Source organism: Silurus meridionalis, chromosome 4 (assembly GCF_014805685.1).
Source record: "Silurus meridionalis isolate SWU-2019-XX chromosome 4, ASM1480568v1, whole genome shotgun sequence".
NCBI lineage: Eukaryota > Metazoa > Chordata > Actinopteri > Siluriformes > Siluridae > Silurus > Silurus meridionalis.
The window spans coordinates 8,440,463-8,502,987 of NC_060887.1; the positions used below are offsets into that span (position 1 = coordinate 8,440,463).

At 37.4% G+C, this 62,525-nt stretch overlaps 5 protein-coding genes across 6 annotated transcripts in view; 2 read left to right on the plus strand and 3 right to left on the minus strand.

The window, feature by feature from the left end:
- sh3glb1a (SH3-domain GRB2-like endophilin B1a) overlaps nucleotides 1–1,554 on the plus strand; it is a 22,886-nt gene extending 21,332 nt beyond the window's left edge. For both annotated transcript variants that reach the window (XM_046848052.1, XM_046848050.1), the window contains one exon: nucleotides 554–1,554. In XM_046848052.1, coding sequence (XP_046704008.1) covers nucleotides 554–661 — 108 coding nt within the window. In that variant the 3' untranslated portion in view covers nucleotides 662–1,554. The remainder of the gene's footprint in view (nucleotides 1–553) is intronic.
- Nucleotides 1,555–5,531: 3,977 nt separating this feature from the next.
- Nucleotides 5,532–9,457, minus strand: nrros (negative regulator of reactive oxygen species). Its single transcript, XM_046848047.1, has 3 exons — nucleotides 9,274–9,457; nucleotides 8,505–8,601; nucleotides 5,532–8,399 (listed from the first exon to the last, which is right to left on the minus strand). Exons 2-3 carry the CDS (start codon nucleotides 8,586–8,588, stop codon nucleotides 6,444–6,446), a joined length of 2,040 nt encoding a protein of 679 aa, XP_046704003.1. The 5' UTR covers nucleotides 8,589–8,601; nucleotides 9,274–9,457; the 3' UTR covers nucleotides 5,532–6,443.
- A 4,924-nt stretch (nucleotides 9,458–14,381) lies between these two features.
- On the minus strand, nucleotides 14,382–26,021 carry fbxo45 (F-box protein 45). Its single transcript, XM_046847193.1, has 3 exons — nucleotides 25,072–26,021; nucleotides 23,359–23,715; nucleotides 14,382–15,350 (listed from the first exon to the last, which is right to left on the minus strand). Exons 1-3 carry the CDS (start codon nucleotides 25,369–25,371, stop codon nucleotides 15,165–15,167), a joined length of 843 nt encoding a protein of 280 aa, XP_046703149.1. The 5' UTR covers nucleotides 25,372–26,021; the 3' UTR covers nucleotides 14,382–15,164.
- Nucleotides 26,022–27,653: 1,632 nt separating this feature from the next.
- Nucleotides 27,654–28,883, minus strand: rbis (ribosomal biogenesis factor). The gene is made up of 4 exons (XM_046847195.1): nucleotides 28,770–28,883; nucleotides 28,493–28,609; nucleotides 28,108–28,224; nucleotides 27,654–27,810 (listed from the first exon to the last, which is right to left on the minus strand). The coding sequence occupies exons 2-4, from the start codon at nucleotides 28,601–28,603 to the stop codon at nucleotides 27,742–27,744; spliced, it is 297 nt and encodes a 98-aa protein (XP_046703151.1). The 5' UTR covers nucleotides 28,604–28,609; nucleotides 28,770–28,883; the 3' UTR covers nucleotides 27,654–27,741.
- Nucleotides 28,884–31,560: 2,677 nt separating this feature from the next.
- Nucleotides 31,561–35,632, plus strand: LOC124384399 (carbonic anhydrase 2-like). The gene is made up of 7 exons (XM_046847194.1): nucleotides 31,561–31,755; nucleotides 32,029–32,226; nucleotides 33,325–33,443; nucleotides 33,636–33,728; nucleotides 33,864–33,926; nucleotides 34,015–34,170; nucleotides 34,550–35,632. The coding sequence occupies exons 1-7, from the start codon at nucleotides 31,722–31,724 to the stop codon at nucleotides 34,667–34,669; spliced, it is 783 nt and encodes a 260-aa protein (XP_046703150.1). The 5' UTR covers nucleotides 31,561–31,721; the 3' UTR covers nucleotides 34,670–35,632.
- Nucleotides 35,633–62,525: the final 26,893 nt, after the last annotated feature.

Genomic DNA, 62,525 nt, shown 5'->3' on the forward strand with positions numbered 1-62,525 from the left:
TATTTAAACACTTTAAACAATGGACATTGTCTCACAGTAGCTTTACAGATATTAAAGGGTTGTGAAGTTTGAATGAATAAGTTCATGTGGTTTTACGTTTATCCAACCTTATAAGTTTATTCCTAATAAACGAGCCAGTGGTAACAGTGACAAGGAAAAATTCCCTGAGATGGTATGATGAAGAAATCTTTTTTTCTGTTTACTGATGTTTAAGCTCTAATACTAATTAAAAAATAGTTTAGTAATAAAACCAGAGCAATTGATTATAACTAAAAACCAAACATTTAGTCTGTATTTAATTACACTGAGCAACAAGTTATCTGAAGAAAGAGCAGTGTGTTCCAATTCTATTCAGGAGTAGTGTGTTCCAATGCTGTTCAGGCACAGTGTGTTCCAATGCTGTTCAGGTGCAGTGTGTTCCAATGCTGTTCAGGCATAGCATTTAAAAAAAACTAACTTTTGGGCCTTTAATGGGACAATATTTACTGAGAACATGAAACACTGAGTGCTGGACCTGCTATAAAGGGTTAATTGTGTGTACTTTCTTCTTCAGGTGATTACTGTGAGCAGCATCCCAGGCATGGATTCGGATTGGCTGATGGGAGAGCGTGGGAACCAGCGGGGCAAAGTGCCAATTACATACCTAGAGCTCCTAAACTGAGTGCCAACAAAGAAAAACAAACTACACATACACTTCAGATTGGATTACAACATATCCCTTGTGTATATTCGACTGTGCTGCATCTGTGAGCTGCTTTCTGGATATTTAGCTTCAGCAGGGAAGGAGAGTCTCGCCCAAGTCATTTCTGTTTACAAGCTGATTTAACACATAAGTGCTTCTGGTGGAAATTCCGTCTTTACTGCATTGTAACTTATAACTGGAAGTCTTTTATCATACTAAAGTAAAACTAATACAGAATTTCACAATTCACTTCAGATAGCCATTTCTTCTCTCTTTTCTTTTTTCAAGAATTCCTGTAACTCATTGGCAGGGATAGAAATTAAAATGGTTTATTTTATTGTGAGTGATTTAGTTTATAACCTCCATAGTAGCCATGTACCTCAGATTTAATTTATCATTTTATTTGTGTATTTGCATAAAAAAATGCCATCGATTTGAGAACAGATTGTAAACCAGTGTATTTCAAAGACTTTTTTCAAACACTCAATATTGTTTTTATTTGTGAAATAATTAGAAGAGTTGTTCAGGCATTTGATAAAGACAGTATTGTGTACATGAGCGTGTTCAGAGAAAGCACATCGTGAGGTTCTGTAGAGTTGAGCGCTTGACGTAAGGTGCATCTCGTTCACTTGATTTTATACTCTTGCTTCCAGTGTCATGTGCCTTAAATACCGCTGTGCCTTTTTATTAAGCTTTTTTTTTTTGTACGACTGTACAGTGTACAATACTGCAAACGTTTAAATTTGTGCAAGTCTTAATATGATGCTTTGTGTGAAATTGTTCATTTTAAGTTATGAGTTAAAAATGATAGCCAAGTAAGTGTTCAAAATCAAACACATCTTTTATTAATATACTCAGCTTTATGGCCCTCATCTCAGAGTCAGTTTGTGGTTTCTTTTTCCCGTGCTCTTGATGCATCTCAGAATAGTTCTTAATCTGGCTTCATCTAACTCGAGTTTCAGTTTGCGTATCATCCTCTCAAGGTCCACAAGTCTCCTGAATTCTTCTGCAGTTTTGTTTCATTACAAATAAATACATTTTACATTATTTACCGTATAAAGTACATGCATGAATTTTAAGAGTTTTGTGGGAAGCAGTTTTATTTGCCTTATCTATTTTTGTCTCCTGACACATTTATATTATATATAAAATGAAAAAAAAAAAATTAAAAAATACATTAAATGACTACCTTTTACTGTGTGGTGTTTGAGTTTCAGCTGCATATAAATGGACCCCTGCTGGTCAATCAGTGTTGCATTAAAACTGTATTTTCCCAGCTTTTTTAAGTGTAAAATTCTTACACTGTAACTTACTTTACAAGTAGCTTAAATAACTAGCTACTTTTTCTTACAAGTGTGGGTTTAATACGGGACTGAGGTTTATTCTACAGTTCTGAAGTGTATAGTTTCATGATTTGACTCATTCGTGTACAGTTTGTGTGATTTGTCAGTGCCTTCACTACACTGTTGTCAGTGCAGAGAGGGTTAAGTGGAAGTGGAGATGAGCATGCTGTTCACTTCCTGTGCTGTGGTTCTGCAAGCCGTCCGTTCCTGGTGTCCGTTACTCACTCTCGCATGCTAAAGTGGAGTCATGTTCAGTTCCTTTATGAAAATATGAATGTGAGTTCAGGGTTGGTCAGCTTCCGCTCCACCGCTCTTCTGCCTTCTGTGTCAGTGTATGGATTGCAAAATACTGTCTTATGGTTTGAATATTAGACAGTTGTTGGTTTTGTTTTTGTGCTTTGATTATTTCTTCATTGTAATCTTAATGTCTACATCAATTTTGACCTTTGACCTCAGCAGATCTGAGTAGTATGAAAACTTCTTTGTTAAGCACATTGGTTCTTAGTGATCACCGCAGCTTATTATCTTGCTATATAATAAAAGACAGTACAACTACATGCAGTTTTCATGATGCAACATAACTTTTTACAGTTTGCTGACATTCAGTTTAGATCTGGTGTCCCTTTTTAGAGCAAGGAAACTCAGAACACTGAATCAGTTTCGGTTTCACTAAAAGAACGTTTCCTTTTGTTTGCTTTTTTAGATTTCTGTTTATCTATTTGCTAAACATGTGAATTTCTGCCTTTCCCATGACTTCATGTGACATCGGGTGAGAATCACAAGAACTGTCAGGAGGTTTATAAAACACTTAAGCTATGTTCCTAGACTAAAAATATTTGACCCCATTCTCTCATGATATAAATACTTTGAACTACTTTATAATCCCAAACTTGGTTTAGTTTGTTGAAAGCTCTTATGTCATCACCACATGACCCTTTTTTTTTAATAAACTTAACTGATTATTAAGAGTCAAACCCTCATGGTGGCAGCTGTGGCCTTCCTCTGAGATCTCCAGTTTCTCTTTCTCACCGTGCTCAAACCACCATGACCCAGAGCATCACCACAGTGGTATTCTGGTTACGCTCTGGTTTAGCTTCCACACGCTGTATTCAGTAAGCTTCTAATATACAAGCAAAGGTTCCCATGCTTCAAGCCTTCATTATTCACTGAAACTAATTTGCCACTATTTGTTTTTTTAAGCAAGGTAAGGCAAGTTAGAAAAAAACTATCCCAATTGAGAAGTGGGAAAACAGTAGTAAGTGTTATATTCTGTGGTCTGACCCGACGATGAATGGCACACTGGTCTCTGTGGATACTTGCCACAAAGGACCTCACCACTAATATGCGTTTTACAGCTTAGATGGTTTCATAGATAGATAGATAGATTCATAGATACGGACACTGTATCTCTCTCTCTCTCTCTCTCTCTCTCTCTCTCTCTCTCGCTGTCTCTCTCTATCGATCTAGTAAATATATATATATATATATATATATATATATATATATATATATATATATATATATATATATATATATAAAGTATAAATATATATATGTATATAGAGGGAGAGAGAAAGAGGTTTAATGTAGAGTCATTTATGTTAAAATTTGGAATTACTGATTGCTCCATGACAGAAAGTTGGAACTGCTTATTTGATTTGATTTGTAAGGGTTGTGTATAAACTGCCATTCTCAAACGTTTTGCTATTTTGTTGTATTTTGGGGAAGCAAACCTCAATCCCACCTCCCCACCCCCATTCTCACAGCCCTAAAACTGGCCAGTTGCTACACACTGCATCACAACAGGAAATTTCAGTTTCCTCTGCTGTTTTTTTATGCTTTTTGCAACACACTTTTGCAATGCCTGGGCATCCAATAACTCTGCTAACTTGTGTGTATAAGTGAATTTCACAGTGTGCCTCATAATAATTTAAAGGCATGAAATAGAGCATGCGTAAAAAAAAAAAAAAAAACGATAGAAAAACAAACCGCAGTTAATTGGTTTCATAAACGGAATGAGTTCCAGCTGACATTTTAGTTATTTGGGTTAACAGTATTTTTTTTTTTTTTTAAATATATGTTAAATAAGGTAATATAGCTAATACAGGCTTAATGTGTTATTTTTAATATATTCCAACCATCTACAATGCTGTGAAAAAGTATTGTGCCCTCTTCCTGTTTATTTTTTTTATTTTGTGCTTATTTTGTATATTTGTCACACTTAAAAGATCATCAAGCAAATTTTAACATTACACAAAGATAATCCGAGTAAATAAAAAAAACAAAACAGTTTTTAAATGATGATTTCATTTTTTATGTGAAAAAAGCTGTCAAAACCTCAAATCACCCAGAACATCAGAACAAATAAAATCAGGAAGAGGGCGTTGTACATTACTAGGAACACAAACTCTTGCACATTTATGCAGTTATCAAGTCCCCCATTCAAATAGCATCAGCGTAACATCAGAGTGTAGCATTATACATGTCAAACATGTCAAGAGAATGAAATAGTGTTACCATCACATGTCAGAATGGGAAAAAGTGTGAGCTCTGTGACTTCAACTTTGTCATGGTCACTGTTACCAGAAAGGCATTCCATGTAAACTGTTTTGAAAATGTTGTGTGTAAAAATCACAGGGGATCAGCAGTTTCTAAAACAAGACCCTTCTTGTACCATCATCCATGCTACAGTTAGGATCACAGAACTCACACTTGTTCTTCATTCTGATGTTTAATGTGAACATTATCCGGAGCTCATCATCGTTTTCAGGATGATTTTATATTATATTTTGCCGCTGCCACGAGATGCTGATTAGTTAACTGCATACACGTTCCTAATGAAGTGAGCAGGAAATGTGTATACATCAGTACTTGATGTAATCTTTCAATAGGTAAGTGTCTTTTTTTTGTATTTTACCTTAAAACATTAACAGCTATTAGTATAATAGCTGTTAATTCAGAAAAGATTAGGGCATATTGGATACTTTAGATCAGAAATGCCCTAACTAGGGCTTGTGGGCCAAAGTGGCCTGTGCATTTTGCATTTTGATTTGGCCCATGCTATATATTTATATATATGAACTCTAATGAACTATAAATAAGTGTTTATACTACACCATTTCTAAGAAACACATTTGAATTGAATGTAAAATTACAGAGTAATCAGCAATTAATGCAAGTTTACTTTCAGTTAATTTTTTTTCTAGTCTAGTACTGTTTTCTGATTACTCTGTAATCTGCAGTTTTAACTATGCTTCAGATGCATGTGTGCAATACTTGAGTGTATACTTTTGTTCTTCAGGAATGACATGTACTGCATTCCTTTATTAACACACAGCAAGAATGTTTAGGTTTTTGGGGGTTTTTTTGAGGAAAAAAGAAAGTCAAACCATAGTAATTTATAATCAACACAATCAAAGAACGACGACAACAACAATAACAACAACAACATGCCAAAACAGCGGCAGGAAATCAGTAGAGAAATACAGCCTCAATCCAGTCAGGCATGTATGTGTACAAATTTATTATATACACTATTATCTCAGGTCATGTACAAACATTAAATGGAAAAATATTTACATATCATTGCTCGCAAAAACTGCAGTGAAAGTCTAAAACCTTTAACATAAGAATTAGGAATTTAACAAAAGAATTAAAAACACACCATCATCCAAACTACTTGGAAATTGCTTTCATTGTAGTTTCATAGTTTTATTCTCTTTTTTTTCTCTCTCTCTCTCTCTCTGTAATAAAACATCAATCTTGAATCAGTCCATGTATTTTTACTTAATGTTATTTACTTAGGCTAAGACTGAAGCTTGTTCATGGTAGAGTATTATAAAAGATGTATGATTTGAAAAATGAACTTTTAAAAAATGTGCATTAAATTATTGAATAACCCCCCCAACCTGTTCAGAATTATCTGAACAACAAAACATGAAAAGTCAAACCGAAAGCCAAGCTGTACTTCCTGAAATTAATTATAAGTGTAGTAGAAGAAAACAATGCCATAAAAGCTTAATTCAATTCAAGTACCAGAAAATAATAAGCACAAAACAGCTCTCTGATTGCTACTGTTTAAACATTTCTGAAATATTAATGTTGTTTTGCGCCAAAATATCCAGTTCTTTCTTTTATGGATTTACAGAATTTCCCAACAGGTGATCTGTAATCATTACATTTGGTTTGTAAATGAAATTAAATCTGACATAATGAACTCTGACAAAGTCTCTTACAAAAGTTGAGAATCATGTACATCTGTGTCTTATTTAACAAGACACTTGAATTGGTTGCAAAAAAAATTAAAAAGGCTGACTTTTTTGCTCCTTAGAGTAATGTGAGACTACTTCAGTATCTGTAGATTTATTTTATTTTTTTACATTTATACCTGTTTTTTTTTTATTTTTTATAGTTGCTTTTTAATATGTTGTAGGCTTCCAGCATTTCTTCTTAATTACACGTGGCAGTAGTCTTGGTCTGAAAGTCAGGAAATAAATGACAGAGACACCCACCATGGACACACCAACAGATAAAAATAACAAAATGTACCAGAAAATAGACTCCTCTCTGCTTTTACCCCCACAAAGGACAGAATCAAAAACACCAGCTTTTTTTCTCTGCTGGTGTAGGTCTACACATGTGATCTCTAAAAGATCAGCAACATGGAGGATTTTGGACTCTTCAAATGTCCTGTACCACTCTAACTGGCAGCAATTGAAATAGTTCCCATTCATATAAACAATCTGCACTCGTTTAGCTAGCACAGTGGCATGTTCTGGTTTAATCGTGGGCAACCTGTTGTCCCTCAAGTCCAGGAGCTTTAAGTTCAGTGTCATTAGAGATGCAGGAAGCTCTGATATGGAGTTTTTGGAGATGTTCAAAGATTTTAACTGTCTAAATGGAGAAAAGTTAAAGTCCTGCAAACCTGTGTTGCTCAGGCCTAGGTGCTGTAGAGTCCCACTGAGACCTGATAAACAGTCTTGGCTAAAGTGCAGGTCTGGGTTGTGGGATAGGTCAAGATGTGTTAGTTGCGTGCCATCGAACGCTGATGGTGGAATATTGATTAAGTTGCACCCAGCAATGTGGAGCTGTTTTAATGAGGGCAAAGGTGTCCAAAGAGCACAGGCTGATGAGTTTAAGTTGGGTAGCTCTTTGGGATGACACATTCCCACTGTGTTATAACTGAGGTCCACGAAGCTGAGCCGGGGTAAAGTAGTGAACAGTCGAGGAGGAAGCTTCTGTATGTTGTTTAAACTCAGGTTCAAATGTGTAAGGTTATTCAGTTCACTGACTGAGCTGGAGTGTGCATGCAGTTCAGTGAGTCTGTTGTTGCTCACATCCAGCTCATATACTGTTACAGGAAGATAGTCTCCTGTTAGATTCAGTGATTCTAAGCAGTTGCTCCTCATTCTAAGCCAGTAAAGATGAGGCATTTTCTGAAGAAATCCCTGAGGGAAGTATCTCACCTGATTAACACTGAGATCCAGAAATTCCACAGAAGATATATCTCCATAAAGGTCATCGTTCCAAAGTTCTGCTGTAACATTGCTGGCATTTCCACCCAAATTGTAGAACTCAATGGTATTGGTCCAGTTTAAAGAGGTATTCTGTGAGAGATGACTGTAAAAGCCAATATGGTTATTGGGTAATAACAGCGTTTTAATGCGATTGTAGGTTGGAAGGAATGGAAAATACAGGAGCCGATTATCAGTCAAGTCCAGCGTCTCCAGCTCAAAGGTGTCTGTGATGTCCTGATTCGTTATGAACCATTCAATGAGATTGTGACTGGCATTAAGTACCACTAACTGGGTCATATCAAATTTCACGAGGCATGGCAAAGAATTGAATGCCAGATTAAGCCGCCTGAGCTTTTTTAACTTGTCAAATGCCCCATCAATCTCAAACAAGTTATTCCTTTCTAGATTCAGTTCTTTGAGTTGATGAAGATCTTGAAATGTGTACTCGTCCAATCGCAGAAGAGCATTCCTCGACAAATCTAGGAACTCAAGCGATGTGAGATTATGTAAGAGCTCAGAAACCATGTCCTCTGTGAGCCCATTGGCAGAAAAATCCAGAAATCGCAAATTGGTCAACAAACCAAGAGCCTGGGAAAGCAGCTTGTAGTCGTTGTGAAGTTCATTGCTGGCAAAATTGAGGGTCTCTATCCAATGTGACCTGGAGAACACTTGCACATCTACGGCTTTTAAATAACAGTTTGCACAGCTCAATGTGCGAAGGAAAGGATAGCTTGAGAGACATCCGTTCTGTAATTTTGAAATAATGTTCTGATTTAAAAAAAGCTCTTCTATTTGCTGTGGCAAGTTGCTGGGAACAGAAGAGAGTTGGAGGTTGTTACATATAGCCGTCTTTTGAGTCTGGAGAAAGAAAGAGAGAGAATTTATATTTACAGGCTGTCTTCAAACAAAATATTAAAATACTCATTAAAAACTTTACAGTTCATGTCTTTACGTGGTACTTACCAGTGTGCAGGGGGTGTGAGGATAGCAAAGAACTGGTAGAACAGCCACCAAGCCAAAGTAGAGAAAGACTCTAATGCCCGGCATCTTTTCATGCTCACTAGAGTGAAGATAAAAGTGCCAGTTTGAACAGAAAATTTTTTATAAACTTTTTTGTTCGCATCTCACAGTAAAAACTTATCGTGCATGCTTTATAAACTTCATAAACAATTTTAATAAAATGCATGTCATGTTTATTTTAATGTTGCTTTTATTATTTATTTTAAAATTTCCTTTTAAAGATGGATTGACAAATCAGTTGAACTGAAAATAGTTTATTCAACAGACAGGCTCAAAATAATGTCAAATTGAACGTAACTTGTAATAAAATACTTCATAATGTACAGTAAACACATAATACACATTTAGTTAATACGCCTAAAATCTGTGTGTGTGTGTGTATATATATATATATATATATATATATATATATATATATATATATATATATATATATATATATTACATGACTGATGCAGGATAAAGCCAGTAGTATCTGTTTCAGGTTTAGTCAGATATAACATCAACGGTGTCAAAACAGTCATCAGTGCATTCACTACACTTTTACACAGATGGTGTTAAAGACACAATTTGGATAGAAAGTGCATTAAAAAGAATCCTTCAAGTAACATTTAAGACACAATGCATTGCAAATAATGCAACATCTACAATGAATTGTTTACTTGGGGCTGAAATGAATGGAGAGAGTGCACAGAGCAGAGCTGCGTCTTACCGCGGTGGTTTGGTTGGTGTGCTCCTGCCTCACTGCACACCATCACTACATCTGAAGTTGATGGAGAAAATTTAGCCGCTTCCTCGCCTCGGACTAACAAATGTGCTCTGCTAGGGTGCAGAAGTGTCTATATGTATTTGCGGAAGCAAGAGAGCAACGGAAGCCAAAGTCACATGTAGAGCTGTCAAGAGACACAGTGAGACTCACAGAGCACGCACACAGCTACATCTTTATTTACACCATGCACCCGTACTTCTGCTTCACTTACTGCACTTTCTCTGCTCTCTGGAGCATATATAGCCACAACAGATATATGCAAAGACACTTTCATAAGAACTGAAAAAGTGTGTTTGTGTATAAGTGCTTATGCAAGTGGTCAAATATTCCATTGCATTTTTAAACAGATTTGCAAGTGACACCGAATAGAACAAAAACATAAACTCTTTCAGGTATGATCACAATAAAAAAAGTTTGTACTTAAGCCTTAACAGACCACATGAATCTTTGAAAGGAAACACGCCCATGTCAGCCACTACTGGTTTCACTCGTCAGATACTACTGAAGAGGAAACCGCTGAGAGCTCACACCCTTCCTGTCAAAAGCAAAAAGCCATCACTTTGTGCTACAAGATAAAAACCTTCATGCACCATTTGTCACACTTTAGCATTCCTGTAAAAACGTTCCTCTGTAAGCACCTAACACTATCGAGTGCATTTCATCTGTTGATGGACTTGAAAAGTTCTTGAAGTATTCTGACTCTTTTGTGAAAAAATAACTACAGCCCACACATTCAGCTTAATCCCCTGGCCACTGGAGTGAAGCTTCCACGTATCATTTAACACAGTAGGCCTGAAAGTAGTCAAGCCCAGACAACACGACTGCTTTTATAGCACAGAATATAGAGGGACCACAGGCAATAAAAATAAACTATTATTATTGAATTATTGCACATGTTCCAGGTGACTATAAGCACAGCACTGATATTTGAAATCCCTCATTACAGAAAACGTCTGTCTGTAAATACTACTGAAGTACCTGATAAAGCAATAATTCTTGATTAATTACATAAATCCAATCAGTGTATAATGTTTATTAATTACAATTTTGAACAGTACCTATGACAACAGGCCCCACAGCAAAGCAAACCTCAGGCTTGTCGTCTTAAATGTTATTGTTTTTGTCGAGAACCAAGTGAACATAACTTAAGGTAACAGCTAACACTGATAAGCTGACTTTGAAGAGAGTAACTTTAAGAAAGTGAAATCTGGATCTGGATCTGCAGCTGCATGAATGTATGCATTGAACTGATGCCACTTTTTTGGTTAATTGGATAACTGCATAAATGAGCAGTTTTGTTGTCAACGAAAGCCGCTATTGATTAGTTGCACTGCTCAAGTTACGGCAATATAACTAGTGGTGGACGAAGTGCACAAACCATGTACTTGAGTTAAAGTAGAGCTACAGTAGGTAAAATATTACTCCAGTATATGCAAACGTTCTTCCTTTAAACATTCACTTGAGTAAAAGTACAAAAGTATTTGCCTTCAAATGTACTTAATTATATAAAGTAGTATGATTTATTATGGCTATAATGTTCCTATTATTATTTTTGTCACAAGATTTCTACTTAATCAACTCAGTTTATGTGAAAAGACTTTAATGTTACTCTTAGCGCACCAATCTATTAATAGACTGATATTAATTAATCTAACACTGATTGGCATATAATAAATTATCATGAGCCCAAAACCTTCTTTTCAACGACTTAAAAGAATCTTGTAAATAAGGCCACGGGTGTTGTGACAAGTTAAAGTCAGGAGTTTCTTCCATCATTTAATCCTCTCAAAATGTTCTGTTTGATGTTGAACTGATGCTAAAATGTATGTTTACGCCTTAGTGTGTAGACACCACCGAGCGGCAATGGCGGTTCTAGCTTGAATGACTCCCTGGGTGAACCACGCCATGACCCAGAGTCTCCACCATTGATTAGTTTCAGCTTTGAGAGGCTCCTCTCTGCTTCAGACCTACACAAGGCTGGAATGGGCTACAAGACCATCAGCAAGAAGCTTGGTGAGAAAGAGACCACTGTTGGCGTGATAATTCGAAAATGGAAGAAGTCAAATTCTCACCTCATGGGGTGAGGATGATTCTGAGAAAGGTGAGGGATCTTGGGAGAATATAATGTTTGTCAGATGAGACCAAAATTGAGCTTTTGGGCATCAACTTGACTTGACTCCAAGAACACCATCCCCACTGTCAAACATGGAGAAGGAAACATTCTGCTTTGGGGCTGTTTCTCTGCTAAGGGTTCAAAAAGACTTCACCACATGAACAGGGAGATGAATTGTAGAATCTTGGATAAGAACCTCCTGCCCTCAGATGGAACACTGAAGATGGGTCATGGATGGTTTCTTCCAGTATGAAAATGATCAAAAAGATATGGCCAAGGCAACAACCTCATGGTCTTGAAGCCCATTCCAGCCTTGTGCAGGTCTACAGTACAATTTTGTCCCTGACGTCCTTTGACAGCTCTTTGGTCTTGTCCGTGGTGGTGAAGAGGTTTGAATGGGTTGATAGGTTGATTCTGTGACTGGTGTCTTTTATACACAATGAGTTGATATAAGGAGCTCTTTTTTAAATGGGACACGACTAATTTGGTATTGGATCAAATACTTATTTTACTCGATCAAATACAAATTCATTTATAACCTTTGTTTACTGGTTTTTTTTTATGGATTTTGTTTTAAATTATGTCTCTCTGTTAAAGTAACTCTACCATAAACATTCTAGACTGTTCATTACTTTATAAAATCAGCAGGGGATCAAATAATTTTTTCCCCCACTCTAGTACATTTTTAGTTACTGTTCTGGCTCCCAGTGAATGCTTATGCATTTGTACACCAACGCATATTTATTCCTTGTTTTAATGAGGTCTGTTTGCTTACTGCGTTTCTCAGTTCCATTCTCTTTTTATAGCATTTGTCAACTACAACATTAAACATATCTGTTTCCAAACATGATTTACTGCAGCTTTACTATGTTCAAATGCTTGTTTTCACGTTTGTATATTTAATATATGCATATATAATTTAATTATATAAAATGTTATTAATTATATATTCTAGATGCTTATGTCTTCACAACTATCATTATGTTTTTTTTCCCCAACAAAAATTGTCAAAACTACAATTTTATTTTATATGGATATATGAAGCATGGTTGTCAACTTGCCATCTGCAATTATCATTAAAAACAGTACAAACTTTGATTTATACAAATTGTTTCACCTTGCATACTCAAATGCTGTTTTGTTTGTTTGTTTTACAGAAAGAAGCAACCCAGGATGAACACTTCCTACTAATTGCTGACTGTTGTAACCTTTTTTTTTTTAGAAATGCCTTAGTTATTTTGTGGAAAAGGTAGCATGGTATAGACAGGACAAAAACTCCTCCAACTGTTAAGCAGTGAAGATGACATTATTTCAGAATTGTTCAATTGTAATATATATATATATATATATATATATATATATATATATATATATATATATATATATATATATATATATATATATATATATATATATATATAAAAAGGTGACACGGAACTGTCTTTCACAACCTCACCGTTTTTTTGTGTGTGCATTTTAAGCTGTTCTGCACCCAGTTGTAAGCCTCCTACAAAACCCATTAGCACCTGCTTGGTATAATTGTTTAACCATACACTGGACTCCTGACCTGATCTTACAAAATCCCTGAGTTTGTGCTAGAGTACAAAGTGTGCAGGTGTACATTTTGAAAGACAGAAATGTCACAAAAAAAATACTTATTTGCTTAAGATTTCCCTTCTGCTCATTTACGTTTCCTTTTGAAAATTAATAAAAATAAATGAACAAACGCTTCTATTTTTTTCAAACATTCTTAATTTACTGCCTTTTTCACACCTGCCTAAAACATTTGCACATTACCACGAGGTGCCATGTTGAACAACCAGTGTTCAGTATAAGAGAATTGCACTCAAAGCACCAAATTTTAACTGCTCTAATACAAGATACACAAATTGGTCGGTTCCTACAAAGCAGATAAAAACAAACATCATGAACAGTTGTTTGAGTTAAAAATGCTCCTGAGGATCCAGTGACCAGTATTCCTGCCCCACTACTCTCCCCAGAATAAAGGCATTCTATATAATTATGTGCTTTCAACGTATATATATATGTGTGTGTGTGTGTGTGTGTGTGTGTGTGTGTGTGTGTGTGTGTGTGTGTGATGCTCAGGTGTCCACAGACCTAAAATATAGTGTATTCCATCTGGTCACTTCAAATAAAAATAATTAGAGGATAATGTTAGATTTAGACATGTTAGACCCAACTACTGTTAATATTGAAGAGTAATAAAAGTTGTTATATATTGTTAAATGTTAAATCAAACCCCATTAAATATTTTCAAACTTAAAAAAAAATCTGTGTTTCAACAAATTGTTTATTTTGTTTGGTATATTTGTCATTTCCAATTCAAGCCGATAATAAGACAGATTTCTTCACCTTGCATTCAATAACTAGCATGATGCAAACCAATATACAGACTAACACATAGCTGTCACAGTTATGATACGCAAGTTATGTGGGTGATGACAGATAAGTATTTGTGGCCACACACTGGGTTGTAAGGAAGAATCCTTGAATATCTGGAGCTCAGGTGTATAGGGTTTAACGTGTTGTATATGTACTTATATATTCATGGACAAAAATGCCATTACATCTAAAACATATGGAATTCTGGTTTATAAACCAGAAAAGTGAGAAATGTAACCTATGGGACATTTGCACTCAACTGCACCTGTTTCCATTGTCTTTCAGGTCTATAATTAAAATTATAATTAAATTCTGCCCCTGTTTCATCACACAACCTTTCATTTTCCCTTACCTTTTAAATAATCTTATACAGCTGTACTCTATATTTTACAAATATAATAAATTCCCAATCTCTGGTGCTGTGTGTGACAAACACGTGTGTGTATAAACTCAAAGTAGAGTGTAAACGTGGATTATTTGATTAATGTGCATTAGATACCCCCTTGTGGCAGTAAAAATAACAACGACAACAACAGCAAATCTTCACCTTATATATTCCATTGAACGATGAAAGACTGTTATTAAAAACAAAACAAAACTGCCACTTTTACAGACTGGCACCATATCATTTATTTACCGGTCCCATAACCTCAGTGATACCAAGGATAAAACCTAATAAATTAATATCATACACTAGTACATCACAATTAATTATTATAGTAACATGACCATGTCTTTTGGATTTTCTGCACGAACACCAATGGCAACAGACAGCTTCAACTACACTGCATGCAAAGCACTAACTCTAGTGAAGCAGTCTTGCATTTAAGTTCAAAATGGTCAAGCTGTGTAGAGGTAATCAAACATCGTTTTTGGCATGTCATTGCCTACATATAGGTTGTATTTGTGATGTGGAGTAAAATTCAAAAACCATCCAGTTTCTGTAGAATTGCAATCCTCGCAGTCCCTCATCGCTGTAACGTGTTATAAATGCATTCCTTGACTGCGGTTAAAGGTTCAAACCTGCCACTAATCAGGCTGGATTAACAAACTATAAATGGGACAGAGCCCAATGTCTGTTTATAAATTACAATTAAAATCAGCTTTAAAAACTATTGTCTTTATCCATCCGGAGAGTTCTGTAATCCAGAGAGGCATCTTTTGGAGAGTTATAACCCATAATCCCGGTTAATAATCTGCATATTTCTGCCCGGATTAATCGTCTCTCTCTCTCACTGTAGACTGCTCAGAGTCATTAGGATGCCATCTGGATGTCTCCTTGGCATTTGGCTTTGTCAGCAGGGCACTGAGATCCTCTTCAGCCGTCTAGAGGTTTTCCAAGGTACACCATCGTGACTTCAGTGTTACCGTAAACAGCCGAAACAGCTGGGAAGAGGCAGGTCTTGGGCAGTCCCCTGAACGCCACGCCGAGAAACTCAAACCCTCGCTCAAACGCCAGCGTCTTGTCGTCCATGTCCAGAATCACACGTATTCGCTCTCCTATCTGGAACGTTACAAAAGAAAGAAGCATAGCTATTAATTTTACAGAAGAATATTTAGTATAAATTTCTTACACGATGTTTGAAGGGAACTGGTCAAGTGTAAACACCCCTAAAACAGTGGTCAAGAAATAAAAGAGACATTATGATATTAACATTTAGTTTAGAAATATATTTATACAAGCCTGATAAAATAAAAAAAGAAATTATTCTAAATGTAAACTGATTTCGCCTTAACTAAATGATTAGTTGGATATTTTTTAAATATACATTTTTTATAAACTACATTTGTTTATAGCATTTTATTCGGCTACTTTACTAAAATATGTCACTGATTACAATACAACATTAGTGCCATTAATCAGATAATATGTTATAGCATGTCAACATTAGAGGTCGACCAATAGTGGATCTTATAGATACTGATGGGTACTGCTAGGATGGATCGTACTTACCGGAAACCAATTACTCAACCGCTTAATTTATTTTAAATGGATTCTGGATTTAAAAACAATGTAAAAGAGTATTGAATTTTATTACAAAAAACTAAACAAAAACAGTACTGAATCATGAAAATTTTAAAATGAATATGAATACATTACTTATAGTAAAAGATATGGAGGATAATAAAAAAAATGTGCATTCAAGAGAAACGAAATGATAATTAAAAAAAAAAAATAAAACACCCCAAACAGAATAAAAACAGTAGCATCCAAAATGAATTTAATAAAAGACGCTTCAACAAACAGCATGTGAAGTCGTGATTCGCCTCTAGAGGCTGCTGTTGTACTGTATAATGACAGCGGACCGTCTCAGCCGCTCCAGCAACACGGAAAAACTGTCAATAATAATTTTGCCGATTATTGGTGCCGGTATATCAGCAAAAACGATGAATTGGTTGACCTCTAGTGAACATGATTAAGTGTCGACCGAATAATGCACTCGGACTACAGAAGGGTGGCAGCTTTCTGTACATGTTTAGTGGCTCCACAAACTACTGCATCTGTAAGTTCTCTCTGAGCTTCAAAGCCTTAATATGTTCAGTTTGTCCAGATCATTTTAAATATAGGCACAATAAATACTGACTGTCCTTTGTCTTCAGAACTCTCATATGCTTAATTTATCTTGCTTGTATTGTGTGTGTGAAGAATCACATCTAAAACCTTTAGGGTTGAATTCTGGTTTACGAGTCTGTTTGGAATCGAACTGAAAGCAGAACACTGACAGATATTTATTGTGTACATGCAAAACAAGGCTTTATAGGGTCAAAAAATAGCCAATAGTTTTATTGGAACAAAGAAATAGCTTAACTATAAGCATACTGGATAAAGTAACTCTTGCTACTCGATGCCCATCACTGCTTTATAACAGTTCATAAGGTGTTCAAATGTTTGTCTTAGTGATTGAAATCATGTTTTATTTTCAACCTGTCCAGTTTTCATACAAAGCACCTACCTTCTGGCCAGAGTAGAACAAGAAAATGTTTCTGATAAGGCATGATGGATTAATATGACCAGAAACATGTGTTACAGCTAGAAAAACAGAGGGAGATCTCAATTCATGGCTGATTTCCACATTACCATAAATAAATAATTGCAAATAAGAATTACTCTTGTGCAAGCATGAGAAACTTTGATACCAAAAGCACAGTGCAGATTTATACTTCAGATAGAGAGAGAGAGCAGTGCTGCTCTGTAACTTCCATTAAATACAGAAATGCAAGTTGCATACTATATTCCATCTGATCAATAATAGATTTACTGCCAACTATTTTTATATCTGAATGGTTTTGGTGCAGTCCTACTGGATGGCATTGCTGGATGTGCTTCATAACAAAGAACAAAACCATATTCATGTATACCAGGGATGGTAAGATTCACTGATTGGTGAAAAAGTTTACGATCTTCTTCTTCTTCTTTCGGCTGCTCCCATTAGGGGTCGCCACAGCGGATCATCCGTCTCCATACCACCCTGTCCTCTACATCTGCCTCTTTCACACCAACTACCTGCATGTCTTCCCTCACCACATCCATGAACCTCCTCCTTGGCCTTCCTCCTTTCCTCCTACCTGGTGGCTCCATCTTCAGCATTCTTCTACCAATATAATTCATGTCCCTTCTCTGCACATGTCCAAACCATCTCAATCTCACCTCCCTCACCTTGTCACCAAAACATCCTACATGTGCTGTCCCTCTAATAAACTCATTTCTAATCTTGTCCATCCTCGTCACTCCCAACGAAAACCTTAACATCTTCAGCTCTGCTACCTCCAGCTCTGCCTCCTGCCTTTTACCCAATGCCACTGTCTCTAATCCATACAACATCGCAGGTCTCATCACAGTCCTATAAACGGTGAAAAAGTTTACGATGTGATGCATCAATTTGAAAAGGGATACAATGTCGCATTTGTATTGTGATGCATCGTTCTGAACATATTTGCATTGGTAAGAGCTGAGCTGAGGCGTGCCCTGAGAGTCACATAGAACACAGATTGACATGGCAGAGGTAGAGCTGCATTTTCCTGGTGACAGAACAGGAAAAGAATGTCTGGTTTTATTGAATCTATTTTTTTGCACTACAAAGGGCCTGTTTGTGAAGGGGCCATGCGTTAGAAGTCAGAAGTCACTAAAGTAAATTGCTGATTCATATTTTTTCCCATTGCATTAAATTGCACAGAATCGCATTGTGTTGAATCAAATCGCACTGCAACATAATAGGAGTGAATTGTATTGCATCACATTGGTAGCTGCTTCATGTGTATCTAACATTTTGTAACGTTGGATATGCATCAAAATGCAAATCGCATCGTCTTCGGTCACGGAGTTACACATCTATGATGTACACTGCTAATTTTTTTATTTCTTTGTATTTGTTGTTGCACTTTGTCAATGCAACTTCTGAAGGAAGAGTACAGTAAGAGTGTAGTGGAGGTAAAGAGAGTTTCTGATAGGGTGATAAACGTGAAGCTGGAAGTTGAAGGGTTGATGATAAATGTCATCAGTGCTTATGACCCACAAGACAGCTGCGAGATGGGGGAGAAGGAAAAATTCTGGAGTGAATTAGATAAAGTGGTAGATGATGGTCCTAGGAATGAAAGATTAGTGATTGGGGCAGACTTTAATGGGCATGTTGGTGAAGGGAACAGAGGTGATGAGGAGGTGATGGTAGGTATGACTATAAGGAGAGGAATGTGGAAGGGCAGATGGTGGTAGGTTTTGCTAAAAGGATGGAAATGGCAGTGGTGAATACTTATTTTAAGAAGAAGGAGGATCATAGGGTGACGTATAAGAGTGGAGGAAGGTGCACACATGTTCTATGTAGGCGAAGCAAACCTGAAGGAGATTAGAGACTGTAAGGTGTTGGCAGGGGACAGTGTAGCTAGACAGCATCGGGTGGTGGTCTGTACGATGGTTTTGGAGGTGAAGAAGAGGAGGAGAGTGAGGACTAAAAGAAGAATAAGATGGTGGAAACTGAAGGAGGAAGACTTTAGTGTGAAGTTCAGGGAAGAGGTCAGTGCTGGATAATTGGAAAACTACTGCAGAAGTGATAAGGAGACAGCTAGAAAAGTGTTACTTGGTGTAACATCTGGAAATAGAAAGGAAGACAAAGAGACGTGGTGGTGGAATGAAGAAGTGCAGGAGAGCAGAAGGAGAAAGTGGTTGGCAAAACAAAATTGTGATCGACAGAGTGATGAGAAAAGTAGGCAGGAGTACAAGGAGATGCGGCAGCAGGTAAAGAGGGATGTGGTGAAAGCAAAGGAAAAGGCATATGAGGAGCTTAATGAGAGGTTGGACACTAAGGAAGGAGAAAAGGATTTATACCGGTCGGCGAGGCAGAGAGACCGAGCTGGGAAGGATGTGCTGCAAGTTAGGGCAATAAAGGATGGAGATGGAAATGTGTTGACTAGTGAGGAGAGTGTGTTAAGAAGATGGAGGGAGTATTTTGAGCAGCTGATGAACGAAGAAAATGAGAGAGAGAAGGTTGGATGGTGTAGAGATGGGAAGCAGGAAGTGGATAGGATTAGTAAGGAGGAAGTGAGAGCAGCGATTAAGAGGGTGAAGAGTGGAAAGTCGATTGTACCAGATGACATACCGGTAGAAGCATGGAGATGTTTAGGAAAGATGCAGTTGAGATTTTAACCAAGTTGTATAGAGAAGGTCAGAAGGAGTTGCATTGTGTATTTGTGGATTTAGAGAAAGTGTACGACAGAGTGCCGAGAGAGGAGTTGTGGTATTGTATGAGGAAGTCAGGTGTGTCAGAGAAGTATGTGAGGGTGGTGCAGGACATGTATGAGGACAGTTTGACAGCAGTGAAGTGTGCAATAGGAACAATATACTGGTTCAAGATGAAGGACAGACGAGGTCAGACAGGTGTCTCCATGGACTATGATGTTTGCGGATGATATTGTGATTTTTGGTGAGAGTAGGGAGCAGGTTGGGAAGAGCCTGAATAGGTGGAGGTACTTGCTGGGGATAACGGGAATGAAAGTCAGCAGGAGTAAGACAGAGTACATGTGTGTGAATGAGAGGGAGGACAGTAGAGTGGTGCAGTTTCAGGGAGAAGAGGTGGAGAAGGTGGAGGAGTTCAGGTACCTGGGGTCAACAGTGCAAAGTATTAGAGAGTGTGTTAGAGAAGTGAAGAAAAGAGTGCAGGCAGGGTGGAGTGGGTGGAAAAGAGTGATAGCAGGAGTGATTTATAATAGTAGGGTATCTGCGAGAGTGAAAGGGAAAGTTTATAGGACTGTGGTGAGACCTGCGATGTTGTATGAATTAGAGACAGTGGCATTGAGTAAAAGACAGGAGGTGGAGCTGGAGGTAGCGGAGCTGAAGATGTTGAGGTTTTCATTGGGAGTGGTGAGGATGGACAGGATTAGAAACGAGTTTATTAGAGGGACAGCGCATGTAGGACGTTTTGGAGACAAGGTGAGGGAGGCAAGATTGAGATGGTTTGGACATATGCAGAGGAGGGACATGGGGTATATCAGTAGGAGAATGCTGAGGATGGAGTCGCCAGGAAGGAGGAAAAGAGGAAGACCAAGAAGGAGGTTTATGGATGTGGTGAGGGAAGACATGCAGGTAGTTGGTGTGACAGAGGCAAATGTAGAGGACAGAGGGTGTGTGGAGACGGATGATCCGCTGTGGCGACCCCTAATGGAAGCAGCCGAAAGAAGAAGAATGCAACGTCATATTTATTTCCATCAAGATTTGCATTACATTTTAGCTGAGATCCTGTATTGGCGATTGCGGTTTATTCCTCATGCTCTCTGAACCACTCTTTTATAATTTTAGCCTGATTAAATTTGGCATCATCTTCCAGGCCATCAGGGGGAAAATACACTATTGATGGGATAGCCTGATCTTTCAGTACATTCAAGTGCTCGGCAGAGTTCATCTTATTGCTGCATAATGTTACTGGACCTGACCGCTTCAGAGTGTATTTTAGGGAAACACAGAATCTTCTGCCGCAGAATTTTAGCGCAATCTAGAAAGGAGCACTCATGTCAGCAGCATTATTTTAAAGCAGTAGTGTCACCGATACATCACAACTGGACATGTATCCTGCTAAAATACCTATTTGCAGAAGCGATAATCCACTTGACTACCGGTGCAGGAATAAAGAGCGATTTTAATCACTTGCATAGAGGTTTTTTTTTATCTGCCACAAGCATCAGCACAGCGTGTGAAAGTCTATTCAGTACAGCATCTCAAGTTCACAATGAGAGGAGGAACCTTCTCTCTTACCAGAAAGCTGAGCAACTGTTGTTCTTGAAGAGAAACCTGCCACTTTTATTCAAATAGAAAGCAGTCCAATTTGTTATGTGCAGTTACATAAACATTTGTGGAGCCTTAAAAACTTGTGGCTACATTTGTTATTTACAGTTTGAAGTCAGTTCTACTTTGTATTACTGCTGTTTTGCACAATAATTATTCATTTTTATTTTGTTTGAAAAGAAGTTTGTTCCTTTTCAATTTGTTCAATGAAACATTCGAAGTGAAATTATTTTATTGGTTGTAGTTTTTCAGTTCAGATGAATACATTTTAAATTGTGTGAAAAATGTAAATGTCATATTAATACAATCAAGTATGCAAAAAGTATTTTAAAATAATTTACAATAAGCCATTTTTGGTTTCGGCCAAGTGTATCCTGAGATTTCAGTTTCGGACCAGAATTTTCATTCGGATGCATCCCTTGTTTGTTTAGTAGGCCCTAGGCCCACCAATTGTACACCAATTCATGTACTTCCCTTCTGTGAACACGATCATTCAGCAGTTCACTACTATCCTTTTAGCTTTTAACAATACCCTGGGCATTCCTTAACCCAATTACAGAGATTTTGGAAGTTACTGTATTTGTTTACATTACCTGATGTAAGCTAACAGTTTGCCCCTTTCAGGAAGACAGGAAATCTTTTTCCCGACCATGGGATACACCTCCGACATGGTTATTAAAGAAATGAGAAGCTCTATAATGCATCAGCTTGGATTAAATTAACTGTTGCCAGCTGAAACAATAATCACGGCAATAATGATCCAATCAGAAACTCTTATATGCTTATTTAAATTCAAACAGTGACCTTTCTTTGGACTGGAAAACGTAATTGTGAACGAAATTCATTAACAAAAAGGTCAAGACTTTCCATAAAAATCCTCCATGAACAGGCTAGTACAGGCAGAAAGTATCCCAGCACCATAATTCTATAAATATAGAAGCTGAAAGTGGTTCCACATGAACAGCCTAAAGATTCTTGCAGTTAGAGAGCAACTCAAGAGATAGGAGGATGGGTTTAGACTGTAATGAATATAAATAGTTTGCCACAACGGCTTAAGAGTGAAAATTGTGCTCATTAAAAATAAACTTCAAGGCACTAACAGAAAAATTCTAATTCTGTAACCTATTTATCTGAGTAAAACTGCTTCGGGACAATGTCCATTGTTAAAAGTGCTACACAAATAAAACTGAATTGAACTGAATTGAATCGAATGCTTGTATCTATTCATTTAAGGACGATGATTGATGAAATTCCGGAGTAAGAACGGGAGCTTTGAGGATGGATTTGGACTGTAGTTATAACAACAGTCTGCTACATTGATTCAGGACTACAGTTTGCTTCTGATCACCATCACTGCACCCCGCAACATCGTATATCTGTAATAAATGGACATTTGGTGCCACCCACATTAGTATGCGTTCCCCCTTTTAAATCTGGTTCCTCTCAAGGTTTCTTCCTTATGCCATCTCGGGGTTTTTTTTTTTTTACACAGTCACCACTCTCACGCTCATTAGATACAAACTTACACTTATAAAGAACATATTCATTTTTTATCACCACATTATCTGTGTAAAGCTGCTTTGAGAAAATGTTCATTGTTAAATGCGCAATACAAATAAAAATGAATTGAATTGATGTTATTTCAGCAACAGCATGATTTATTTCCTTATTTTAATCAGGTTACCTAATAGTGAGATTAAAATTATTAGAAATATTATTATTATTATTATTATTATTATTATTGTGAATTAAGCTGCTCACACTACACAATTCCACCAGACATTTCCTACTATATCGTGTCAAAATTTTCAGATGATGACAGTCATAAATCTGATTGTGAATGTGGAATAATGTGTTTTTCGTGTCAGATTACATGATGCTAATATATTTTGCCACACAGCTACTGAACTACTGAAAGTTTTCTGTTACTGCCAAAAATTTGTCGTCATTAGTCAGAGCTGCACTAAATCTGCCCCCGGTGAGTCACATTATACACCAAAACTAAACTCATGACCAAAGATTATCTTTGCAATGGGACACTGTATAGAATAACTGCCAGACCAAACCCCAATACTGTCTAGTGTAAAGCCGGGAATGACGATGATTTGAAAGCTAGCTAGTTCCCTAGTCTAGTCAGTCTCATTAGCTAAAAAGCTTTCAAGAAAGACCTTCAAAGTAGCTGAAACGGTTTGCATACAGAACATCATTACCTGGTTCAGAATGGGATTTTTTTCTGGCTTACCTGGTACTTAGGTGCGTTATTGCACTGAGGGAAGTTTCCGTTGACCTCACCGTTGTGAAGCAGGTTATTATCAACAAGATTCCAGCCCCAGCTCTGATCATCACTCCCCAGGAGTGCAACATAGCCCTGGCACTGCATGGGCGCCCTCTTGGTTGCGATGCCAATCACTGCCACGGTGCCCAGCGGTCCCTCCCACCAGATTTCCCAAGCATGTCTGCCCTCCGTGAAGCCAATTTTTGCCCGAGCGCCATCAGTACTCTGAGCAATCGGGTTGCGATGGAGAGTGAAGCCATTTTTCTTGACATACACATTCCTGGAGCAGTCATGGGAGCTCAGTGCATGCTGAAATGACTTCAACTGTGGAGGCAAGAACAGAGAGACAGAAAGAGGTGATACCGCTGTGGTCTCATTAACTAAAGTTCAACTATTCTTTCTTATATTTCTCTCTTTTTTTAGGCATTATGACTTCTTTCAGAGAAATAGATACATTATCTTTTCTCATTCCAGTGAAAGCAAACAGCCCTTTAGGACAACACACACTATTCCATGACATATATTTACATCTTTTTTGTTTTTTCTTGCATGTGATGCCGAGAACGTCAATGAAATGAGGAAGTGGAGGAAGTGTTTTAAGCTGTGGTGCTTAATGAAGTTGGTGCAGTGACATCATTTTAATCCTGGTTTAATTCATTCATCCGAATGTAGGAAAAAAAAAAACTCAATAGTGCACAGATATCACAGGCATCATCAGCACTTTTTTATGACCCTGACTTACTCTCAAGCACAGGCAGCTGAATGGACATTTATTTTTATGTATTAATTGTCTCATGGTCTTGTATTTAACATTAAATTATATATATTTTTAAATGTCATCAAAAGGATGCGGTTAATGTAAATGTCTGGAGTCATACTTCAGCGGGCTTTTCCGTTACTGATCTGAGGGAGAAAGTCGCTTAATGCTTAAGGCAGAGGACTTTGGATCTGAAAGTCATGAGTGCCACTCCGGGGCCCCTGAGCAAGGCTCTTAACCCCAAAGCTATTCAGCTGTATGAATGAGATAAATGTAAGTCACCCTGGATGAGGGCATCTGCTAAATGCCATAAATGTAAATAACTGAAGATATTGTGATGTGAATGTGATGTAATATGAAAGCATGGAGTGTATCCATACCCTAATGCATCAGATACACAAACACATACATACATACATACATACATACATACACACACACACACACACACACACACACACACACACACACACACACACACCTGCGGTGATTCAAAGATTACAATCGGTCACGGGGAACGCGTTTGTAGAAATCGCTAGAATCCCCCAGCTGGGTTTGTTTGTTTGTTTGTGTAAAATCTAATGACGTCGTGTATAAAACAATGTTATTGCCTCTCTACGGTGACGTCATGACTAAGAGGTGAACTGCTGTGCTTTCTGCAGAACATCAGCACTGTTTCTGCTAAATGATATATTATATTAAATTAATATATTACACTAATTATTATATTAAATAACGTGCTGCAAAATGTGAGAATGTGGATATGGCTTTGTTTTGACTTTAATACACATTTCACGCGCGCACACACGCACACACACAGTTACTACGACCCAGATTACCAGATTCAAATCCGTTTCGATTCGCGATCACACTGTACTCAGTGAATGCGGCACGACAGTGTGTGTGTGTGTTTCATATCTTACTTTTCCTTTGTAAGTGGCCAGGTTGCAGAGGATATCGGAGCGCAGCGCCTCTTCGCTGAGTGAACGCGCACACTGGCTCCGCCACACCTCGCTATTTTCATCCGCCAGGCAGCGGTTCCAGTGCCAGCAGACCAGCGAGCAGCGCATCAGGTCCGATAGATCCAAGTAGGAGAAAATGTGCTCCAAAACGCGGATCGGCAGCCGCCCAGCGACCCCCGAAGCCCCGCATGCCGCGCCCGAGCCGGTGCCCGCGCCGGAGCCGCCAACGCTGGCGGCAGCAGCAGGCGCCACGCCGGACATGTAGAGCTGGACCGCGACTCGTTGCCAATGCGCCGAACAGCCGGCGGTCTCGAAGCACCGGAGCCGGTCAGGACCAAGCCAGGATTCCTGCAAACATATTTGTGCTGGGAGCGGCCGCCCGACACCTTCCACTGTGTGTTTGTAGAGAAACCAGCAAATCTTGGTGCACCATTGTAAAGGTCCTGGTAGGGCGTACACTAAAATACACTGCGCTCCAAAATGAATAAAAAAATAACCTAATATACAAATTACAGCTAGACTAATTTATACACGATTAAAACTCTCTTGAGGAAAGCCGAATTATTTTACATACTCTGTTCCGAGATAAAGAGACGCTTATTGTCTCTTATTATACTACAATCCTGTAAGGACCTGCTTAACGATGACGTCTCTGTTATTCAGTTCACCAACAGGGGGCGCCGAGAGGTTGAAACGCAAACAGCCGCTGGCTGCGTTTCAATCGGAGAACTGGACTAAATAAATAAATGGTGACCAGAAATACCCAAGCGGATTTAAAGAGTCTATGAGATTGCTGAAATATCTTCAATCTGTAATTTGCTTCAGAGAAAATACAAAAGAATAGCTGAAAATGCGTCTAAACAAAATAATGTATGTGCAAGTGGGTCAATCCTGGCACCTTAACAATTTGCACATGTACTATTTTTATTCTGAAGGTATTTTAGCTGTTCTTGTGTATTTAATCTTTTATTTTTCTTATGAAAAATTATATAGGAACAACACCTGCAACTTTTAGTAAAATGCCACAATCCAGCCATCAGCTAGTTACCAGATTAGTTACCTGTTAACAAACAATAAAATACTGTATGTGTTTTTAGATAAACCTGTGAAATCAGGTTTTATATCCAGGTAATTTATCATGAAGGTTATGTTTAAATGTCTTGTGTGCCAAGTTTGCTGTTTGGGCCAGTGGATAAAGTTTTTTCACCCTTTAGAATCATATATTTTCTAATCACATACAATCATCATAGGTATCTTAAGGCATTTGGCTTTGAATCCACTGGTTGCGAGTTCTAATCCCAGCCACACCAAACTACCACTCCTGAGCAAGGCCTTTAACTTCATAGCTGCTTAGTATGAATGAGATAAATGTAAGTTGCTCTGGATAAGGAGGTCTGCCAAATGCGGTAAATTTAAAATGTATATATAGCCAACAGAACAAACAAGACCAGTCACACATCAGCAACATTGTACCAAGGGATAAATCTTTCTTTAAAACATTCTTTGAAGGTCCTTATGCCTGGCCACTGCTGAAATATCACTGGATCTGATGACTATTTCACAGACCCACTGTGAACCTCATGAAAAAGGTATGCGTAGGAGCAATTCCCCCTCTGTCAGATCACCAACGACACCTCCTTCACCACATGGGGTGCAGAATGATGCGTGAAACAGGCGACAGTCTGCACAGCAATGTTTCCTACAAAGTACATTTACACACCTTTCAGGGCTATTTTAACAGTTAAACAGCTATTTGGACAGCTATTTGTTTATTAGGCCATTTGTTCATCTGTCACATTACAAAGACATGGTAATCCCTCTCTAAGAAAAGACTGGCCCATGAGGTCCCATGAGGTAACACAAGCCTATAAATGAACTGGGCATTAATCCCTTACCCTGGTGTCCTGTGATGAGTGTAGCAAATACTACATCACTGTCACTTTGTGACTTTGTTGAAGGTCTCAGCACACAAGAAACGTTAAGGTTTAGACACAACTTCATTATTCTTTATTTAATCTTTTTCAATTTTAGTAAGATATTGTCACTGTAGACATGTTTCCCTAATGAACGAGCCACCAGCCAATAGTAAGGCAAAAAGCAATACTCCCTGACAGGATATCGGGAAGAAACCTTAAACGAGATCAGACTCAAAAGGAAACGGGTGACACTGGATATTGTGATTATAAATACATTTCCTCAATAACTGTGCACTACAGGGACAAAAACTGCAAGTATATACCCAGGGAATTCGATACACTTTTGACATGCAGTCTATCTTGTTCAAGTTATAAACAGTTCACTGATCAAAACCAATAATGTGGCAACTGCAGTCCTAAAGCCATCTTATTGTTCTTAGAACAATGCCAAACACCAGAAAAAGAGTAGCCTAGGCATTTATACACATGCCACAAAATGCTAATTCAGAAACTTAAAACATTTTTTAAGTACCTCACATTTAGGTAGGAAAATCAGATGTCTTTGAATACACAGGCAGACACATGAACACAGATTACATGAAATATTCCCTATATACAGCTCAGTCATTAGATCCAGACTGCATTTTTATTTAACTACATTTATGTATTGTGCAGAACTTAGTCATGTGACTTTGTTTCGAGATGATATGCGTCATTAAAGTTGAGAGAGAAGTTGTGCGGCTCCATCCACATTCACTGGCTCCTGGACTTTCTTCCTTGTGATCTGGAAAACACATGTTTGACAAACTTTAAATCAGAATGAATGATGGTACAGTGCACTTCTAGTCATGTAAACATACAGTAGATTAGACCAAGACATTTAGTTCTGGAGGACGACAGAACCCAGAAGTTTGTTTCTCCCCTGCATCCCCAACTCCCATCCTTCCCTTCACCTGATGTTGAATAAGGCAGATTGCTGAGCTTTGCTGTGCTGAAGCCATCCAACACTGGAGTCCCGATTGAACTGTCCAATGTCAAAAATGGCAATAATATTGTATGAAAGACATGATGAGCATATTACCAGTGTTTTCCCTGTAGGTTTTTTGGCTGTAGATTTTGAAACGCTCTTCATATCCCGCTGTACCTCAGAAAACATCTGGTTCAAGTTCTCCACTTTTTCTTTTTTCAGGGTGTTTATCTTTCAAAAAGAGAGTGGTTTGTCAAAAATGTCATTTCACAAACAATTATTATTTAAATGCTTGTTATAAATCTACAGAAATGCTGTTAATAATGAAAAATCCATGTTTCCACAACCTCACACAACACATGATTTACTTTGTAATACAAAATGTATACACAATTCTGTCTTGCAGTTGATACTTCCTGTTTGTATTTCACTTGTTTCTTTTGAGACTTGTGGAGTTCAGAGCAGGTCTTAAAGGCAGATTCAGGGGAAAAGTGCTTACATGTTTTAATGAAGTCTTCACTGGCTTGGTTTTGGATTTGGGCTTGGCCTGCTTGGTAGCCACTTGAAATACATTCTGTTGTTTTTTACCCTTCTGTTTATTTTTCGCCATGTTTTCCTTAAAACAGATTGTACACATGCAGTTGTATGTGGTTAAACAGCCCGCAAGAAGAGACGACAGTAAAGTTAAAAGAATCGTTAACTACAGGAAATGTCTCTATGTGGAGATCAACAAAAATGCTTTAGAAAAGAAAAATGTAAGAAAGCTTTAAACTTACACTATATATTCTTCTTGTATCGTCTCAGCACATGTATTTATAGTCCTTGAGCACCTTCTTCTTCTGATTAATGTGGGCTGGCGAGTGAGGAGCATTACTGCCCCCTACTGTTACACACATACACGCACACACGCGAACCCTTGTGAAATTGCAGGCGTTTAAAAAAATATAAAATTTTCAGATTTGACCAGGTTCACCAAACCAAACACACTTTTTACTTCTCTTTCCTCACAGACCTGTTATAGACTAAATGGCAATCTAAAAGTTTTTGGTGTGATGCAGTTACTATAACACACCAAAAGCTGATTATCTTACTATAACTACACGTCCTGAAGTCTTCAATTTCTATTATACCACAACACCTGTAATTTTACAGCTGTAATATCTTCAAGTGAAATATATGGGTTTATAACTTCAGCCTAAATACATCTTGATAAATTCTATTCTGGTACCTTTCACAGTAACCTGTATATACTGTTAATGCTTTGCTATCCTGAGCAGTGTGTGGTAATCTACATGGACTGGAGAACAGAAGGGGTTAAGATCACTGCTACACAGACATCAGTGCCCTGGGATCTTTCACAAGATATCGTGGAAAAACTTTCCAGAAGTTATTTTAAAAACAAAGGGGGATTTTAATTTGGAATAACGTAATTTAAATATGTGAGCTTTATTTTTGAGAACATTGAGGGCACATTGTTTTAATTGGGAGTTTAATGACATTTATGCCCATTAAAAAGCAGTTTAATCTCCCTGCTTGGCAGTGCAGGCATATATCCGTAAATACGGTGACTATGAATACTGTTAATTTTGCAAGTTAAATACAGTATATAATGAATCTTAATATGACTACTTCATTTATAGGTGCTTTCTGTAAGGAAATGTGCATTCCTGTCTGGATAACACAATCTAAAGCATTACAAACTAATGGTGATTGGGTTTGTGACTTTAACATATTTGATAGTATGTGGATATTTGCCCTTAACCGAGTTCTTTAATATGGAGTTGAACCCCTTTTTGGTAGGAATCTTCTCTTTTATAGACACTGTGTAGTCAGATATATCAGTTAGGGAGCTCTGGGGTTCAGGGGTTCAGGCAGTTTTCTCATTTTCTTCTACATCAGCCATGACCTCATGGACAAGCCAGTAGGTCAGTGAAGGGAAATTGTATTAAAATTCAGTGTAATTTGACTTACTGTGGGAGTCCATTAAATATCAAACCAAGCTGTTATACAGTGAGGGCAGAATACTGAAAATGCTAGATGTTTTTAAATAACTTTACACTTCATAGATGTGATGATATTTAAATCATACACTGCTCAGTCTGTGGAATCTGGCAACAAGACATTAGCAGATATTTTAAACTCAATTTCTGTAAACTGTGAGCTGTGGACTTAATGCACTGAACTCCCAGCACATCCCACAAATGCACAATCATTTTGGGATTTTGTACTGAGGAATTTGAAGGTCAAGTCAACACCTTGAACTTATGTTTCTCAACCCATTCTTAAACATATTTTTCAGTGTGGAGTCCAGTTTTAATGCCCACCTTCCCACTGGGTGGACAGGGATTAACATTGGCACACTGACACCTTTTTTAATTCACTTTTCAGCAGGTAGCGGTACAGTTTCCTTATGTTGAATCAGACCTGACAGGTTATCCTTTTGCTCCCCACATGCATCAATAAAAATTGGGAAATTTCCCCACGTTGTCCAGTTGTTCTTGAAAAGTCAGTTTTGTAAATATCCTTGTAAGTGTATCTGCAACCAAATTAATTTCTTCTCCTCTGTCAGCCATTGTGGAATGAAAAAAAACAGCTATTAAATCCACAGAAATAAATTTGAGTTTGTGCAGTTTGCAAGGGATGGGGTGTGCTGGCTCTGACTAGTGAGGTCTCTGACCATCGAATCAAGGACTTGACATTGCAGACGTTATTGTACGCCTGCTAGAAGGCCCCAGTGTGGCCAACTCGAAATCTGATTGGTTAAAGCAACAAGTACTTTAGCTACAGATGGCTGCAGTGCTGATTCTGCCGGCGTAAAGGCCCCAGCATGTTATGTGATGGCTGAAATCTGATTGGATTAAAATTGTAACATAAACTCACACCCGTTTGCGCTGCTTCAAGGTGAGTATGGACTGTTGTGAATAACTTCATAAAAAAATATGGACAAAAAATATATAAAATTTTTTAATATAAAAAAATACAAAACAAATGAAAAAGTTATTTATTCTAATAGAGTTTAGGCCAGCAGAGAAGGACTTGCTGGTTGTTAATATGCACACAGCCCACGTCTTACTAACACAGTTTCTGGTTAGTTTGTAAAAATGGGAAATTACGCACATCCTTAACCTCGAGAAGTTACATTTCTCTCCACCACCAGGTGGCGCTGAAGACTGCACAGATTTGGTCCTGTTAATGCTGAGTGTGTTCCTTCACTGCAAAGCTATGTGACTATTCATCTCACACTCAGTGTGTCACTGATGAATGTGCTTATTCATGTGTTCGTGCTTTTCTGCATTTCCCAGGGCAGTCAACCGAAAAACAGGGTAAAAGGGCTTAGTATGTAGTTACCAAAAAGATTAGTAAAGGCTTATCGAGCAAATGTGGACATTAGGACGAAAAGGGACCAGAATATGAGCGCGTTTAAAAGTCACAGACGGAGACGGCCATTACCATCTGTAGAGACAGCTGAGAGAGAGAGAGAGAGAGAGAGAGAGAGAGAGAGAGATGTGTGTCATCATCGATTGCGTTAGTACCCCCTCCTCCTACTGATTTTGCGCGCCCTGCGTGTGTGTGTGTGTGTGTGTTACACAGGCAAATCCCATCCAGTAAGAGGACCGGGGTTGAGGGACCTCTATATAAACCACGGCGCGTCTCCTCTTGGTTACTGGCGCTATTACGCACTCGAGCCACCGCAAGCGGAGCCACTCGAAACCGTATCAAGCGTGACAATGTCTCAGGGATGGGGATACGGAGCAGATAACGGCAAGTCTCTCTATCACTTCTTTCTACCACTGACTGAAAGAGTGAGGGAACGGACGAATGGATGAATGAGAGATTCCCATGCACTGTCCGCGCATCGTGTTTCTGTGACCTTGTTGGTTGTCGCATTCCCACCGCAGTGCTGAATTCAGTGCAGCAGATCTGAAATAGCTCCACAGGGCGCACTTAGAGCAAATGGAGGAGATTTTCTACAGAAATGCTAAATTGTGAAAAGTGTGTGTGCGCTGAGCTGATTCTTAACGTTTGTCATTGCAGGACCTGACACATGGCATGAGAAGTTTCCGATAGCGAATGGACCTCGCCAGTCTCCCATCGACATTGTGACCGCTGATGCTCAGTATGACCCTGAACTCAGGCCACTCACACTGCATTATGATCCCTCAGTCTCACTGGATATCATCAACAATGGACACTCGGTCCAGGTCACTTTTGCAGATGACGAGGACGCATCAAGTAAGTACATCCTACATCCTACATTGAGATTAGAAATGGAACCAAACTGCAGTGTTGTGTTAAACTTGTTCATGTGATCATTACTGTTTAAATTACCCTCCTCTTGGACCCATATTTCTTAACATCATTGAATACAAACTTGAAAGTTAAATTAGCACAGTTAGGTCGAACTCAGTTTTGTAGGTGTTCATTTGCATGTTATTTTGCTGTGTCCTGATCTGACTGGATGCCTGATTGCCCTAGGCAGCTAAGAAGCAAAGATCTAGGATGAGTTTTCTGAATTCATATATATATTCTGAATAGAATATACAGAATATTAAATCCGGACTATGAATCCACTGCCCACATTAGCTTATATATTGACCTGAACAAAGTTTTGACCAAAACTATTATGATTACTGAACACTGTGATTCATCAGCTCACTCGGAAAAACACTCCTATAAGATCAGATTTCTATAAATACAAAATAAAACATTTAGTGGGGTTATTTGGATATGGTAGACTATCATTGCATGTCAGTGCTGCAAAGGTAAAATGTATATTAATATCTGTAATTTAAGCTCTCTGAAAAAAAAACAGGATCCTGCAGATGATGTGCAATTATTCCGTTGTGTCTGCTAGCTTTGTGTTGTCATATTTTCCCAATACTCAAAAGCCCTAATGGGGAAGTATAAGCAGAAATGTAACACTCAAAAAGGTCCTTGTGAACCTTTGACTCACACCCTGTTAAACATTAAACACTGCACTACATGCACATGTGTCAGTCTGTGGGAGGAGGAATTTGAGCACAATTGAGGACTGTTATGCATAAAGGTGTTTTTAAAGTGAACTTTAAAGTATCACCCTGTTACACACATTGTGTTATCTGTGTGAACCAATCAAACTCTGTACATGTAAGAAAGTGTTTTTGTGTTATGGATGGTAGTGTTGGTTTTATCATTTCCCCTTTCTTATTTATTTGTGGTTTTCCCTAACTGTAGCTGCTTGCAATTACGACAGAAGTTACTTTATTCCACCAATAAGGTCTTTTACGGATTCAGTTCCTATGAAATGGTAAATCATGATCTGTTATTTGTGTTCTGTGTTTTCTTAATCAGCGCTGACAGGGGGACCCATAACCGGAACTTACCGACTTAAACAGTTTCATTTTCACTGGGGATCAAGCGATAATAAGGGCTCAGAGCACACTGTTGATGGGAAAATGTACGCTGCTGAAGTATGTATCATCCATATCCTAATTCCTATTCTAGTGCCTACACAAGGTTCTGGGATTCAGTAGATTTTGAGACTTTTCTTTTTTCCATGCGCAATATATGCACAGTTTTATAAATAACAAATTGTGATTAGATATAGAACACATTGTAAGCTTTTTTGCACCTTTGTTAAAGATGTGGTTTATGTCTTCTAGCTTCATCTAGTTCATTGGAATACAGCATATCCCAACTTTGGCGAAGCTGCTAGCAAGTCTGATGGCCTCGCTGTGGTTGGAGTCTTCCTGGAGGTTCCCACACTTTTTATTGCTTTATTCCTTACTTATAAATTGTAATAAAACAGAATGCGCTATAAAGCACTGTGGAGAGAAGGATGTCTTTAGGATGTTTCTATTGTGTTTGATTTTGTATATTACCTTTAACAGATTGGTGATGATAATTCTCAAATCCAGAAGGTTCTTGATGCACTGGATGCCATTAAAGGAAAGGCATGTTCTCTTAAAGTTCTGTAAAGGACAAATTTTGGAGATTAATCGTGAGATAAGTTGGTTAATCATGATCTGGCTTTCCTCCCAGGGAACACAGTCATCATTTGCAGACTTTGATCCCACTTTGCTGCTGCCTAACACTCTGGACTACTGGACATACGATGGCTCCTTGACCACACCCCCACTGCTCGAGAGTGTTACATGGATTGTCTGCAAGAAGTCAATCAGTGTTAGCCCTGCACAGGTCCTGTCCATGTCATTTCTCTATTATTCATAGAACCTACTCAAACCCATAGTGGAACAAAAATCTTTGGTTGTATAATTATGTTTAGTGGATTTTAGCCAGCCAGAGTTTCAAAGTTTGAGTTGTTTGAACTATTCTAGACTATTCAGCCTTCTCAGGTTGCATTCTTCATGTTCTTGTGATCTGCTGGTCCAGCAGAGGTAGCTGCCAGTTGCACCCTTGTGAAAGTTCACACTTCTTAGAGAAATGTTATATTCCTTAAAGGAATATTCTTATTGAACCTCAGGACCATGTGAGCGCTACCATTTATTCCATTTTCCATATTTTATAGATTATATATTATATTATAATGTGTTTGTTTCTCTTTTATGAAAAACAGATGGAGAAGTTCCGTGGCTTGCTCTTCTCAGGGGAGAAGGAGCCTGAGTGCCATATGATGGATAACTACCGCCCACCCCAGCCTCTTAAAGACCGCAAAGTTCGCACATATTCTGAATGAGCTGCTTCAGGAATCTTAAGCCTGCCCCCGACCCCCCGACCGTGCTTGTTTTGACTTTAGAATAATTTCCTGCCATCTGGCAAAAGCACTATGAGTCTTTGCTTCTTTTGCTTTCTACTTTTAATATATTTAGTCAGAGAAAGATGTTTGCTTCTGTGGGGATAGTGTGGGTATATTGTTGATATATCATCACATTTTACCAAAATCTAGAAACAAGCAAACCAAAAGTCCAACTCCATGCAAGACAAAATGTCTACACATATGTTGCCTAAAACATTTGCACAGTACTATATGTGTGTCATGGCATCATTTCTACACCGTCAAAACATGTGATATCTGCACAAATCCCTCAGAGAAGTGTAGTGGCAAATACTTGTGTATGGAATCCTCGAAACAAAAGTTTGTTTGACGTTTGATGTCTTCTAGAGCAGCTTAGAATGAACGGTGATCTTTGTGTAAACGTGTATGTAGAGTGCTCACTTTTTAAGATACTGTATTTAATGTACACAAAGTTGCTGCTGGTTTATCCTTAAAGGAAGGGCTAATGTTAAAGAAATATGCATACTGTCTTACCCCAGACCACAGTCAGGTTATTGAAACGTTTGTTCAGCAAATTTTGTTTTTAAGGTCCAGTTTCTTTTCTCATTTTGTCTCATGACGTAATGGGACCCAAGAATTTGTGCTGATTATTTGAACTGAAAGTGTCAGATATGATGATTGTATTAGATCTGAAGTGTATTTAATTATTTAGGAATCTTTAGGACTACATTCTGATAAATGCTATATTATTAGAAGAGTTTAATAATAGAGTAATAGAGTTTAGTAATAAATATGTGATCTGTATATTAGATATGTTTTAATGTCAATTAATGTGCACTAAATAGGACAGCTAATTAAAAACCAAATAACTTTTACACTAGACTGTTTAATTGATATTTATATTCATTAAAAACTTTGAATGAATTGTTGAGCAGCTGTTGATTTTGTATTGATTTTTTTTTTTACAAATCTATCCAGCAAAGACTCTTTTTATTACACTTCATGGCCTGAAAAGAAAAAGAAATGAACGAAAAAGAGAATGCAACCGGCTGGAAAAATACCATAAGTGAAAATGATAATGCAAGAGTATTCAGGGGAAAAGATAGGGAAAGAACACCATGAAGGCCATGATCAGCAGGTGAAGAAAATGAGGTACAGTAACATGAACAGGAAGAAGAAAACCTGTCAGAAAGGCTGAAAGACACCAACAACATCATTATAGAAGCTGCAGGAATATCTGACAAGCACTGGTCATTCCCTGCATGTGACAACACTCATATTTTTCACAGGTCTGAGATATGGGGCACACTGGTGGTATAATGTTAACACATCATATTATTACTAAAAAAAATAAGTAACATATGTAACCCTGAAGTGGAAATTACCTCTGCTTAGTACCAATGTTTTAATAATATAAACTTTATTTGCACTTTTACACCAGTTTATGTTTGTTCAAGATTAAACGGTCAACATTTCTTACTCTGTTACAGTACATGTTACATTTTTTTATAGCCAGTGACACTGTACAGGGTTACTGCATTTTTCTAACAAGTCTTAAGAGCATACATTATGTACTTTTTCACAATTTTCCAAGAAACTTGCTCTTCTTTTGAGTTTTCAAAACAAAACAAAAAACACACAAATGTCATGTTTTAAACATTTATTATAACACTGTCAGATTACAAACATACCCACATATGCACAATAATACTTCAGGTGTGCACAAAATAGTAGGGTGGCAGTGAAAATATCTGCAAGGCAGAATCTGGACCATAATTTATCTGAAGATCAAATGGTTTTAAAAATAACACAGCTTGCTCATTTTCACTACCATTATAACTTCTTCTGGGTTTTTAGTGCATGGTGATGAACATCAAAACATACATTCTCATCTTCCAAGTAATAGTCATGATCTCTCATACTAATTCCGTACACACAATAAAGTCAGGGAGGCACTCTGTGCCAAGGTGCTTGACCTACTTTACAGATCTGACATTACTAAGCCATCTCATTTGGAAGTCATCCTTGGCCACCTTTAAATTCAACAAGTACCATCTTTCCAAAGCCAAGGGACAATCTGTTCGGACCAAAAGACTCTTAGTATACTGGCTTACGTGACTAGTGTTTTGGGGAGATTTTAAAAAACGAATTATTATTGCAGTTAAAAAAATGTATGTTTACTTTCATAAGGCATGTACCACATATGCAGAATTGCTCATATCAGGAGGTTTGGCAGAAGATTTCTTTCAGGAAATATTTTTGTAAAAGTTGTTAAAGGCTGGAATGTGTCTTCTTTATGGATGAGGGAAAATATGATGATAGGAAAAGATTCCAAGGTTTATCATCTTTCGGCATGTATATGGGCACGTTGCACAACAAACACCCAGACTGTATGCCATTTAAACCGGTTCTGCTGCTTATTGTAGCATCATCCATAGCATGCAAGCCAGCAAGATCAGCAGCACTTAGATCCTCTCGCAGGATGTACCACAAGAACAGGTTTTACTGCCAGCTAAGCAAGTCCATAAAAAATGTTGTTTGTTAGATCCACAGGAAAACTGTTTCAAGCATTAAAATGCATATAACAAACACACCCATTTGAGCTCATAACCGCAAAGAAGTGTAGAATCGGTTGCATACTTTCTAATTATGCTGCATCACAATTATGTCAATATAACCGTTTTATTTCAGAATATGCCCAGGTTTAAACAAATCCAACGTTTTTGATATGGAAATTTAAGCAAATGTATCAGTTACAACAACCAATGCCAATCTAGATTAGACTACTGTAATGCTTTACTGGGTGGGTGTTTGAGTAAATGCATAAATAAGCTTCAGTTAGTACAGAATGCAGCAGCAAGAGTCCTCACTGGATTTAGAAAATATGACCACATCACCCCAGTTTTATTCAGTGTACACTGCTCCCAATTACATCTCGCATTGATTATAAAATACTACTACTGACGTATAAAACATTTAACATTCTCGTGACACAGTATCTGAGTGAACTTCTGTACCAATATGATCCCCCACGCCTACTTAGATCAAAAGGTGAAGGCTATTTGTTGGTACCTCAAATAATGAAGAATGGGATATTTGTATGCTGTCGTCCCCTCACTCTCACATGTTCATTAAGATTTGTTGATGGTGGTGTGGTGGCGTCTCTTATCCCAGAGATCCCTCATGTCTGTGTTACCTTCTGGCTCTCCCTTTCAGTTATGCTGCTATAACGAGTCTTGCAGGAGTCACTGCACAGTGTCCTTAACTTTTATACACTAATAAGGATACTTAATAATCCATATCCTTCTCTTTCTCTCTCTCTCTCTCTCTCTCTCTCTCTCTCTCTCTCTCTCTCTGTTGAGTTAAAAATGCTCCTGAGGTTCCAATGACCAGTGCTCCTGCCCCTCTTCCCTCATCGGATCTGCCCCTTCCATCCCGGCCTGCCTCTGGATGGTGTTCTCTTTGATTGGAGGCCACTCTATGCAGCTGGGGATGTTTCACATCAATGGCCTGTAGATCGATGAAATTATGGAGTAGGAACAGGCGCTTTGAGGATGGATTTGAACTGTAGTCTGCTACACTGATTCAGGACTACAGTTTGCATCTGATCACCATCACTGCAGACCTCAACATTGTTTAGCTGTAGTCAATGGACATTAGTGCCACCCAGATGAGGATGGGTTCCCTCTTGAGTCTGGTTCTCCTCGAGGTTTCTTCCTTATGCCATCTCAGGGAGTTTTTCTTTGCCACAGTCGCCACTCGTACGGTCATCAGGGACAAACTTGCACTTACTTGCACAGGGGCAAATGATTTTATTTATTCTTTATCACCACATTATCTGTGTAAAGTTGCTTTGAGACAATGTTCATTGTTAAAAGCGCTATACAAATAAAAATGAATTGAATTGAACCTGATCAAACTATCTTTTGGTTTTATTTCTCCTGCTGTCAAATATTGTGCTAAGCACTAATTCTCTTGGTTCAACAGTTTCCCATTTTGCTGTAAAAAGCTTCAGAATCTAACAATGTGTATACTTTGTGTATTTGTACTTCACTGTCTTGTGTTGTCTGTTTGCACTGTCTTGCCTTGCACTGTTTGCACCAGGTTGCACATGGTGCACTTTATGTAGCAAGGACTCTTACTTTAGTCTTTTGCATTGTGTTCTGTTATGTAGCTGTATGTTCTTTTATGTTCTTTTATGTTGTTAAATGTAGCACCGGGGTTCTGGAGGAACGTTGTCTCATTTCACTGTGTACTGCTTCAGCTATATCGGGTTGAAATGACAATAAAAGCTTCTTGACTTAAAAGTCCCAGCACCACCCTGAGAGAAGTGTAAGATGCAAAATGCAATTTTGTCAATGCAGTCAGGAGTTTAAGCTTAAGTAGAGATGCCGGGCATAATGCTGACAGCTACATGCCCTAGTGTTAACCTTCAAAATTTCTAAATATGCCTTGCCCACAATTCACACATTAAGGATGACTGAAACTACTCTGAATTAAACACCTGAGAGACCTAAATAGTATAGAACAAATTCGACACTTACAAGCAATACTCCAAAATTAACAATACTGTTGACAGAAATCTTGCTCTGAGTCAAGATTACAAGAATACTACATAACCAGTAGAGAATCATTTCAAGATAGAACAGATTAAAGAATATTAATTTATCAAACTATCATATCAAGCAATTGTAATAAGCTAATCTATGTCAATCACTTCATTTGTTAGGGGTTTTAATGTCAAATCAGATCAATCACAAGTAAGTTTACAATAAATAAACTGATGAGAAATATAGCTGATGCTATTCACAAGTCATATAAAAAATTCATAGATACATAGACTGCCTTAAAGAAAAATGCCTTAAAGAATAAAGAAAAAGAAAAAATGCCTTAAAGAACATAGTCATAGTAAAATATATAAAAAAACTATTTCCACAGCTTCATGTGATTTTAATAATGAACAATGTCTTAAAGCAGCTTTAGACAGATAATGTGGTGATAAAAAAATGTATATGTTCTTTATAAGTGTAAGTTTGTCCCTGATGAGTGAGCCGGTGGTGACTGTGACAAGGAAAAACTCCCTGAGATGGCATAAGGAAGAAACATTAAAAGGGAACCATCCTCATCTGGGTGGCACCAAATGTCTATTTATTACAGATATACGATGTTGCGGGGTACAGTGATGGTGATCAGAAGCAAACTGTAGTCTTGAGTCAGTGTAGGAGACTGTTGACATTAACTACAGTCCAAATTCATCCTCAAAGCTCCCGTTCTACTCCGGAATTCCATGGAACCACCCAATTATTGCAGATTATTATTAGATTATTCAGCATCATGAGTTCTTAAAGCCTGTTGCCTTTGCCAGGAAGTTAGGCCTTGACATTATTTAGAGCAAGCTGATGATTCAAACAAAAATGTTCCTGAACGCAACAGAGAAAAGAGTCCATTGTTGGAATAGCTGAGGTTTTTCACAATGTTCCTGGACCTGGTCTGGCACAGTATGCTGTAGATGTCCTGCAGGTTAGGGAGCTTGGTGCAGATGGCATGCTCAGTAGAATGCACCACCCTCTGGAGGGCTTGTCTGTCCTGCATGGTGCTGTTCTCGAACCAGGAAGTGATGCTACCCGTCAGGATGCTCTCAATGGTGCAGGTGTAAAAATTCCTTATCATCTGAGAGGGTTATTTAAAGTGCCTTAGGCATCTCAGATGGTACAGACGCTGCCAAGCCTTCTTCACCAGGGTATTGATGTGCAGGTCCAAGACAGGCCCTGTGTGATGTGAACACATAGGTACTGAAAACTGTCCACCCCCATTGATATTTAGCGGTTGGTTTCGTGCTAAAGTCCACTATCGACTTCTTAGTCTTGCTGATGTAGATTAAAAAGATTGTTTTCTAGCACCATCTCTCCAGGTTTTTAAATCTCTGTCTTGTCGTTGTTGGAGATCAGGCCCACCACAATAGTGTCGTCAGCAAACTTGATGATGGTGGTTGAGTTAAAAGTGGCCACACAGTCATGTGTGTACAGTGAGTACAGCAGGGGGCTCAGAACACAGCCCTGAGGAGCTCCAGTGCTGAGGGTAAGGGTGGATGAGGTGTGTTTGCCCACCCATTTGGCTTGTTGTGTGTCTGTCAGGAAGTTGGAGATCCATTGGCACAGGGGTGGAGTCCCAGGACCAACTTAGAGGTGAGCGTGGTGGGAATTATATTGTTAAACGCTGAACTGTAGTCTACAAACAGCATTTTTGCATAATTCCCTTTTCTGTAGTCCAATTACAACATTCTAGCTCATGTTGCCTTTTTGTACTGTTATGGTCACTGCATTGTTATAGTCACTGCACTGTTATGTTCACTGCACTGGTATGGTCACGTTCAGAATACCCTTCTGTGTATCTTCACATTTGCACCTTATACAGTATTATTTGTAATATGTATTGCACCTTTGCACTCCTATAATACGTTTATTGCATATTCATTTGTATATTTATATATTTATATTTATATTAGATTTTTTTATTTATATACATTGCACTTCTGGTTAGATACTAACTGCATTTCATTGGCCCTGTACTTGTACTCTGCACAATGATAATAAAGTGGAATCTAATCTAATTTTATATAATCTAATTTAAATTTGATCTGATCTGATCTAATAATCAGCAAAGTAGTTTTAAGTGATGATTTTGAACAGCTATGGGTATAAAGATTCTGATAATTTGTTTACAGTACAGTACAGTACAGTACAGTACAGTACAGTACAGTACAGTACAGTACAGTACAGTACAGTACAGTACAGTACAGTACAGTACAGTACAGTACAGTACAGTACAGTACAGTACAGTACAGTACAGTACAGTACAGTACAGTACAGTACAGTACAGTACAGTACAGTACAGTACAGTACAGTACAGTACAGTACAGTACAGTACAGTACAGTACAGTACAGTACAGTACAGTACAGTACAGTACAGTACAGTACAGTACAGTACAGTACAGTACAGTACAGTACAGTACAGTACAGTACAGTACAGTACAGTACAGTACAGTACAGTACAGTACAGTACAGTACAGTACAGTACAGTACAGTACAGTACAGTACAGTACAGTACAGTACAGTACAGTACAGTACAGTACAGTACAGTACAGTACAGTACAGTACAGTACAGTACAGTACAGTACAGTACAGTACAGTACAGTACAGTACAGTACAGTACAGTACAGTACAGTACAGTACAGTACAGTACAGTACAGTACAGTACAGTACAGTACAGTACAGTACAGTACAGTACAGTACAGTACAGTACAGTACAGTACAGTACAGTACAGTACAGTACAGTACAGTACAGTACAGTACAGTACAGTACAGTACAGTACAGTACAGTACAGTACAGTACAGTACAGTACAGTACAGTACAGTACAGTACAGTACAGTACAGTACAGTACAGTACAGTACAGTACAGTACAGTACAGTACAGTACAGTACAGTACAGTACAGTACAGTACAGTACAGTACAGTACAGTACAGTACAGTACAGTACAGTACAGTACAGTACAGTACAGTACAGTACAGTACAGTACAGTACAGTACAGTACAGTACAGTACAGTACAGTACAGTACAGTACAGTACAGTACAGTACAGTACAGTACAGTACAGTACAGTACAGTACAGTACAGTACAGTACAGTACAGTACAGTACAGTACAGTACAGTACAGTACAGTACAGTACAGTACAGTACAGTACAGTACAGTACAGTACAGTACAGTACAGTACAGTACAGTACAGTACAGTACAGTACAGTACAGTACAGTACAGTACAGTACAGTACAGTACAGTACAGTACAGTACAGTACAGTACAGTACAGTACAGTACAGTACAGTACAGTACAGTACAGTACAGTACAGTACAGTACAGTACAGTACAGTACAGTACAGTACAGTACAGTACAGTACAGTACAGTACAGTACAGTACAGTACAGTACAGTACAGTACAGTACAGTACAGTACAGTACAGTACAGTACAGTACAGTACAGTACAGTACAGTACAGTACAGTACAGTACAGTACAGTACAGTACAGTACAGTACAGTACAGTACAGTACAGTACAGTACAGTACAGTACAGTACAGTACAGTACAGTACAGTACAGTACAGTACAGTACAGTACAGTACAGTACAGTACAGTACAGTACAGTACAGTACAGTACAGTACAGTACAGTACAGTACAGTACAGTACAGTACAGTACAGTACAGTACAGTACAGTACAGTACAGTACAGTACAGTACAGTACAGTACAGTACAGTACAGTACAGTACAGTACAGTACAGTACAGTACAGTACAGTACAGTACAGTACAGTACAGTACAGTACAGTACAGTACAGTACAGTACAGTACAGTACAGTACAGTACAGTACAGTACAGTACAGTACAGTACAGTACAGTACAGTACAGTACAGTACAGTACAGTACAGTACAGTACAGTACAGTACAGTACAGTACAGTACAGTACAGTACAGTACAGTACAGTACAGTACAGTACAGTACAGTACAGTACAGTACAGTACAGTACAGTACAGTACAGTACAGTACAGTACAGTACAGTACAGTACAGTACAGTACAGTACAGTACAGTACAGTACAGTACAGTACAGTACAGTACAGTACAGTACAGTACAGTACAGTACAGTACAGTACAGTACAGTACAGTACAGTACAGTACAGTACAGTACAGTACAGTACAGTACAGTACAGTACAGTACAGTACAGTACAGTACAGTACAGTACAGTACAGTACAGTACAGTACAGTACAGTACAGTACAGTACAGTACAGTACAGTACAGTACAGTACAGTACAGTACAGTACAGTACAGTACAGTACAGTACAGTACAGTACAGTACAGTACAGTACAGTACAGTACAGTACAGTACAGTACAGTACAGTACAGTACAGTACAGTACTGTGAAATGATGCCGGAAGCTGGTAAAAAAATAACGTATGCCGCCGCTAGCGATTGTGGTCGTAAAGTCGAATGGTCGTAAGTTGCATAGGTTGTAAGTCAACGACTACCTGTATAAGGATTAAATAGATTAATAAAAAAGTATAAACTATAGAAAATATATGTATATACATGAATTCTAGATGATGGATGCATATAGCAGATACTGACAGTACAAATTAAAATGATTTATTGTGATTGTCCCTAAAGTGTCCATGTGCAGTATGGTGTGGTATAAAGTGACACTGTGCTGTGCAAGTTCAGAGTTGAAGTGACAGTCCAGAGTTAAGGTGTCATATAATAGTGCAAAGAAGTTGTGCAGAAATAAGGGAAGACGGAGAGAGAGGTCCAGTACTGGATCCTGGGTGATTCCTGGATTTAACAGCACACCCCTACATGTGTACTTTGTTTAATATTACCTATAACTCATTACACATTCATTCCATTATCTTTTAGCATCACCCCATATCAGTAAACTTAGTCATGTAATGATTAGCTTTCAATGCAGAATACCTGTGTTGCTGTGTCACAACTAACCATGGAAGAACTATGCAGACAAGATGGCACCGAGATGACCTCACTGGCAGGAAGCCTGTGCTGATGTAGCCACTGATTGTTCCTCTTCAGTGAGAAGAGGAAGATACAAGCATAAAGTCTCAGTTAGCATACAGCAGAATGTTGGACTTAAGACATAATTAATGTTCAGTCGTAAGACAATATGATATTTCCCTATAATAAGTGGCAATGTTGTATGCTCATTTATTCAAGGAGCTTTTTCTGGTACAATATTATATTATATTATAGATTATATTATAATCATATGAGAAAAAAAGTGAATTTGTGCAAGAAGTAGTTTGTTCATTCTAACCCTAGTCTTTATTCTCTCTACTACAGACTCTCTGAACACTGGCTGAATTTGGTGAACTGATAGTGACTATGTGATAAGATTTTTAGAAAAAAGATTAGCCTGCTGCTTTTGCTGCATTACAATATACACTGTAAGGTAAAGGTTTTAAGCACATAAGACCAAACAAAATATTACAAAACAGCAGTTGAACAATGGAATAGACCTCTGTGGAAATTATTAACTCTCAAATCATAATGAGTCATTTGTTAGCACTTAAAGGTAAACCCATTAAAGCTACAGATAAAAGATTGAATGACACTATGTTTTCTTGACTGGTTAACATTTTTTATTTAATTTTGGCCCTTAATGATTAGACGGGGTTAGTTTAGATTAAATTTAATTGTGTCAATACAATATCATTTGTAATGTTCCTAATGTAATTCAATAATACAAATCATAATAACAATTATTTCTTTATTCACTTATGCCTAATCAATAGCTGAATTAGCCAATCCACCCAATGATGATGGGGTGATATTTTGTTCATGCTGACATGCCTTTCTGCTCCTAAGTAGCTGTAAAGAGTAAATACGTAAATTACTGTATCCTTTCTGGCAGCTGAAACCAATCTGGCAGTATTCCTTTGACCTCTCTATTGACAAGGAGTTTCCACTCACAGAACTGTTGTTCATTCAATGTTTTGCTTTTCGCCCAACATTCTGTTTAAACTCTAGAGATTCTTGTGTGAGATCAGCAGTATATGAAATACTCACACCAGCCTGGTTTCAACATCCATGCCACTGTTAGTCACATAGATCACATTTTTTTCTTCATACATGATGTATGATGTGAACATTAACTGAAGCTCATGACCTGTATTTGCATGCCACTGATACCTTATGATTAGCTGATTGCATAACTGACTGCATAAGTGTGTAGACCTACTGGTGTTCCAGTGGATGGTGGGTGTATTTTTAAATTTTAGAAGATACAAAATACAATCATTTAAACAAAAATGGTAAATATTGGGTATACAAAAAGTTTTAAAGTGTCATCTTTCTTCCCATGTCCTCAGAACGGAACTAAATGTCATCTTCTAATAGCATCTAAGTTGAGTGTAAGTCATTCTGCTCTTTGAAAAGTCAAGTAACCCTGATGAAGTGAACTATATATAAATCTCTGTGGCTACTGTGATCACAAACACACACACACACACACACACACACACAAACACAAACAAACCATGGTTATTGGTACAACAGCGGACCACATCGAGTTCCACTCCTGCCACCTATGAACTGAAATCTGATGTTACAGGGGGAATCACTGAAACAGATCAGTTGGAAAAACATTACTTGGTCTGCTGAATCTCAATTTCTGCTAAAACCGACTAGGATATGTGCATATGTGTGTAAGTACACTGTTCTGACACACATTATGCCTCTTAAAAATATTTGAGCTAACTTTGACTGCCTCATCCTTTATGTGCATTGTTGCTAAACACATGCTTTATGCTCCATCCTTTATAAACACAATTTACCATCATGTTATAATGGCTACTTCCAGCATGATAATGCAGCATGTGAAAAAGCACAAATAATCACAAACGGTTCTTAGGAATTCATGGTTCTATGAACATAACAGTACATTCAGTGTACTTTATTCACATCCACAATAACTGAATCCAAATTATCACCTATGAGTTGTTAAGACAGAAGAATTGCATCAGCTAACAAATCTTCAGCAGTAATGTAATGCAATCTTGTCATCATGGAACAGAATCTCAAAGGAAGGAATTTCTTACACCTTGTAAAAGCAATGCCATGAAGAACTACAGTTGTTCTGGGAGATGTTCCAATTACATTATGGAACCAGTCAATGTAGTTAAAATCACAACTTTATTACATAATATTCACCCAAGGACCATTCTCCAACCCAATTCCAGTCACTTCCCAGACGGAACTAAAGTGCCAGTGTTTCTACATTGTTCATTATTATCAAGACAAATGTTGCATGCAAAGTTGAATGACGGTTTCTGTTTTCCAACACATTCCATCCCTCTCCTAGTAAATGACGTATCTTATGACATTATATTTAATATAATGAAATCTAATGATTATGATAATGGTATCTACTAACAAGGTTCACTGCTTAATCAACTCAGTTCATGTGAAAAGACTCTAATGTTACTTTCAGCACAACAATCTAATTATAGAATGATATTAATAAGGTAAACCCTAATTTACAAATAAGAAATTATCATGAGCCCAAGACCTTATTTTCAACGACTTAAAAATACATGTAAGTAAGGCAATGGGTGCTGTGGCGAGTTCGAGTCAGGAGTTTCTTCCACATTTATTCCTCTCAAAATGTTGTTTGCTGTTGAACTGACTCTGAACTGTATGTTCACACCAAGTTGACACCACCAAGCAGCAATGGTGGTTCTAGCTTGAATTACTCTAAAGGTGAACAACACCATGACCCAAATTCTCCACAATTAGTCTTTTAAATGTCTTTTAAATTATCCTTCGAGGCTGCACTGGAGATTCCGCTTACTGAATTAACCTATTCAGTACAATCACAGAAAACCTCAATTAAAAGTAACCAAATCAATAAGTGCCAGTTTAACTACAATCAAACTAGACAGTAGGTTGTAATTGTTTTGTCGCTACACACATGATAAACTACATAGTATAAATTATGTTATAAGAAGCTAAAAGAAATATTGTTGCTCTATGTGTAAAAGCATAGTAGTGTGTGTGACCATGCCCTTGTTTACTTGGCGTTTAACTTTTATAAGATTATGAATAATTTCAAATGAGTGTCATGCTAATTATCATAGCAATACAAATCAGAAAATTCTTTTAGAACTTTTAACGTAATTAGGAATTTTTTTTAAGAGTTAAAACTTAACAATGGCAACTTTTAAAAAACAAATTTTCATGCTGCAATGTATGCTGGGTACCAGAATAGAATAAATTGAGCCAGCCACCACTGACAATAGTTTCTAAATCTTTCTTTGTTTCTCTTACCAGAAATGTTTGCAGTGTTTTGTGGTTCTTTCTTGATTTTATGGTAAACTACTGTCAGCAGGGTTGCCAATAATCTACTGTTTTTTTTTTTTTTTTGCAGTTTGCTTCTGTAAAAATGTACAGTATATTGAATATAGTAAAATACATTACATAGTGTAGAGTTTTTTTTTTTTTTTTAAGACTGAAGGGTCAAGAGCCCAACTAAAACAACCACTGATCTCAAAAATGGTGAGTTCAAACAAAACATTTTCAATAAAATACAAACCCTATTAAGTCTCTTTTTTTTTTTGTGAAATTTGACATGAATGAAGTCAAACTGTAATAAGTGAAGCTGGAATTTTTGTTTTTGGAGTTGTTTAATTTTCCTGGTTTTTGATGTCTGAATACACTCATTTGTTTTAATTCACTTTGTCAAGTGGACTTTACTAGTAAACTAATGTAGGGAATAGTGAATAAGGGTGTGGGTGTGATTTCAGACACAGTATCTGAGTTTTGTCTCTGAATGCTGTTAATTCACAGTATACTGTATGCTATTTACACTTTCTCAAAAAAACAAACCTAAATTACTCAGAATGCATTGTTTTATAGGGGATTTTACTGTGGCCATTTTTAAGCAATTTTTTTGGTCTACCTTTGTGTCCTGGTATGGTTTAAAATTACATCCTGACTCACAGACCCCACTGATTTCTGTCGTTGCCAACCAAATGGCTCCCAAGAAGAGAGCTGAGTTCCCAAAATGCAGGAACAGAGCTGAGTTCCCAAAAGTGATGTCACATATCCTGTTTTCAAAAAAAGAGTTTAATTCATCCCATCCCGACCATCCAAAGCATACAATACATGCCAGCATCAGCAAAACATAAAAGAGCTCCATTTAGCTTCTGGAAGAAAAATAGGGGTCTCACGGTAGGAGTCTCAAAGTCACTTGATCATTTAAGGAATTCCTGTTTGCACTATTCTTCCTTCAAATATCCCGGAATTGCAAACCAATATCTATTTGCCTTAACTTGCGTTATTTTTGCTGATCTACTTGATTGTTTTTATAAAACCAGAAAACCTGCACTTAAATCTGTCTGCTTCACCACACAGTGGTTAGTGCTATTCAGTGTTTAATAAACTACATTTACACATTTTAAAATACACCCAAAGCAGCTTACATTTGACCAGTTTCACGGGTTAAGGCATCTGCTCTAGAACACTGACAGCTTGGTGCTGGAATTTGAACCCTTACAACCCTCCAATCCATAAGTCAATTCCTGAACCATAGTTCCACCTACAACATTATTTCTGTTTCTAAAATATCATTACCCTGTTTAGGTGTCAGAATCCAAAAACTTCATGATGAAATGTTAAACTCATAGTGTTAATTAAATAAATTCAAATCACAGTCTAAGATGCATGTACCACCTCTGCCAAATCTTAATGTCATTTCTTGATATATGGAGTCTTAGTGTTATGACAGGTGCTTGAGATGGAGGCGAACAGCTGAGCGCATACCAGAGTCAGCTAGAAACAGAGTTTAAAACTAATGCAACCTTCTTCTTTTGTGACAACATACGTCAAGTTATGATTTAAGATGCTGTTCAGAAACTTTATAGACAACTGGGCAAAAGCTTAGTTAGCTTACAAGTGAAGAATGTTTCTCGTGTAGTCAGCACAAAATGAAAAATTACTTAGTTAGCTTAGCTAGTGTTTCTCCGGATTTTTCCTTCACAGTATGATCAGTTTTCTACTCAGGTTTCTGTTAAATAAAATACACAAACCATAAAATACTATAAAACACTATTAAAAGTCTCTACATAATTACTACTTAATGATCACTACACCTTTAATGGTTTACACCTGAAATAATGCACAAAGAACCACATTAGCCTTTAAAGACTGAATAGGTAAAGCTGAACAATAATCAACTAACTAAACAACTTAACTACTAACTAACATCAGTGTACACAAATACACTATACCCCTGACTGAGTAACATAAATAATAAATAAGATTTTATTACAATACTTGCTATTTGAAAATGCTGTATATTACAATAGCTTAAAGCATTAAAGACAAAGGTTAAAAAAAGAATAAAGTTCTATAAATCTATATGCAAATCGAGTTTAAAAACAAAATACTCCCCTTCTTTACATTGCAACCAGTGTAACCCAGTAATATAGGTAAAATATACACTTGTGTTTTAAGCCACATGAAGAAATTCACAAAAAATAAAAATCAATCAAGTAATTTTAGTTATTTGTTTGTTAAATTTACACAATCACAGATTGTTTTCAACATATTTACTGAACCATCGTACATTTTTTTCTTATAGTCTGTGTGTATATATATATATACACACAGCTTGGTCCATATGAAATTACAAACTGATCTGACTCACAGGCTGATGAAACTGGTTCGACCGATTATGTGCCTCTTACGCAAAACCAGGAGAAACAATGGTATAGCATATGACATAAGAGCAGCGTCTCGTGAATTATACACACCACTCATCCGGTTAATTTGGATCGGCTACAGGGAGGTCAATAATGCTGGACAGGCTTTGCTTTATTATTAACCAGGGAAGCCACATTTGGGGTTGGTGCATTGTAACAGCATACTCATACAGTTCCTGCAGCTGTGTGCATTATGCATTACATCCTTATGAAAAACAAATGAGTTCTGAATAATGCATCTGGCCAGCTAGCATTCGGAAATTTTCAGATAAACATGCCAGAGCCAACAGTTCACTGGTAGAGGTCACGCTGAAGGCCACAGAACTAGTTACAGTACAGTGTAACTACAGGCACCAGGATTTATTTCTGTATACACATCAGGGACAGTCACACTTACATGTGCCAGCAGCTACTGAAGTCCTTGAGCACTAAAGTACAAATATACAATGTTTGAGAATTGATTTGCTGACTTGTTGGCTCTTTAAACAATAGATATCAGTGCTCAAATGCCTGCCTTTCACAAAGCAACGCATGTATTTTTCAGTGACACCTCAAAAACGGTTTCCATTATGCCAAAATATTACATAGTGTTTAGTGACTAAAACTAAGCTCAGTTCAGCTCTAAGGCAAATATACCAGTGCACTGATACTACAATGCAATATATCAGGTGTATTTGAACTAACAATAATTTATCTTACAGATATGAAGGCACAGTGTTTTCCTTATCATTAAAGTCTCAGATAAGACATTAATTGGATATAGGGTTTGCCCTTGTCCTTACTCATACAATGTCATGCAGCTTACCAGGCACATACAATGAAAATATGACGTACTATTAGTATACATTTATTGTCTTTGATTTCTGTGCTAGTAACACTTTAGTCCTAAATAATAAAAATGTTGTAATACATAATACCATTTGTTGCTTCATTCTGTTCAGTTAATTTTTCTTCAGAACATGCATTTTTAGTTATTCACATTTTTCACATTTTCACATTTTTCTTTTTATATTCACATTTTCAGCTTTTTACGAATAATTATATTTATATATTAGTGCAAAAAAACACGTGCATAATCTATGTAAGCCTGAGTTATACTTAGGCTTTTTTGTGTCATATTTGTATCAAACATCAGTTTAAATGTTATAAAATACTAATCCCCTAAAATCCAAACAACTCTTTTCTCAAGACCCAAAGGCATTTATAGCCCAGTACAGTGTTAAAAAAATTCCCAGTGCTAATAGTGCCTTAGGCTCAAACCTGCCTTAATGCAATAACTGCACAAGAAAGCATGAAAAGCAGCGTTGTTTATTGCTATGATTGGTGGGGTGATTTATTGCTTTCACTTGAGAGGCCACAATATTCCAAACACACTAACCCACTCAACGTGCTGCAAATAGGTCACCATCACTGCAGTTACCCCAAGGGAAAGCTAAGCAAGGGCTCCCAAACAAGAAATTAACAAGAATGAGACCGGAAAAGACCATGTTTTGCTGAACAGGTCATGAGTTATGCATGCCAATTATACTTCTCTTTCCAATTAGCTCACCTTTCTTGTCTCCAATTAGTTTACTTCTCTTGATCATTTGTTTTCTTGTTCGTTTGTTTCTCTACAGTAAACGTGAAAGCTGTGCATGATTAGGCTCTGAGCGCACATACCATGGACAGCAGCTGGTGTTTCTGAGTAGAGTAAGGTTTCTCTGAACTCCGATCACATTTCCTGGAACTCAAAAGGGCATTCAGAGAGGAACCAAGACATTCTTACCTTGCTTATGTTACTGGAATATAAAATTTAACAAAGAGCTAACACATTTTTTTATGAAAAGCTAAAAAATATTAGCACTGCTTTAATCTCAAGGTGCTCATTGAGAGGTCCAGACTGACATACCTCATGCTTCTAACCATATCATTCCTGTAAGTTTTCTATTTTGTCACTCAATAATACAATATGTATTAAGAAGAACAAATAAAAATGATTGTTACAATAATAAAGAAAAGGGATACTGTAGCACAATGGGTTGCATTGTCACTCCAGGGTCCTAGTTTCAATCCTGAGCTCAGGTTGCTCTCTGTGTGTTCATTTGGGCTTTCTGCAGTACCCTGGTTTTCTCCCAGTTAAAATATATTGAAGATTGGTGTACTGGCTATACAAAACTGCCCATAGGTATGAAAGAGAATGTGAACTTCTGCAGTTCTACTAAGTGAGAAACTGCTCAGGATGGGTGTCAACACATCCAATGTGTCCTGGATAGCTGACTGTCTCTTAGATAGGCCCAAGTTTGTAAGATTGGGGAATTCCCTGTCTGATGTGGAGGTCAGTAACACAAAAGCACCTCAGGGGACTGTGCTTTCTCCATTCCTGTTCACTCTGTACACCTCAGATTTCCAAAATAACTCTGCGTTGCCACCTGAAGAAGTTATCTGATGACTTTGCAGTGGTGTGGTGTATTAGGGATGGACAGGGGTCAGCTTTGTGAAGTGGTGCACCAGGAACCATCTGCTTCTGAACATTATAAAAACCAAGCAGATGGTAGTAGACTTTAGGAAGTGTGATTAAACCTGTTACCATCATGGGTGAGTAGGTTGGGGTTGTGGAGAACTACAAGTACTTAGGTGTTTACTTGAAAAGTAGATTGGACTGGAGGACCAACTCTAACGTTGTTTATAATAACGGTATTGAACAGACTTTATTTCCAAATCTTTGATCAGTCTGTTGTGGCAGGTGCCCTTTATAGTGCTGTGGTCTGCTGGGGAAGTAGCACCAGTGCCAGGGATGCAGGCAGGGTCAATAAAATCCTCTGCCTGGCTGAATACATAATCGGACACAAACGAGACAGATTGAAGACAGTGAGGGACAACAGGTCACTGAACAAACTCCTGTCAATCATGGAAAATCCATCCCACCCACTACATGATCCCATACAGAGGCAGTGGAGTTCATTCTCAACAGACTGATTCAGCTTTGCTGTCACAAAGAACGGTCCAGGAAATAATTTCTACTGTTTGCCATTGCACTGTACAATTACTCACCTCACTGTCACCTATCTATCTATCTATCTATCTATCTATCTATCTATCTATCTATCTATCTATCTATCTATCTATCTATCTATCTATCTATCTATCTATCTATCCATCCATCTATCTATGAACAAGTAAATATTTTAGATTTTCTTATTGTACAGATTCTGTATAATTTTCACCCACTGTGAAGACGTTTTTATAAACAAAATGGCTGATATTAAAAATGGTCAATGTATCAATCAACTTGTCATGGGTAATAAGGACTTTAAAGTTATTTGTAGTTTCAAGTAATGGTCAATGTAGTTTTACTTGCATAGCGCATTTAACAGTGGACATTGTCAAATCACATATAAATAAAACTAAAGTGGAAATAACACACAAAGTTCATGACATAAGTCATTGAATGCAAAATGTTTAAACCAGTTGTCAGAATCTGTCAAGTTTAAATGTCTGTTAAACTTTTTTTTGGAAAATGTTTCTTGAATTTCACTAATGAAGGAGAGTAAACAGCTGTCAGGGAACCACTGCCCACGCCCCCCCTCGGCAATCAGCACACTCGCCTTCATACTAATCACCTTCACCTGTCTCCAATATACACCTCATACATGCTATACAGAAGAAATTCAGCTTTTTATGTCATTGTGATCCAAACTGTAGTTTATATTAGGAAATACTGAAACTATGCAGTGTCCTACTGACAACATGACCAAACATTTTGACGACCTTGTTTGTGAACAATGACAAAAGGACTTCTAAAAAAGGGCTATTCTGATGCCAATTATTTGTTCATTGACCCAAATACTTATTACCTAGAGATAAAATAAGGAATTTGAGAAAAGTAGGGGCTTTTGAAAGAAATCCAATGTATTGTGCTGCTTGTATGAATTGTTTAGAGAATGCACTTAATGGTTTGCAAATATTAAGGATGATTTGAGAAATTGAGAATTTGAGAAACTGTATGGCTTGCCATGAGCGGAGCTAAAGAGTCACAAGCATGCAAAGCTTTTGCATAGCGATTGTCTGCAAACTGTGTCATAGCTATTAACAGTAACAAAAAATTTATAGACTTAAATGAACTATGGCTAACAGTCTAATCCAACCATACATATCTAATACAGAATCGGATTCCAAGTCTGAAATTGAACATCAAGAACAACAGAATACAGTAACCCTCTGCTTTTACCACGGTTCGAATCTCATGCCTACGGTTTATCACGGAGTTGCATTTGCCACATAACTAATTAGTTTGACTGATTTTCCCGTTTTCTGGCGGATAGTAGATAGACCAAAAAACTTATAGGAAAATGTTTTTATGTTGAGTTTTATGTTGAAATAATCAAATGTATTAATTAAAATATAATTATTAATTATAAAATGAAGTAAAACTGTTAATACAGTACAGTACTGTATATATAAAATATTATTTTTGGGGTGGCGTCCTTTTATCATGTTTTTTTTGTTTATCGCGGGCGGTTTTGGAACGTAACCACTGCGATAAATGGGGGATTTTTTTATATAAACAAGGTTCTCCTTCCCTCATATCCAAAAACACATTTCTTTGGAAACATTCTTCTCGAGCGAGTTCTGTACAGCACTGCCAACAACTTCCATAACCAAATGAAGCATGGTGACTGGGGAGCACTGGTTGCTGTGTGTGGTAAAGTGCCCTTCATGACATCACAAAAAGCTGTACTCGAAAAAAAATTCAAAAAAAATTATAGTAACTCAGAAGAAGTGTATTTGTCACAGAAACATGCAGGAATACGTCCAAATATTTTTTTTTTTACAATTTTTGCCATATTTAACATGAGAATTCAACACATGAGAATTATACAACAGTGTATATAACTACACTACGCTAATGCCTACTCCAAGTTTAATTTATACCCTTTTTAGGAAACTACCCAAGCACTATAATCCATTGCAGTAATGGCATTCAAATGAATTGGGTGTGTTGCATTTAATTTTGCTCCAGTTTCTAACAGAAAAGCAGTGTTTATGTTCATTTGAATTATTTAAATTTGAATCTGCTAAGACATTGGTATGTTTTCCATTTCATTTTAACCCAAAAGTTTAGATAATACAATGTCTAAAAAGGCAATTTTCAATTTCAAGTTTATTTCTATAGCGCTTTTTACAATAGACATTGTCTAAAAACAGCTTTACAATATTCAAGAATTAACCTTACATACAGTGCACTGTATTTAAAGAGGGTGTTTCCTCACCACATCTGCAAGCAATGATAATGCCACACAGTGAAAGATGCCACCCACGAAATTCAAGCCTTAAACCCTGAAATAACTGCTGTTTAACCACTGTTCCTCTTTAGCTCACTTGAGAAAAAACAGCACTGCCCTTAAACAAATTCCTGAAACACATGTTTAATAAGCCCTATTTTAGGTGACTGGACTACTGTATTTGGGGTTTTGGAGATCTATCCTATCCTGAAAAAGTAGTGATCCTGACTCTTTCTCCTCTCTGAACCTGCCTGGTACATCTAATGCCATAATTCCATTTAATTCTTAAATTCTTTAAAGCTGCTCTATATATTTATTGTAAAAAGCTCTATAAAAATAAACTTGAACTTCAAAATTGCATTTTTCAAACATTGTATTATCTAAACATTTGGGTTAAAATGAAATAGAAAATATACCAATTTCTTAGCAGATTCAAATTCAAAGACAGTGGAGCAAAATTAACTGCAACACACCCAAATCTTTTAGATGCCATTACTGCAATGGTTATACTGCTTGAGTTTTTTTCCTAGATAGGGTTTAAATTAAAATAGGAGTAGGCATTAACCTAGATCAGTGAAGAAATTCTGTAATTCATAATACTTAACTTACAAGCTATCCTCAACCAAATTTCACTAGATTAAATTTTAAATCTCATGTTCTTCTATGGATTAGTGAGATTGTGTTGGATTAAGGTTGCTTTAAAACCCTGGAATGTATTAAGAATATTGTTAAATGTGTATGTGACACTAGAAATAAAAAATCATCAAAAAAGGCAGGCAAATTACATTGCTTTAATGATTCAGTGCAGGTATTGTGGGAGAGCATAAAGATAAATTTTTCTAAATCAAACTAATGGGGTATTAAAAAAATACTGCCAAATACTGCCAAAACAGTAGTACTAGGTCCAGATCTGGCACTGACAACACACCAGGGAGCAGGAGAACCCACATTGTTTTGCAGAATTTATGAATTCCTTGTCCAGTTTCATAAGATTTCACAAGCCCTGCTAGTGTGATTTTTCAGGTTTAGTGATGACAGAACTTAATGATGACCCTTAATGATGTTCACATGTGTTTAGGGAGAGCACTTAAGTGGTATAAATGCTGCTGTGAGTCATTCATATAAATGATTGTCATCTAAGTAAAAAGCAACCTACATGGCAATTGGGATCCAAACAACCCTAGCAGAGGGAAACAAACTAGTATAAACCAATTGGAGTGGCTGAGGTTGTTTTTTTGTAAGCTATATTCATGACAGGAATCTATGAACGCTCTTTTGTTAAATACCAATACATCAAAAATGCATTAGCTTTAGACATCCCATTGACTTTTCTAAAGTCAGTGCAAAGACTCCTATAACCAGTGCTCATCATAGCACAGAGATGGCGCTAGTTAAAGTGGTAAATGACCTGTTATTGACCTCTGATCAGGGTTTGGTCTTTTTACTTGTTTTGCTTGACCTTAGTGCAGCTTTTGACACCATTGATCACACTATCCTCTTTGCTAGACTAGAGAATGTTGTTGAAATAAAGGGAACAGCTCTCTCTTGGCTCAGGTCTTATTTGACTGATCGCTATCAGTTTGTTGATGTAAATGGTGAGTCCTCCACACTCTCTAAGGTAAAGTTTGGTGTTCTGGAAGGATCAGTCTTAGGCCCTCTGCTTTTCTCTTTATATATGCTGCCTCTGGGTGAAATTATACATAAACATGGTATTCACTTCCATTGCTATGCTGATGACACACAGCTGTATATTTCAGCAAAGCCAGATGAGAGAGATCAGCTTAACAATGTTGAGAAGTGTGTAAAGGTCATTAGACAGTAGATGTTTTGATAACTTCTTTCTGCTCAACTCTCTCTCTCTCTCTCTCTCTCTCTCTCTCTCTCTCTCTCTCTCTCTCATGGTTAAGTTAAAAATGCTCCTGAGGTAAAAGTGACCAGTGTTCCTGCCCCTCTCCTCTCCTCTCCTCTCCTCTCCTCTCCTCTCCTCTCCTCTCCTCTCCTCGGATCTGCCCACTTCGTCCCGGCCTGCCTCTGGATGAGGATCTCTTCAATTGGAGGCCACTCTGTGCAGCTGGGGATGTTTCACATCAACAGCCCAGGTATCCATGAAATTATAAAATAAAAACAGGAGCTTTGAGGATGGATTTGGACTGTAGTTAATGTCAACAGTTTGCTACACTGACCCAGGATACTATAGGTTGAATTTGATCACCATCACTGCCCACCTCAACATCGTTTAGCAGTAATCAATGGACAATTGGTGCCACCCAGATGAGGATGGGTTCCCTCTTGAGTCTGGTTTCATGAGCTTTTATTAGTTCCTGTTTAAAATCCTCAGTCTTAATCATGTAAATAGCTATTCACTCATATACTCACACTTGCAATTTCTCTTAGATTGGATTTATTAAAGTTTTTAGTTCATTCTTTTTTGTTTTCATCTATTGTTTTTGTTTAATTCTAATCTAAATCTTGTTCAGTTTTAAGTTTATTTCTTGTGCACTTTTCACAATGGATATTGTCTCAAAGCAGTTTCACAGAACGTAACAATTATAGCAAAAACATTTGAATATTAATGAATTACGTTTAGTTATGTTTATTAATCCCTGATTAGCAAGTCTGGGGCGACTGTGGCAGGGAAACACTCTTTTAGATGGTATGAGAAAGAAACCTTGAGAGGAACCAGACTCAAAAGGGGAACTTATTCTCATTTGGGTGCAATCAAGAGTGTTATTATAAATCTTAAAGACTATACTAAACATTGCAGAGAGAGAACTACCATGAGCACCGGAGTGTTTGATTATTTTGTGGAACCAGGATCATTTAAATGTTCAAAGAAGTCCAATGTCCAAACTCTACATAAAGTGGGGTCAAAATGGCACTGGTACGTCTCCAGACAATTCAGAATGTTTGTGAGGTCGGCATACACTTTTTGAAGGTCCATAATCTTGATGAGGTGGGACACATCTGGAGCTGGGGCAACCTCAGGATGCCTCAGGATGGGCAGGGAAGAAGAAGCTAGTTTCAAATTATATTCTGTATTTTCAGTCTTAAAATCTTTTATAGCACTGGTTATGTTGATTCTTTATTCCATTTATTCAATGTCTACAGTCTGACAGTTGCATACCCTTTACCCTTTAGTTTAAATGTGAAATAGCTAGATAGACAAATGTAGATCTACTTGTATAATTATATAAATTATGTCATGCTTTTGCTGTAACATAGCTATTTGTGGGTCTGTAAGGAAGGCTCCGTTTGGTTTTGGCACTGCTCCCAGGACTGTTTTGGTAGCAGTTCCTTAAGTTTCTCTACACGTTCCTACTCAGGCACAGCACGCTGATTATTCCATTGTGCCACAGGGCATTTCACAGCTTTTTATTTCTGTCTTCGTCCTTAACCTTAATGTATAGATATTCATTGAGAAATGTTTTTATTTAAAGTTCACCAGAATTTAATGCATCAAGATTTAAACTGTCAAAGAGTTGATGTGTGCTCTTTTAAAAGAAATACAAATACTTTCTGTATTGTTCGCTGGGTGCTAGTTGTTATAGGTGAGTTGTACAAAATGCTACATACTCATGTTCACAAACACTTCATACAGCACACACACAAGCAGCATCCCTTTAGCCTGGGACCATTATATTTCTTGTGATGGCTTTGTTACAGAATTTTTAAACCTAATTGAAGCACATTGCTTTTAAAGGAGGAAGTATTAATAGTGTAAGTACTTGGAATAACTTAGTTAATATTCAGTGGATATAAACTTGGTACATTTGGTGAACTAGGATTGCTAAAAGTTCAATTGATGGTTAGGTATTTAGCAGTGCTAAATTTAACTTAGTTTAAGCAACTAACATTTGGCCTCCTTGTGTGTGTATTTTCTCTGGTATACATGCACTGAAACCATGGGCATATATTTTTCTTTTTACATACTTCATTCCTCCTGCTGTGTGTCAGGTGCAGAAGCTGCTTAAAAAAATAGACTCATGAGTTATTTTCAGAGGACAGTAAATATATACTGCGATACAAGCAGTATAGCGCATTGACTACTCTAAAATATATACAAGTTTCATTTCTCTAGTATTGTCTCTTGAGAAGATTATACTAAAATGGTTGCTGAAATGTGAGGGGTGCACTCACTTTTGTAAGATACAAAAAAGTGAGATACTAATTTTGAAAAAGTACCTGTATCAAGGATTTATAAGGTTAAATTCCATTTAACAACTTTGCCTTGACTAATGTGAATATGTATGCAGTAATCCACAATATACTTGACTGTTTGACTATTATTTTTAAATATATTTATTTATTATGTAAATATATATATTTATTATGCCATCATGTTAATGACTGTATGACATTTGGCAGATGAACAGCAACATAAAAATTATAGGCTATAGGATAGAAGATATTAAAAACCCCTTTCTTAGACACGTTTAGCAAAATCTGCCAACCTGGAATATAAAAAGAAAAAGAAACACGTGATATATGATTGTAGAACAAATATAATCATCATGTGATATGTCCCTGAAGTGTGTACAGTTTATGGTCCACTGGCATCAGGGGTTACTAAATGATTATGATTTCACACTTGTGAAAAGTGATTTTCAATTCAGGACAGACATAAAACACTGTAGTTACTGATATTGATTACAATTAGAAACATACTTGCAATCCAGCTTTTTCGCTACATAGTTTATCAAAAGTATTTTAACAATTATGGCCTATTAATTGATCCTGTATTCATTATGATATATCGATTAGCTTGATGTATGTTTCATAAAACTGAGTCATTTAATTGTACCAATAATTGCTTTTATATAGAAACTCAAATACAGTATGAGCCAATATCAGTGTTCCAAAATTAGGAATTGAATGCATTACAGTTTTTCTGAGAATAACTAAAGGAAAGACATTAACTTCACAAACATAAATCACAAATTTATCCTTTCTGTAACGTTGTGCTTTGACTTTAAACATAATACATTTTGACACTGAAGGTTATTTTTCTGGTATTGTCCCTCATGCAGGTATTTCACATATAAACTAATTAGGTTTTATGGGTGGAGCTGTGTGAAGGTTGTGTGTAAAGCATGGGACATGACATGATATACTAGCCATTAAATTTTTTTAAAGCATTTAAGATAAAAATGTGGTGCAGAGCTGATGGCCGTTGTGAGAAGCACTTGGGTTCATTGGGTGGGGTGGTTAAAATAATAATATCCCCATGTCCCTTTAGGGAAACAGATGCTATATTTTAGGAAGGGACATTTTTCCATAAGGAAGGAATATTATGTGCTTATTTGCACACTCATCACACCCCGATCACAGTATCTTTAATGTTTATGCAACAATAAGGCAGTGGCAGACTGTCAAGGCTAGTAAGGCCTTCTCTGCTGGCCTAAACATAGTCAAAATCACTGGCATAAGTTTTCATATATTTTTGTTAATGATATGTATTAAATTATTCCCAACTGTCTATTCAATTCATTTCCTAGCTTTTCTCTTGAGGGTAACCAAGTGTCAGTTTCTAGCGAATCTAATCTCAGTCATTAAATTAGATGTTGCCAGGTCCAAAAGGAATCTGCCTTGAGGCCTTCAGAATCAGCAATGTGGGCACCTGGTTGTGATGAGAATTAAGCTGTTGCTTTAACCATTCAGATTTGCAACAAGCGGACAATAACATCTGCATCTGGATGGTCAGAGAGGGCACTAGTCAGTTCACAAACCACATCTGTAACAAACTAACAAACTCAAATATATTTGTATTTAATAGCCTTTTTTTGTTTTTTTTATTAAACAATGGCTGATGAAAAATGGGAGAAGAAATTGATTTGGTCTCAGCAGTGGCAGGCCATGCATTTGGTACCTGATCATTCAGTGGGGACTTACATGACTTAATCCTTCTCTTAATACCACCACTATTACGTTGCAATTGTAAAAAACATCAATACTATACAAAAACGCAAAATAACAACGCGTAAAGGGTAAAAACTATTTTACTAAAGCAAGAAACCCAGTTATGATTAAAAACCTCTAAACTACAACCACAACTGTCCCACTTACATCATCTGGAGCAGTTCAGAATCAATATTTGTCTAAAACATGACAAAAACATAAAACTTGTAAATAAATACAACCTACTCACCAGAGATGCATACTCATAATGCATATACTTATATAATTTGCACCATTCCACAGAGGCTGTAAGCCAATGGTACAGCTCATAGGCACTGGTCTGGATGTGGCAAATAAACCCTTTACTGTGCTGAGACAAGCTAGCTAGCTTCGGGGTTGGCCGACCTTGTCTTACGATGTCTAGTTTTTCTAGAAAAGTCCGCCTTGAAATTTTTAAAAGTATTGACTTACAAGTCTGTTGAAATACAAACTTGGCTGTAACAGTTTCCCTCTGACCAACCAATCAAAGGATGGAAAAATGCTGACGCTATTCTGGGCCCCGTGAGAAGAATTTCAAATCTGATTGGTTAAAGAAACAGACCCATATAGTCCAAGGTACATCGGTCAGCAGTACTGATTCTGAAGGCCCTGGGCAGATTAGACTGACATGGCAGCACATAGAGGCTGAAATCTGATTGGACAAAAAAATGTAACATCCACGTACACGTTCCTGTAGCAGTGCAGCCAAGACAAAAGCCACGAAATGAAGATATGGACTGTTGGGAATAAATTAATACCATTTCATGAAACAAATATTAGGATTTAGGTTGTAAATGTAGGTCAGTGCTTCTGAAAGTCAGCAGAGAAGGCCTTGCTGGCCCTTATGGATCTCCACTGGGTCGCAGATATACTTACAAGGACAGTTACATAAACCATTTTTTTTTTTGTGTTTTCTGTCCTGTAAAATTTGCACAAAAACACACAATTTGCCTTAATTTGAAATCTACAGAAGACCCGTAATGTACAAAAATGCATGGACAATCCAGGGTAATTTTATGAGGTTAATATTGATGCTTCTGCTAGAGATGAGATGAGTCTGCAGGTGGTGTAGCGATAGCTGCAGTGAAATTAAACTTGAATTGTTGAATTGTGTTAATTGGGTTTCTTGCTTTAGTAATGGCATTATTTTCCCGTTGTTAAAGATACGTGTTATGTTTGTGATGCAGTGCTCTGATATATTGCATTTCTCTATCAAATTAATGCTCTCTATAGCTGTGGCTTTATAATAAGGGGTATTAAGAGGTGTATGATTCAGGTAAAACATCTCTGAAGGCCTAGGTGTGAAAT

Coding starts and splice junctions, on each gene's coding strand:
- nrros (XM_046848047.1), bottom strand. CDS start 8,588: ATGCCGGGCATTAGAGTCTTTCTCTACTTTGGCTTGGTGGCTGTTCTA. Junction 8,400..8,504: donor CTCACACCCCCTGCACACTG/GTAAGTACCACG, acceptor TTCTTTCTCCAG/ACTCAAAAGACGGCTATATG.
- fbxo45 (XM_046847193.1), bottom strand. CDS start 25,371: ATGTCCGGCGTGGCGCCTGCTGCTGCCGCCAGCGTTGGCGGCTCCGGC. Junction 23,716..25,071: donor TGGCCACTTACAAAGGAAAA/GTAAGATATGAA, acceptor TTGCCTCCACAG/TTGAAGTCATTTCAGCATGC. Junction 15,351..23,358: donor ATAACGCACCTAAGTACCAG/GTAAGCCAGAAA, acceptor GTAACGTTCCAG/ATAGGAGAGCGAATACGTGT.
- rbis (XM_046847195.1), bottom strand. CDS start 28,603: ATGGCGAAAAATAAACAGAAGGGTAAAAAACAACAGAATGTATTTCAA. Junction 28,225..28,492: donor TGAAGACTTCATTAAAACAT/GTAAGCACTTTT, acceptor TCTTTTTGAAAG/ATAAACACCCTGAAAAAAGA. Junction 27,811..28,107: donor AACCTACAGGGAAAACACTG/GTAATATGCTCA, acceptor TGTGTTTTCCAG/ATCACAAGGAAGAAAGTCCA.
- LOC124384399 (XM_046847194.1), top strand. CDS start 31,722: ATGTCTCAGGGATGGGGATACGGAGCAGATAACG. Junction 32,227..33,324: donor AGATGACGAGGACGCATCAA/GTAAGTACATCC, acceptor TTTCTTAATCAG/CGCTGACAGGGGGACCCATA. Junction 33,444..33,635: donor GGAAAATGTACGCTGCTGAA/GTATGTATCATC, acceptor TATGTCTTCTAG/CTTCATCTAGTTCATTGGAA.